The following is a 52,627-nucleotide window of genomic DNA, read 5'->3' on the forward strand; positions in this document are numbered from 1 at the left end:
TGTCATTGTTGATTAGATGCTTTTTTCATTAAATTAGGCTATTTTCTCTTCAACCATATGGTCTAGCTACTAGAAACGCATGGACAATATGAAAACGGATATAATAAATGAATACTATATATGAAGAAAAAAACTATTCAAGTATAAATTACCAACGTTATGATTGCCATAGATTTTCTGTTCATTACTGACATTACTGAAGATTCTGGTAAATTCAGTAAATTACAGGCAGGGTTGGGTAAATTACTTTCTAAATGTAATCCGTTGCAGTTACTAGTTAACTGTCCAGAAAAGTAATCAATAACGTCATTTTTGGATTACCCAAACTCAATAACGTAATCTGATAACTTTGTTACTTTTAGATTACTTTACCCTTAAGAGGCATTAGAAGAAGACACAAATGAATATTACCCATTTAACAACATCTATTGCAGGATAAATCCATGTTAAGAGTTTATAATGCATTTAAATGCATTATATGGGTTGGTTATGTAGGCTTTGTCTAGCCCATTGCTTTATAACAGATAATAATACGATTAGGCTATATCTTTACATTAAAAACCAAAGTCTGTCGGATTTACAGTCATTCCGATTGATTTAACACCCCTAGATCTTCAAGAATAGGACTTGGAAATATGGAAATATCGATTAGCAAAATTGTTTTACCTGAGCATAACCCAAAAACAAAGGACTTATTAGCTGACTACCATGGAGTGGAGTTTAGTCAGCTAAGGACTTATTAGCCTAGCTACTCTGTTGTTTATTTTGTTGTCATGGAGGTCTGATTGGGCTCATTGCTTCGAGTTGAAAAATAAATGCTGCTCTCATGGAATGGCATGCTTTGAGCACAACCGAAAAGTGCTATTTGCATGTGGAAAATGTATGCCACATGCTGCATGTGCTATAGGCCTATTGTTTGCGTTTTTGTTGGTGACACTTTGACATCTCGATAATTTGCAGCTGTTTAAGTCTATCAAAAGTGCGCAAGTTTGAGCATGCGTCCATTAGGCCTACAGATTTGTTTTGTTATCAGCCCGATTTAGCAATAAAAGCCCAACTCATGGTCTTCTTAAATTCAACTAGTTTTTGACAGTATGGAGCACAATACCACAGAGAAGTTTAGAATGGAGGAAGTCCCTCAAACTTGTATTCAATAGGCTGGGATCCGCACTATGCAGCTGTTGCAAGAGCGCATTTTTCACTGTCTGTCCACTGGTTGCAAAAACAGTGATTGATAGACAGCTTAAATTTCTTAAATTCAACCATTATTGGGTTCAAATACATACACATTTGTGAAGAGCCATTAACAACAAATCCAATCCATAAGGCGCAAATAGCTAAATGAGAGAGCAGCAGCGCGATTCACATCAATGTGTTATGTACACCGAGCAAAAATATGAACGCAACATGTAAAGTGTTGGTCCCATGTTTCATGAACTGAAATAAAATATCCAAGAAATTATCATTACACAGGTGCACCTTGTGCTGGGGACAATAAAAGGCCACTTTAAAATGTGCAGTTTTGTCACACAACACAATGCCGCAGATGTCTCAAGTTTTGGGGGAGCATGCAATTGGCATGCTGACAGCAGGAATGTCCACCAGAGCTGTTGCCAGAGAATTGAATGTTAATTTCTTTACCATAAGCCGCCTCTAACGTCGTTTTAGAGAATTTGGCAGTACGTCCAACCAGCCTCACAACAGCAGACCACGTGTATGGCGTTGTGTGGGCAAGCGGTTTGCTGATGTCAATGTTGTTAACAGAGTGCCCCATGGTGGCGGTGGGGTTATGGTATGGGCAGGCATAAGCTACGGACAATGAACACAATACCGTGATGAGATCCTGAGGCCCATTGTCGTGCCTTTCATCCGCCGCCATCGCCTCATGTTTCAGCATGATAATGCACGGCCCAATGTCGCAAGGATCTGTACACAATTCCTGGAAGCTGAAAATGTCCCAGTTCTTCCATGGCCTGCATACTCACCAGACATGTCACCCATTGAGCATGTTTGGGATGCTCTGGGTCGACGTGTACGACAGCGTGTTCCAGTTCCCGCCAATATCCAGCAACTTCGCACAGCCATTGACGAGGAGTGGGACAACATTCCACTGGCCACAATCAACAGCCTGATCAACTCTATGCGAAGGAGATGTGTCGCGCTGCATGAGGCAAATGGTGGTCACACCAGATACTGACTGGTTTTCTGATCCACGCCCCTATATTTTTTTTAAGGTATCTGTGACCAACAGATGCATATCTGTATTTCCAGTCATGTGAAATCCATAGATTAGGCCCTAATTAATTGATTTCAATTTACTGATTTCCTTATATGAACTGTAACTCAGTAAAATCTTTGAAATTGTTGCATGTCGCATTTATATTTTTGTTCAGTATAGATATCAATAGTAAGTGATATCTGTATCTCCCCGCCCATAGGCTACACCACTGCTGTCGTCCTTACCTCCAAGCGTTTATTCAAGTTGGATAATCTTTGAATGTCGACCACAGTCGCGCCAGTGGAAGATATAGCTTGGACTGTAGCCTACAAAAGCAAATTCCTGCTCTTTTCCCGCCATCAATCAAACACATTTGGTGTGTCATCATAGTGGTCTCTGACTTGTGGTCAGACTCGCTCAGGCAGAACAAACTTACACTTGCGGCTTTTTCAATGCTGATTTGAATGTCATTGAGAAAACAGCAAGGTGTCAAAAAATTTTGGTAAACATCCTTTCTGAATTTCAAAGTAATCCTAGAAGTAATCATCTCGTTTTTCAAAAGTATCTGTAATCTGATTACAATATTTTTGCTGCTAACATAACGGATTACAGTTACAGTTTTTTTGCAATCAGTTACATGTAATCAGTTACTCCACAACCCTGATTACCAGTAGCTTTGCAACCCTATCTGTGACTGAGGGTAGAAAGAAATTCACCTACTATTAGGGAGGTCTTCCACATCTCATCAACCACTGCCAGGACTGATCCCCATTCACCACCGTTAACAGTTAGAACATGGGACATGGTCTCAGTCTCATGTCATACATTTTAACTATTCATCTGATTACAATCATGTTTCACCCAAACTCTAGATTGGGGCCAGGATGTAGGATGTTGGCCAGGTCACATGACATGACTGAAGCTAACAATAGGCCATATGAATGTCTGCACCATGAAAGGCTAGTTTCTTACTGTACTGCAAAATAAAACAATTTAAACTATAACAATTATGTTTTTATTTGCAGGACTTTGCAGGACAAGAATTGTCCAGACTATCTAGAATGCCTGAATTGCTTCCCCTATATTCATTTAACAGAAGCGACCCGCGCGCGACTCTGGGTAAGTAGAAAACGGCCTTAATTGCCAGAAATCCGATTGACAACGTATATTTCTAGCAAACAGTGCGAGCAGTGGCGCAAATGAGAGCCAGGAGCTTACAGCCACTGCTTGCTCCTCATCATCTCCCTATAGTGCAGTGGCGCACATCAGTTATTTTTCAGCAAAGACCAGGTGTGACGTCATTACATCCAGCTGTTTTTATCGAAACAAGATAGCTAAATGGAAACACACCTTGGCAGGCAATTGTCGCATCTCTTTTCTATGTGAACTTTCTAAATGTCAACAACAACAAAAATCGCTGCAAAAGTTAATGGAATCATAGCTACTGTTAACAGTACAATACATCAACGCTAGAGTGTTGGACAGAGTTCTTGGGGGTATTTTGTGCAGAGGGCCAATAAATGACTTGAACCAATTACGAAATGACTCATATCCAGTTGGATATGGGGTATATTCCAAGCTCCTTGATTGAACTACATTTACAAATTCATAATATTTTGATTAAGTTGCCATCATTACACATGAGATGAAATTTCATGAAGCAGAGCCATTATACTGATAATGGATGTAAAAAACTAATCTATTCTGACCTTTTACAGTGTTTGTTTTTTTGTGGTCAAGAGTCAGCACAAACCCCAGGGTAAGTACCAAGGGTTCACAAACTCACACCAAACATCTTTCTTTCTCACTTGAAGTCAGAAACCATACACAGCCATACCCCGTCCCCCCCCCGTCCCCCCCGTCACTAAGTGAAACCCCAGAGATGACCTTTTAGCCTTCATAGCAACTTTCATATCACTTCTCAAGTGTGATGTCTCAAATGCCGCTGCTTGTAATCTACCGCTAGGTGGCAGCATATACCTAACCTCCGAGACTGCAGTTGGCCACTTCACTGTCACTCCAAGTTACAATAGCCAGCCGTGTTCAGCACAATATTGTGAGAATTCCTATTTGCACCAAGAGACAAAAGCATCTCCTCAAATTGTTCTCTCTCCTTTTTATCACTTTTCAGTTTCCATGTCCCCCACATTCAAGCTAGACTACTCTGGGGATACAATTAAGGTGAGTTGTGACAACAGCACAGGTACGATAAAATGGTTCTTCAGCAACAATGGGGTTCAAGAGAAAGACAGCCAGACATGGAGCATAGCGGCTGTATCCGCTACGAACTCCGGCTCATATCAATGTGAGAGCAATGGACAGAAGAGTGACAGCTTCCCCATCTCAATTTCCAAATGCATAAGCTTCATTGACATATCATTTCAACTTAGTGGCAAAAAATGTGCTTAGTTTATATCAAGGGGTTTAGGTAGACATACACCTGAGTCTATAGAGACTTGATTATGAAGGTCAGATCTCTCATTAAAAAGGAGAATTCATAAACTCACAGATATGGCAAATGCTTTTGATATAAAGCATATTTATGGGGTTTTTGTGGGTATGCCTATATTTGTGGGTGGTCAATTCACTATACTTTTCTGTGTTAAATGCATTTGTGTCACATACAGTACCAGTCCAAAGTTTGGACACACCTACTCATTCAAGGGTTTTTCTTAATTTTTTACTATTTTCTACATTGTAGAATAACAGTGAAGACATCAAGAATATGAAATAACACATATGGAATCATGTAGTAACCAAAAAAGTCAAAATATATTTTAGATTCTTCAAATAGCCACCCTTTGCCTTGATGACAGCTTTGCACACTCTTGGCATTCTCTCAACCAGCATCACCTGGAATGCTTTTCCAACAGTCTTGAAGGAGTTCCCACCTATGCTGAGCACTTGTTGGCTGCTTTTCCTTCGCTCTGCTATCCGACTCATCCCAAACTGGGTTGAGGTCGGGGGATTGTGGAGGCCAGGTCATCTGATGCATCACTCCATCACTCTCCTTCTTGGTAAAATAGCCCTTACACAGCCTGGAGGTGTGTTGGGTCATTGTCCCGTTGAAAAACAAATGATAGTCCCACTAAGCGTAAACCAGATGGGATGGCGTATCGCTGCAGAATGCTGTGGTAGCCATGCTGGTTAAGTGTGCCTTGAATTCTAAATAAATCACAGACAGTGTCACCAGCAAAGCACCCCCACACCATAACACCTCCTCCTCCATGCTTTATGGTGAGAACTACACATGCAGAGATCATCCGTTCACCCACACCGCGTCTCACAAAGACACGGCGGTTGGAACCAAAAATCTCAAATTTGGACTCCAGACCAAAGGACAAATTTCCACCGGTCTAATGTCCATTGCTCATGTTTCTTGGCCCAAGCAGGTCTCTTCTTGTTATTTGTGTCCTTTAGTAGTGGATTCTTTGCAGCAATTCGACCATGAAGGCCTGATTCACACAGTTTCCTCTGAACAGTTGATGTTGAGATGTGTCTGTTAATTGAACTCTGTGAAGCATTTATTTGGGCTGCAATTTCTGAGGCTGGTAACTCTAATGAACTTATCCTCTGCAGCAGAGGTAACTCTGGGTCTTCCATTCCTGTGGTTGTCCTCATGAGAGCCAGGTTCATCATAGCACTTGATGGTTTTTGCGAATGCACTTGAAGAAACTTTCAAAGTTCTTGAAATGTTCCGTATTGACTGACCTTCATGTCTTAAAGTAAGGATGGACTGTCATTTCTCTTTGCTTATTTGAGCTGTTCTAGCCATAATATGGACTTGGTCTTTTACCAAATAGGGCTATCTTCTGTATACCCCGCCTACCTTGTCACAACACAACTGATTGGCTCAAACGCATTAAGAAGGAAAGAAATTCCACAAATTAACTTTTAGGAAGGCACACCTGTTAATTGAAATGCATTAGTAAAAATGTTTTGATGTCTTCACTATTATTCTACAATGTAAAAAATAAAGAAAAAATAAAGAAAAACCCTTGTGTTTGTGTCCAAACTTTTGACTGGTAGTGTACATTTTTCATTGTTTCCATGCTCAACCTCTCCCCTTCCTTTACTTTTGAACCCTCCACTCCATGATGACCTACTCTGGACTCACCTGGGACTGCATCACAGAGTACCTTCCGCCTGCCATTCTGTACATCAAGTCGAGGCAGCCTGTCATCAACAGGGAGGGCTCAGTAGTCCTGGAGCTGCAGGTGGAGGAGGGTCTGAATCTAATGGTTATTTCAAGACAACTGGAAACTAGGAAAAAACTAGGTCAAATCATGAAGTCAGTGATCTTCAGGTCGGAAAGTCTGAGCTTTAGAAAGAGGCCAGTTCCCAAATTGGAATTCTGAGTTGGATGACCATTCAAAACGATTTTTCCCAGTAGGAGCTCGTTTTATTCCGAATTCCCAGTTGTCTTGAATGCACTGAAGTCTGAGATTTCGAGTTCCCAGTTGTTTTGAACATGACAAAACTCCAGAAAAAGCTGACCATCTACAACCTCGAAGAGCTGGCCTTTCACGCCTACGGACAGCGCGACACCATGGCCATCTGGTGTAGTGACGAGACTAACCAGAGGAGCACCCCCATCACCATCAGAACCTCAGGTAAAACAACACCATAGGTGGCCGCAATATCTACATCATTTGAATTGTTGACAAATTCTCAAATTCATGGTTTGGCAATTGATAATCTCAGAAACCCAGAACTAAAATCTTGCTAAATTGCGTCAGATGCTCTATCCATTTATGTTACGTAGGCCTATCTGTCCACGATAAATCATTAGGCAATTTATGATAGGCTACTTCTTGTCAATGTGTTTACTATTACAGTAGTAGGCTACCTGTCAGATCACTTGTTTTGTAGGGCTATTTGCCCAACAATACAGCAAATAATTCAAGTTTCAAGTTTAATTAGTCGTGCTACGGGATACGCATGTCCAACGTCCAACGAAATGCTTACTTGCAGGTTCTTTCTCGACAATGCAACAACAATAATAAATAATATAAATAATAATACGAACATAAAGTAAATGGCTCAGTAGAATAGAATAAACATTTTAGCATACGTATAATACAGGAAGGCACAATTTATAGACCAATATTTACGTGTTTCGGGGACGGGGTGATTGGGGGGCAAGTATTTAAATTGTGCATTAACGTTATTTAGCAATCATAATTCAACATTGGAAGCAGAAGCCTATTGTCGTAGGCCTATGTTGTTGTGACCAAGCCATGAATAAAACAAAAACAACAAATGGTCTTATATTAAACAACTTCAGTCTGCAAATGACTTACCAGGGCAGCCAGGTGTAGGCCTAATGACTTGTCGCCCCAACATTTGTTTTCGTCCTGACATGACAGCTGGGCATTCAGAAACCGGTCGACCGTCGACATGAAGTTGCATCAATTTAACAATAATTAAAAACCAAATGCATATTTTTAAAGTATGCTATGTGTTGGTGAAACCATAATATGGAGAGGAAGTACAAAACCAACGACGCTAGACGGAGAGGAATTTGCTTAAGCAAAAGGCAGTTTATTAAACACAGAGATAGCTGGTACTGCTCAAGCTACATGCATGGGATCCTGCTAATTAACATGCATGGACCCAATCAATTGCCTCTTATGGAGACAGTTGAGAAGGATCAAAAACAGAGTTTTCAGCATTACTTTATACAATGCAACATAAAGAAAGGGTCCTTCTTCTAGTCCCTTGATTGGTTCCCGAGGCGTAGGAGGCGGGTCTGCTCTGTCCAGAGCAGAAGCCCCATTGGTGCACGGCAGAGTCCTCTGCCCTTGGCACCCGACCAGTAGAAAGAAGTGCAATTTTGTGTGTGTGCGTGTTCAGAGCAAAGAACTCGTGAGGCATGAGAATGAGTGTGCGTATGCATGGAGATGTGTGTGTGAATGTGTATGTCTCAAGGGAAAGACTCGTGGGGAGCAACCAGATTGTGGCCTGTGGCGTGGGTGTTGTCCTTGAGAAGATATGGTCCTCTGTCCATTGTTCTCGCATAGGAACAGCATTGATTGAAAACAAACGCCTAACACAAAATGGGTCATGCACAAGATTTTAGTCAGACCAAGCTATAACATTTTATATTTACTACGACAAATCCCCCTCTTCACGTCTTCTAGACGTGACCCATTAATTATGTTGGCATTAAGCATAGTTGAATCAGTCTTAAAAGAAAAACAATAATGTAGAAAAGAAAAACAACACATTGATAACGCATAATGCAATGGTATAAAAGATTCAACCCCTCTAGCATACTAATTATATGGGCAGTTAATTAAACAATGTTAGTCCCCCTCTAGTGCACGATTAAATACATCAAAGCTGTTATTCAAATTCTATTTCATCTTCATTTTGGTGTCAAATTTTGGTTTTGGCTGCTCAAATCAGCCCTGACTTCTGTCAGTGTTCTAGAAAGAGTGGGGGCTGGTGTGCAATGTGTTAGATGGTGTCAGGGTGCGCCTAATTTACCTCTGACCTGGACTGAGTGTAAAGTAACCTCCTTCACTTCGTACGGTCCAGTCCACCTGGGTTCCAGCCACTTTCTCTTGTGGACTTTAACCCTCACCCAGTCTCCCACGTTTACCTTCAGTGTCAGCGTACTTCCCGACAGCTCCCCCTCTTCGGCCTTCTGCACCTGAGAAGAGAGTGCTGCAGAGAATTCCGTCAATTTCTTCACATAATCAGTCATTTCTATCTGTTGTACATCAAGGGAGGGCATATGACCTCCCTCCCTTGGTGGACCTATGTTAATTTTGTTCCTGCACAAACCTTTGTTATTTTAGCTTTAAATGTTTGGTTGGGACTGTGGATGTTACTGAACCGAATCTGTGCATGATTCCGAATCTTTCCTCCACCTTTTTCAGGTGTTTGTTGCTAAAAATGTGTGGTTGTCAGATCTTATCTGCCTTGGTATACCATATCTGGGTATTAACTTAGTTTGTAGCCACTTAATGACTGACCTATCATCCTCTAATTCTGTAGTTTTCTGTAGTAATTGCCTCTACCCATTTTGAAAACCTGTCTACAGTTTCTGTCATGTGAGGGTGCCACCAGATGTGTGGGACTGGGCAGAGTCTAGCTGGTTCAAGTAGTGTTCCATCATTTCGTCCTGTCCTCTGCCGCCCCCTCCTGGGCCCAGACTGAATGTTCATAGGGTCCTGCTGAGCTCTGTAACTGCGCTATATCGCCTTGGTTGAGTTCAGTCTGTGATGTCGGTGGTAGTAGTATTGGATGAGGATCACGTCTTCGGGCACCTGGAGTTCAGACAGGTCGGTCTATGGTTGTTGTGGGGGTCCTCCCTTTCCTCTACAGTCTCTTTTAAAATGTCCAGTTTTTCCACAGTTGTAGCACAGGTAGTTCCTTCTTCTAGGAGGACCCGGTGGAGTGCCCCGCTGAGGCCATGGTTGTGGTTGTGGGCCAAAAGTCATGGTGCCTTTTAGGCTGTATAGTGAGGTGGGGCCAGGAGTGGTGCTGGTGTCTGGGGCGACTGTAGGAGACCCTTTCACACACATTGTGTCAGATTTTTTTAGGTTGCACCCTCCTACTCTCCTCTATTTCCCATGTCCCTACTCTCAACTCTTCCTCTGCTCTCTCTGTCATTCGTTGTTCTAGGCATTCATCAAATTTGGGTATGGTTATGTTTGGTCCTGCCATCTTATCATAAAAATCAGAATTCCAGTCACATATACCAATGCAGTAATTTCTACACACAGCACACACCACGCTTTAGTTATCTAACGCTTTTCTAGAATCATGCACAACCTCAATGTCAGTCTCCCCAGTCCCTGGTTCCTGAAACCCTAGGTCAAATTCACTCAATTCCACAGATTGGTGTTCAGTCTCATAAGTCTCACTATTACTTCCCATCATCCATTACACGTTATAATACATCAAAACACACAGCCAAAAGTTACACGTTATAATACATAAAAACACACAGCCAAAAGCCAATTGGAATTACAATGCTTAATGTATTCAGGCTATCAAGAGTCCTAGAACACATTCTCAGTTCGACTGCCACCCTTCACACGTCCTTTTGTAAGGACCAATTTAACATGTGAAGTCGGAGAAGCAACTTGAATTTAGATTACCAGAGCGTCCTAAAACATAGTCTCAGTTCGACTGCACCCTTCACACAACCTTAAAAAGGCACCTTCATTATGTGAAGTCACAGAAGCAACTGGATCCCTATCAAGGGAATTTAGTACCTCTGGTCAATTTCGGTGATTCTCCCCCACCTAATGTCTAGAACTCTGCCACAGTTTTGACTTCAACCTCCTCGCAACCTATAGGGTAGGACCTCCCCTAATAGGATTTATGCAAAAAGTCTCAGTTCAAACTGGGTCCCTTTAGGAATCTAGTTGTGGGTCAAATCTTATCCACATACTGTGTTAAATCGCAATTTAACCCATAGGATACAATCATCAGTATTCAGCCACTGGTAAGACTCTCATAATATACAACCATCAGTATTCAGCCACTGGTAAGACTCTCATAATATACAACCATCAGTATTCAGCCACTGGTAAGACTCTATACAACCATCAGTATTCAGCCACTGGTAAGACTATACAACCATTAGTATTCAGCCACTGGTAAGACTCTATACAACCATCAGTATTCAGCCACTGGTAAGACTCTATACAACCATCAGTATTCAGCCACTGGTAAGACTCTATACAACCATCAGTATTCAGCCACTGGTAAGACTCTATACAACCATCAGTATTCAGCCACTGGTAAGACTCTATACAACCATCAGTATTCAGCCACTGGTAAGACTCTCATTATATAATCACAGTTCTCAGTGTTCACAGTACCAGATATCTCATTTATGCCTTAATTCATTTAGGATGGAAATTATTTAACAAGTATTCATACTCACACTCAGTACTACTGATCAAAATTTGGTATTGGTCTATAATACAATATGCAAGATTTCGTTTTAACAGGCTCTGCGTACCTTTTTAGAAGAGCGCTCTGATCAGGTTCCTGAGTGAGAGGAATAGTTGATGTCTCCTGGATTTTCAGGTCACTCTTCCGTCTGTTTTTAGATCGATGATTTGCCTTTTCCTCTCGCACCAACTTTTAGATCGAATTAAAAACCATCCTCTGCTACCATTTTGTTGGTGAAACCATAATATGGAGAGGAAGTACAAAACCAACGACGCTAGACGGAGAGGAATTTGCTTAAGCAAAAGGCAGTTTATTAAACACAGAGATAGCTGGTACTGCTCAAGCTACATGCATGGGATCCTGCTAATTAACATGCATGGACCCAATCAATTGCCTCTTATGGAGACAGTTGAGAAGGATCAAAAACAGAGTTTTCAGCATTACTTTATACAATGCAACATAAAGAAAGGGTCCTTCTTCTAGTCCCTTGATTGGTTCTCGAGGCGTAGGAGGCGGGTCTGCTCTGTCCAGAGCAGAAGCCCCATTGGTGCACGGCAGAGTCCTCTGCCCTTGGCACCCGACCAGTAGAAAGAAGTGCAATTTTGTGTGTGTGCGTGTTCAGAGCAAAGAACTCGTGAGGCATGAGAATGAGTGTGCGTATGCATGGAGATGTGTGTGTGAATGTGTATGTCTCAAGGGAAAGACTCGTGGGGAGCAACCAGATTGTGGCCTGTGGCGTGGGTGTTGTCCTTGAGAAGATATGGTCCTCTGTCCATTGTTCTCGCATAGGAACAGCATTGATTGAAAACAAACGCCTAACACAAAATGGGTCATGCACAAGATTTTAGTCAGACCAAGCTATAACATTTTATATTTACTACGACATATGCAACACTTCCTTGCCTCAAATGACAAAAAGCAATTTTGAATGGCAAAAATGGCCAAAGATTACATTTGCGTAAAACATTTCACCAAAAACTAACCTACTAGCAAAGATGGTGGATAAATTAAGATGTCTAACCAAGGCTGTTTACTGTATAGCCTACGATGAACCAGAAAAAAGTACCAAGTGAGATGTCTCGGCTTCCTCTGCCGTCTCTGCTACTAGCACTGGAAGAGGCAGCAGCCGCTAATCAATCGACCGCTCAGCGCGCGTGTTATTTTTTCCCGCGGTACAAAAGTGGGTGCTTAAGGATATGTGTGACTTGCCTGAAGACTCAAACTGAATTCTTCCGCTGCTCTATGTTCGCGTAGCGTTTGGCCGGAACAAGGAATTTGGGTAGGGCCAGGAAAAGGTGTGACCACCTCACCTGGCTGTCACCTGTCTCGAATTGTACATTAGCAGACAGTCTGATACAGAAATAAAAAAAGCAACACAACATTACTTGCAATGTTGAAAATTACTGTTTTCTTGGAAGTAAGCAAATTACCTATAGAGTTCTATTAATTTGGGCTGTGCAAGGAGTGTACACAGCAGGCTACTATATCTGTGTCAAATGATAACCCTATTTTATCTGATCCCTTCATTCTCACTTTGCCACTTTTCCCCTACCTTACACCTTCTTCTTTCTCTTCTTTTCTTCCACCTTCCCTGTTTATATCTCCCCTCCAGACCAGATTGTAAGCTACTGATGGAGACACTGCCTGGGCCTGCTAATTTGTGGTAGGAACTGAGTCTGAGGTGTGTTGTGAAGGGGATTGACCAAATTAGCCGCACCATATTCTACAAGGATGGAAAGAAAATAGAAGACAGTGGCAGTTAATCTTACCTTATCAACAATGTGACCGAGTCAGCGCCACTTATACATTCATGGAGAGCACCTGTGGAATCTCAAACACAGTCACCTCAGAGTTTCTAGAACTGACTCTCATAGGTAGTGTGTGTGTGTGCCATATGCAGGGGCGCAACTTTCACTGGGGACACCATATTCTGAAATGGCATTTTTGTCCCCCCCAGTTTTATCATTGGAATGTGATACAAAACGAGGCAACGGTGTGCTTTAGGACCATGCAGGCGCCTCCGAGCGGTCGGGTAGGCTGTTTGGAGTGTTTATCCGACTGGATAAAAAAATATATATGAATAATAAATAAAGTGATGTCCCCCCCACTTCTAAAACCAAAGTTGCGCCGCTGGCCAATATGAGTACTTTCATTCAAGCTTCCCTCCTCCTACATACTTTTCCCACTATTTTTCTTGTTGTTTGTGTGAATCAGCCTTCGTGTCCGTCTCTCGTGTTTTTCTGCAGCACCCCCTACAAAACCAGTTCTCTCTGAGACCTCCAGCCTGTCCTGCTCCAGCTGCCCCAATGGCGCCTCCTATCGCTGGTACTACAAACAGCCCAATCAGCAGTAGCTACAGTTGAAGTCGGATGTTTACATACACCTTAGCCAACTACATTTAAACTCAGTTTTTCACAATTCCTGACATTTAATCCTAGTAAAAATTCCCTGTCTTAGGTCAGTTAGGATCACCACTTTATTTTAAGAATGTGAAATGTCAGAATAATAGTAGAGAGAATGATTTATTTTAGCTTTTATTTATTTCATCACATTCCCAGTGGGTCAGAAGTTTACATACACTCAATTAGTATTTGGTAGCATTGCCTTTAAATTGTTTAACTTGGGTCAAACGTTTCAGGTAGCCTTCCACAAGCTTCCCACAATAAGTTGGGTGAATTTTGGCCCATTCCTCCTGACAGAGCTGGTGTAACTGAGTCAGGTTTGTAGGCCTCCTTGCTCGCACACGCTTTTTCAGTTCTGCCCACACATTTTCCATAGGATTGAGGTCAGGGCTTTGTGATGGCCACTCCAATACCTTGACTTTGTTGTCCTTAAGCCATTTTGCCACAACTTTGGAAGTATGCTTGGGGTCAGTGTCCATTTGGAAGACCCATTGCGATCATGCTTTAACTTCCTGACTGATGTCTTGAGATGTTGCTTCGGCTTGCAAGCCGCCCCCCTTTTTCCTCCAAACATAATGATTGTCATTATGGCCAAACAGTTCTATTTTTGTTTCATCAGACCAGAGGACATTTCTCCAAAAAGGACGATCTTTGTCCCCATGTGCAGTTGCAAACCGTAGTCTGGCTTTTTTATGGCGGTTTTGGAGCAGTGGCTTCTTCCTTGCTGAGCGGCCTTTCAGGTTATGTCGATATAGGACTCGTTTTACTGTGAATATAGATACTTTTGTACCTGTTTCCTCCAGCATCTTCACAAGGTCCTTTGCTGTTGTTCTGGGATTGATTTGCACTTTTCGCACCAAAGTACGTTCATCTCTAGGAGACAGAACGCATCTCCTTCCTGAGCTGTATGATGGCTGCATGGTCCCATGGTGTTTATACTTGCATACTATTGTTTGTACAGATGAGCGTAATACCTTCAGGCGTTTGGAAATTGCTCCTAAGGATGAACCAGACTTGTGGAGGTCTACAATTATTTTTCTGAGGTCTTGGCTGATTTCTTTTGATTTTCCCATGATGTCAAGCAAAAGGCACTGAGTTTGAAGGTAGGCCTTGAAATACATCCACAGGTACACCTCTAATTGACTCAAATGATGTCAATTAGCTTCTAAAGCCATGACATCATTTTCTGGAATTTTCCTAGCTGTTTAAAGGCACAGTCAACTTAGTGAATGTAAACTTCTGACCCGCTGGAATTGTGAAACAGTGAATTATAAGTGAAATAATCTGTCTGTAAACAATTGATGGAAAAATGACTTGTGTCATGCACAAAGTAGATGTCCTAACCGACTTGCCAAAACTATAGTTTGTTACCAAGACATTTGTGGAGTGATTGAAAAACAAGTTTTAATGACTACAACCTAAGTTTATGTAAACTTCCGACTTCAACTGTACCTAAAGGCCCTGGCAACAGCTACCCAGGTGTCAGGTTGGCTGGTAGTTACGCATGCAGAGCAGTATGGAAAGAGGGGAGGACTGCACTAAGCAATATCCACCATCGTGAGTTCCACACAAATGAGGGAACCTGAACATATCTTCTTTAGATGTGTGTCCATTAGAGTGAATATATGAGAGAGGACATTACTGTTAAAGGACATGCCTGATAGAAGTTTGAAAAATGCACACAAAAGTTAGTTTGCTCAAGCCAACTCTACTCAAGCCAACTCTGACTTGTAATTATATGAAATATATATATATACAATGTGTATATATATACAGTGCATTCGGAAGGTATTCGGACCCCTTTACTTTTACACATTTTGTTACGTTACAGCCTTATTCTAAAATGAATTAAATTGGTTTTCCCCCTCATCAATCTACACACAATACCCCATAATGACTAAGCAACAACGTTTTTAAAGAAATTTTAGCAAATGTATGAAGAAAAAAAAATGGAAATAATACATTTACATAAGTATTCAGACCCTTTACTCAGTACTTTGTTGAAGCACATTTGGCTGCGATTACAGCCTTGAGTCTTCTTGGGTATGACGCTACAAGCTTGGCACACCTGTATTTGGGGAGTTTCTCCCATTCTGCAGATCGTCTCAAGCTCTTGTCAGGTTGGATGGCTGCACAGCTATTTTCAGGTCTCTCCAGAGATGTTAGATCGGGTTCAAGTCCAGGCTCTGGCTGGACCACTCAAGGACATTCAGAGTCTTGTCCCAAAGCCACTCCTGCATTGTCTTGGCTGTGTGCTTAGGGTCGTTGTTCTGTTGGAAGGTGAACCTTCGCCCCAGTCTGAGATCCTGAGTGCTCTGGAGCAGGTTTTCATCAAGGATCTCTCTGTACTTTGATCCAATCATCTTTCCCTCGATCCTGACTAGTCTCCCAGTCCCTACCGCTGAAGAACATCGCCACAGCATGATGCTGCCACCACCATGCTTCACCGTAGGGATGGTGCCAGGTTTCCTCCAGATGTGACGCTTGGCATTCAGGCCAAAGAGTTCAATCTTGGTTTCATCAGACCAGAGAATCTTGTTTCTCGTGGTCTGAGAGTCTTTAGGGGCCTTTTGGCAAACTCGAAGTGGGCTGACATGTGCCTTTTACTGAGTAGTGGCTTCCGTCTGGACACTCTACCATAAAGGCCTGATTGGTGGAGTGCTGCGGAGATGGCTGTCCTTCTGGAAGCTTCTCCCATCTCCACAGAGGAACTCTGGAGCTCTGTCAGAGTGACGATCAGGTTTTTGGTAACCTCCCTGACCAAGGCCCTTCTCCCCCGATTGCTCAGTTTGGCCGGGCGGCCAGCTCTAGGAAGAGTCTTGGTGGTTCCAAACTTCTTCCTTTTAAGAATGATGGAGGCCACTGTGTTCTTGGGGACCTTCAATGCTGCAGACATTTTTTGGTACCCTTCTCCAGATCTGTGCCTCGACACAATCCTGTCTCGGCGCTCTACAGACAATTCCTTCGACCTCATGGCTTGGGTTTTGCTCTGACATGCACTGTCAATTGTGGGAGCTTATATAGACAGGTGTGTTCCTTTCCAAATCATTTCCAATCAATTGAAATTACCACAGGTGTACTCCAATCAAGTTGTAGAAACATCTCAAGGATGATCAAAGGAAACAGGATGCACCTAAACTACATTTCGAGTCTCATAGCAAAGGGTCTGAATGCTCATGTAAATAAGGTATTTCTGTTTTTTATTTTAAATACATTTGCAAACATTTCTAAACCTGTTTTTGCTTTGTCATTATGGGGTATCTTGTGTGTAGATTGATGAGGAAAAACATTTATTTAATCCATTTTAGAATAAGGCTGTAATGTAACAAAATGTGGATAAAGTCAAGGGGTCTGAATACTTTCCGGATGCACTGTATATATATATATATATATATATATATATATATATATATATATATATCTATCAAATGTTTGGACACACATACTCATTCAAGGGTTTTTCTTTATTTTTACTATTTTTTACATTGTAGATTAATAGTGAAAACATCAAAACTATGAAATAACATATATGGAATCATGTAGTAACCGAAAAAGTGTTAAACAAATCAAAATATATTTTATATTTTAGATTCTTCAAAGTAGCCACCCTTTGCCTTGATGACAGCGTTGCACACTCTTGGCATTTTCTCAACCAGCCTCACCTGGAATGCTTTTCCAACAGTCTTGAAGGAGTTCCCACATATGCTGAGCACTTGTTGGCTGCTTTTCCTTCACTCTGCGGTCATCCCAAACCATCTCAATTGGGTTGAGGTCGAGTGATTGTGGAGGCCTGGTCATCTGATGCAGCACTCCATCACTCTCCTTCTTGGTCAAATAGCCCTTACACAGCCTGGAGGTGTTGGGTCATTGTCCTGTTGAAAAGCAAATGATAGTCCCACTAAGCACAAACCAGATGGGATGGCGTATCGCAGCAGAATCCTGTGGTAGCCATGCTGGTTAAGTGTGCCTTGAATTCTAAATAAATCACAGACAGTGTCACCAGCAAAGCACCCCCACACCATCACACCTCCTCCTACATGCTTCACGGTGGGAACCACACATGCAGGGATCATCCGTTCAACCGGCGGTTGGAACCAAAAATCTCAAATTTGGAGTCATCAGACCAAAGGACAGATTTCCACCAGTCTAATGTCCATTGCTCGTGTTTCCTGGCCCAAGCTAGTGTCTTCTTCTCAATGGTGTCCTTTAATAGTGGTTTCTTTGCAGCAATTTGACCATGAAGGCCTGATTCATGCAGTCTCTTCTGAACAGCTGATGTTGAGATGTGTCTGTTACTTGAACTCTGTGAAGCATTTATTTGGGCTGCAATTTCTGAGGCTGGTAACTCTAATGAACTTATCCTCTGCAGCAGAGGTAACTCTGGGTCTTCCTTTCTTGTGGCGGTCCTCATGAGAGCCAGTTTCATCGTAGCGCTTGATGGTTTTGTGACTGCACTTGAAGCAATTTTCAAAGTTCTTTAAATTTTCCGGGATGACTGACCTTCATGTCTTAAAGTAATGATGGACTGTCGTTTCTCTTTGCTTATTTGAGCTGTTCTTGCCATAATATGGACTTGGTCTTTTACCAAATAGTGCTATCTTCTGTATACCAACCCTACCTTGTCACAACACAACTGATTGGCCAAAAATGCATTAAGAAGGAAAGCAAATCCACAAATTAACTTTTAACAAGGCACACCTGTTAATTGAAATGCATTCCAGGTGACTACCTCTTGAAGCTGGTTGAGAGAATACCAAGAGTGTGCAAAGCTGTCATCAAGGCGGTGATCGTATTGGGGGCTGTACTGGTCACAAGAGCCATAGTCATGTGTCGCAAGAGGAGGACTGATTAAGGTAAGCCTACCACTGATTTCCTCAGCCACTCAGTGTGTGTGTGTGTCAGGGCCGGCCCCAGGCATAAGCGATGTAAGCGGTCGCTTAGGGCCTCCAACCCCCAGAAAACATACATACAAAAATAAGTACTTACATTTTTTAGGAACTCAGTCGGGGTCTCAACTTATAAGCATTTCGCTGCAACCACAATAACATTTTTACATATAATAATTTAGCAGACGCTCTTATCCAGAGCGACTTACAGTTAGTGCATTCATCTTAAGATAGCTAGGTGGGACAACCAATCACAGTCATAGTAAGTAATTTTTTCCACAATAAAGTATCTATCTTCTAAACTGTGTATGCGACCAATAAACTTTGATTTGATTTGAACTTACTGTTGAGAGTTAGAATAGTGTCACCTGGCTCTGGGGACTCTGAAATGTTGAGCCAGGGTGTGGATTTTCTATGTTTAGTTTCTCGGGGTAGCTTCTATGTTGTGTTTTCTATGTTTTGGGTTTTGTTCTAGATCATATAGATCTATGTTGGTCAGGGTGGTTCCCAATCAGAGGCAGCTGTTGCTCGTTGTCTCTGATTGGGAGCCATACTTAGGTAGGCTGTTTTCAGCTATTCTTTGTGGGCTCTTGTTCTGATTTGGTTTGTGTTATACCGTAGACGTCACGTTATCGTTGTTGTTTTGATCGTGTGATCATTCTAAATAAATAATATGTTCACCTTCAACGCTGCGCCTTGGTCCGCTTCATCATGTGTCAACGATCGTGACAGATAGTAGAATACACAAGGTGCAGTTTCGAAATTTCTTCCGCATCAGACATTTTTCTCTTGTTATGTCAATCACAAACAATGTTTCCATCCACAATTTATATGCGAGTAAAGTCATACCGAATAAAAAAATCCCGATAGCTGTGATGGAAACAGGAAGTTTCAGTACAATTTTATAAATGGCGACAGATCATTTGTTCGTTCGACGTGTCGGTAAAATTAATTATCGAGAAATGGCGGTGGAAATGCCTTAATGCGCAAATATTGATATAATAACCATCATATCAAAGTAGACGTGGAGTCACACATTGATATATGGTGTGTGGTCCTCCCACTACGACTCGGCAAACCATGCAGTTTATTAGGCTACAGGTTAAATAATTTATGATGAACTTCACAGGGTGGTGAAAGTGGGTCTTATTCTGGTGACATGATGATCGATGCTTAACTGCCGTTTGACAAATAAAAATATTTTCGCTCTTAATAATCTCATCATGTACACTACCCTACCCGCACAGTCTACCTGCATTGTATCTACGAGCTGTTGTCTAGAGCGTGCTTGCCAAGACTTGAGTAGGCAGATTTGCTATTTAACACAACAGTTTTTGTGACAAAACTATAGGTAGATTTGAAAATGCGATGGAAACACATTGAACTTTAGATTTGTATTTGGTATTTGAAAACTTAAGCGAAAAAGTACATTTTGTGTGCACCATGTCATCAAACACTGATTTTTATCCGCAACAAGTCCGGTTGGTGGAAACAAACCACTGGTGGGAAAATGCGCATATTTTCTTCATGCAGATTTTGGAATATTCTCATGAAAATCTGTTGCCAATTGGATAGAAACCTAGATACGGACAATCACTCAATTAGCCATGTCAGCTAACGATTTTTAGTTTGGTAAGTTAGTATAGCCAGCTTTCTAAACTTGTAGTAATCATGACCGAATACCAACCTGGCACGCAGGGCATGTGCCCAGAGTCCTGACCTCCAGGGGGCCCACATTGATTTTGTTAGTCACTCTCACTCAGATATCATTAACATGGCATATGTGTAGAATTGCAGGAAATTTGCTATAAAACTGCAACAATTTACCTTCACCCCATGTCAAAAGTAGTAGAATTGCAGGAAATTAGCTGGAAAACTGCATCATTTTTCTCTCTGCCCCATGGCAAAATGAGTAGAATTGTATGAAATGTGTTATAAAGTTTCTAAATGATCTCTCCACCCCATGGCAAAATGTGTAGAATTGCAAAAATGTGCTTTAAAACTGCAACATTTTCTCTACTCCCCATTGCAAAATGTGTAGAATTGCAGGAAATGAACATTAAAACTTCTCTACGCCATCAATAGGGGGTCACTAAAATGTTTTGCCGCAAGGTGGGTTTGGCACCCCAACCAAATATCGCTTAGGGCCCCCAAAATGCTAGGGTGTGTGTGGGTGCATGTGTTTGTTTAAATGACATGTAAGTCTTTAGATGACAAATTGTTTGTAATTCAAACGGTTTTAATTTCAAATGTATTTTTTTGTGTTTGTCTGCTAGACGCCGTTTACCAAGACATGCCCCTGAGGACAGTGAAGCCTCAGGATGGAGGAGACGGACGGTATGAAGAGCTGAGAGAGAGGGAGCGTACGACACCCTGAACACAACTCCAGCAGCAGGAGGAGAGATGGGTGAAGAGGGGTGAAAAGTGAGAGAATCTGTACCATACTTTGGGGGCAGAAGGGAGTAAAGAGTGAGAGAGGGTATGAAGCATTGAAGAAGGCTGACATATACCATACTCTGTGAGCAGAAGGGGGATAGGAGGAGAAGTAGGCCTACATCTGAGACAATAGAAAGTCATGTAAGGACAATCGGAAAGTTGGGGTGTAGGATAATGCTTTGATCATTGTGATGTGTGAAATGTTCAAAAGGAGGGATTATAGTTTCTTGTCTTTGTAATTTAGTAATTGTCAGAATTTGTGAGACAGATTTGACTTTAACATTGAAAGTTTTACAAAAAACGTTGATGTATGTTTTGGTGTTGCATACATTTGTGCTATTAAGGCAAATATGCACAGTTCAGTTTAAAGGGGAAATCTGTGATTGCTATATAAATGTTTTGACATTTAAATTAATAATATGTAGCCATTGATTCTTGAAGAATATAACTTAGAAATGCCTCATGGCAATATAACTTAGCTCAACTGTTTGACCCCATTGTTTGTTAACGTTGTAATAAACAAATAAACACTGTGTAGCTTCAAAACATGGTTTAAAAAATCATTTTGATCTCATGGATGGTCAGTTCTTGCATCTAGTCCCGTCTATGAATTTGAGAGTGGTTATTTATCCAGTCTCACCCCTAAGCTGTTTACCCAAAACTGTGGCTGGATGCTCGCTTTGTTGTTGTTTGAACTGCAGATTGCCCCTTTAATCAAGCACTTGGAATTTTTTGAGTTACGAATTATACAGAGTCTGCATTTAGATAGAATGTATATTAAAACATATTGATATATCTCAATGCAATACTCCAAACTGTATATCTATGTCAGTTATAGTGGGCGACAGTATAGCATGGGTATCATTATTATGATCATTTAGTTTGCTGAAATAAAAGTATTTGCATAATCATTTCTCATGTTGTTTTATGGAAACTCAATGTTTAATCAGTTATTTGGGTCCCACAACCAGACACAGATTGAGTCAGTATTATTGTACAATGTTACTTTGGTGTACCTTGGTGCGGGATCACCCTGTGCTGGAATAATTATATTAAAATGAGGTCTGAGAATAATAGAATGAGCAGCAGGGTTTAATATTACCATAGGGATGAGTAATTAACACTCTCTACAACTGGTTACTGTTCAGGGGCTGTATTCACAACGCGTCTCAAAATAGGAGTACTGATCTAAGATCCTCTCTGTCCATGTCATCTTATTCATAATGAACTAAGGCAAAACTGATCCTAGATCAGTGTCTCGCTTTTGTGAATACGGACCTTTGTCTTAACAACACTGAAGCCAGTATCATTGACCCAAGAAATACCACTGAGTGGTCAGAGAAGAGGGAAGCTGAGGGAGTCCCGGGGCGGGCAGAGGAGGAGAGGAGGGGTGGAATCCTCCTGCACTACACTCATCCATCTCGACTCTAATTCCCTGAACCTGCTGTTCCCACCAGGGAACTCCTCAGCCCAGCTAAGTGTGTCAGAAAGACCTCAGCTAACCTGACAGCTTCTATTTCCGCCCTTTCCCTCCCTCTTTCCTTCCCTCCTCGTCTCTCTCCCCTTCACGCCCTCCACTCACAGAGCAATGCCAAGAGAAAGCACAGTGTACAGATAGAAATCAAGTGTCATATTATTATCTAATATCAGTTATCAATGTCTCTCCCTTCCCCCTTCCTTTTCACTCTCTCTCAGGCTGATGGATGCAGGATTATTAACGATAAAGAGAGGGCAGAGAAAGAGAGTGATATAGAGAGTCCTGTCCCTTATGACCAGTGTAGAAAACTCTTCCATCTCTGTCTGACATGACATAGACCCTCCACGTGCTCCCTGGACAGTGGCAAAGCCCATCAAAATCTCTATTTCTCTCTCCCATTTTCTCTAGGGTGATATCTGAAGCCCAGTGATCAATAGATGGAGAAGGGATATAGCGTAGAAGTAATATGACACCTCGTATCTGGAGAGAAGGGTTCTTTGCCCATTAGCAGCCCAACCAGAGGGAGAGGAAAGAATGGGGGTGTTAGAAGGGAAAGTTGTGGCAGATAGAGTGGGAACCAGACAGGAGGCTTTGTGTATTATACAGCTTGTTAACAATTCACATTCATATACCATCTAGAAGTATACAAACCTGAACAGGTTCATAGAAATAAATTGAATGTAATGTTCAAAAATAATGTTGAATAATGTGTAATAATGTTGATAATAGCAGTAGTAATGATAATAGTAATAATAACATTGTCGTCTAGCTTTTATTATACAATATTTTTCCCACATGTACATGTTTTTTTACATATCCAATTTTACATTTTACAGTAAAGAACAAAACAGTTAAACAATTAAAGCAACTGACAGTCTATAAAAAATAAACAAAAACACACAACAGTAAAAACCCTAACAGTAAATATTCATCCTTTCCTGGACTGTGAAATACTAATATTGTTTATCGCCAATGACTGAAACAAACTCTTCAGTCAAAGTGATTGGACCTGGGTCAAATATGTAAGTAAAATACTGTTAAATACTTAAGCTGCACTTGATTTAGTTTGCCTGGTACAGAAGAGCCAATGAAACAGTCCCAAGTGCAAACTTCAAGCTAAATCAAGTGTACATCAAAATACTTTCATGTTTTTGACATACGGTATGTATTTGAGCCAAGTCTGAAAGTGATACACCACTGCTTTACCAATGAAAACATGGGCTTTATCTTAGGGCTCTGAGGCTAACTAAACAACTCAAAAGGCTTACCAGTAAAGTTATGTATGTACAGAAATGCAACATTTTCAGTGACATACATAATTCATTAGTTATTGCTTTTTGACTAAGTGCTTAAAAATATAGCTTACCGATGTTTCTAAGTATATCCAGAGTTACACTTCAGTGCAGACTATATAAGTAAAGGGAGGGGTTGCTGAGAGAGATATTCCTCCATAGGAGAGAGAGATCTCCGGTTCCCCTTCTCTGCTCTGTATGGACACCAGGGCAGTGGAGGGAGGCAGGGGCTACATCAATATCATGTTTGACATGTACTGTCAACCATTGACTGGTATATAGCTTCATGCACCATGTTGCCCTTCAAAGCTGTCACTATTTGATTGGTTTGGATGAGTGATTGATAGGGTCATGGTGGGTGGTCTTTGGGATCATGACACCACAGTCTCTCTCCCTCAGTGTGTTATTGCTTAGTCACTGTGACGGCGGGCACAGGCTGGCGTGTGTTTCGTTTTTGGCTCCTTGGTGCCAGAAAACTGGTTCTTCGGCGAGAGCGCACTGACATCACAATACATCAAGCGTGACCGGCAAGACAAACAGTGGAAATCGATACAAAGCTACAATAACATAACTACGAGACTATTGGAGGTGGAGAATATAGTATATACGGAATCCAGACTTGTTACAGAACAATACTATTACGTTTTATGCGATTCTACATTTTCCTTTCCCAAAACACCTTCATACATACAGCCTTATATAAAGTAAAACAGAAGAGTCCAACAAATGTATGTGAAATATATACCAGTATACCTGTCAAATACCAGTATTACCTGTCAAATACCAGTATTACCTGTCAAATACCAGTATTACCTGTAAATAAACGTATTTCACTGTATTTTGCAGAACATGGATTGTGTGATAATTCTGAGTTGGTCTTTGGTGCAATTATTTTTTTCATCCTTCTGACTATTTTTCTAAAACCACATCCCTTGTAATTCTTTACAAGGCAACATCTCAATAGACAATCATTTTCAACCAGGCAGACAGGTTAGAGGCCTAATATATACAATTCGTTGACATGATAGAATTGAAAATTGTACTCATTGAACTGATACTGTGGAAGGAATCTGAACAGACTAAAGACACAGCATTGTGACTACCAGTTTGTAAGTCAATAACTTTTGAATTTTGAGACTGCATCTCTCCAGATTAAGCAAACAAATACTACTTAATGGCACAATTAAGATGCTTTTTCTTAAAAGTGTGAACATTATCATGGATTTAATTCGCATTTTGCTCTGATATAATTTAGCTTTCATGGATGTTAGCCGCAAGATTGTAATATAGCATATGGCATTCAGTTGTAGATCTACAGGTAGTCTTGTGACAAACATGGTAACAAAAATCAGGCTCATACACATTATGGAATATAACCAAACTGACAACCCATATGGTGGGTTATAATACACACACTGTTAATGAAAGCAACCAAACTAGGCCTAAAAATATCCCTCTTCAATAAGAGGTGTACCAGTATGGACAAAGAAGCGTTGGTTCCCTAAAATACTCTTAGTGAGACTGTCTCATACACAAATGCAAAAACACACTCACATACACACGCTTGGTACAGCTATGGCTCCTCCTCATTTTCAGTTCTCCATAAATAATACTTTGGTCATGCTGGCTTTTTCTTCCTCCTCCTTGTTCCGCTCCTTGCCCTCATCCCGTCCACCTACCCCACCCCTTTCCAAGTTCCTGTGCCACAAGGAAACGTTTCACTCTTTTATGTACTCTTTCTGTCTGCTACCCCACCCTGTAACTCATACCTGTAACTCCCTCTATGTTAGTTCCCTGTCTTCCTCTCCTCCATATAGGTAACTATTGGTTCCTGGTGGTTGTACTAGCTCTTCAGTCTTGTCCCAGTCCGAAACCCAGGTTCCTGCACCCCCTCCTCCTCCATTGGGATCCGGGGCTTGGCTCGTTGCTCCGTAGCCGCCTCCTCCGCTGGTACGGTACAACTCCTCCGTCTCGTTGGCCAGCTCATCCTCATCCAGAATTCCACATTTGTCATCGCTAAGTTGCTCGGGCTCTGCCCACCACTGCTTTTCTCCGGAGGCAAAAAGTCCTGGAATACAAAAGACAAATAAAATAATTCTGCCCAAAGCTGTACTTACTTGACTTGGATCTAGATTATTTAGTTCTACACTAAAGGGTTGCATTAACATATGGAAAAAAATGTAGGACCAAAATTAATGATATCTAAATATTATTACAAAAGGTTACGCAATAGTGCAAGAGGGAATAGCAATATGAGAATACATGTTAGATTTTTTATGAATGATCTAGCTTGTTTGGCATGAAATGAGTTTGATACAAATGAGACACATTTATTTACTTCAGGGTCAATTCAAAAGTAAATGGCAAACAATTGTTGTGAAACGGAGCATTATTATACAGCTTCATTAGGATGTACAAAGAGAGGGATGGGGGAAAAGAATACCGAGAGAGAATACACACCATAGAATATAACACCTCCGTAATGAACGAGTGCAGCAATGAGAAACACATACTGCCACTCTTCCCGCGTCTAAGGCGAGAGAGGGAGGAGAAAGGGAAAGAGGAGATTGTTAGACCGAGGGATAGAGAGTGAGAGAGTGTGTGTGTGAGGGAGAGAGAAAGTACAAAAGAAAGTGAATGGGGGTGAGAACAATCAATTAAACAAGTGATAAAAGAGAAAGGTCTGAAAGGATGAATATTGAATAAGAATGCGTCTCTTACTCCTCCATGAGTGTCTTGCTGTGTTATGATAGATAATGATTTATATGATGTGTAGTAGTTAGTAATGAATGCAGTGGGCAGTGTGATGTATTATATTGTGTGGAAGTAGAGTCCTTTTGTACCTTATGTTTGGTCATGGCGCCAACAATGAGCGGGCACACCATGCCAGACAGAGTGCCCACACCGTTGGATATGCCCATGAGGATACTGGCATAGCGGGGAGCAATGTCCAGGTGGTTCACATTAAAGCCTAATGGGGAAACAGAGAGAAAGGACACCGATTTGTGAAAGGTCACCATGTTGTTGTTGTAAACTACACAGACCATCAATTTTCAAGAGTATGATATACAGTGAGGGAAAAAAGTATTTCATCCCCTGCTGATTTTGTACGTTTGCCCACTGACAAAGAAATGATCAGTCTATAATTTTAATGGTAGGTTTATTTGAACAGTGAGAGACAGAATAACAACAAAAAAATCCAGGAAAATGCATGTCAAAAATGTTATAAATTGATTTGCATTTTAATGAGGGAAATAAGTATTTGACCCCCTCTCAATCAGAAAGATTTCTGGCTCTCAGGTGTCTTTTATACAGGTAACGAGCTGAGATTAGGAGCACACTCTTAAAGGGAGTGCTCCTAATCTCAGCGTGTTACCTATAAAAAAGACACCTGTCCACAGAAGCAATCAATCAATCAGATTCCAAACTCTCCACCATGGCCAAGGCAAAAGAGCTCTCCAAGGATGTCAGGGACAAGATTGTAGACCTACACAAGGCTGGAATGGGCTACAAGACCATCGCCAAGTAGCTTGGTGAGAAGGTGACAACAGTTGGTGCGATTATTCGCAAATGGAAGAAACACAAAATAACTGTCAATCTCCCTCGGCCTGGGGCTCCATGCAAGATTTCACCTCGTGGAGTTGCAATGATTATGAGAACGGTGAGGAATCAGCCCAGAACGACACGGGAGGATGAACTGGGTGAAAGTGTTGTGGTCAGATGAGACCAAAATCGAGCTCTTTGGCATCAACTCAAATCGCCGTGTTTGGAGGAGGAGGAATGCTGCCTATGACCCCAAGAACACCATCCCCACCGTCAAACATGGAGGTGGAAACATTATGCTTTGGGGGTGTTTTTCTGCTAAGGGGACAGGACAACTTCACTGAATCAAAGGGACGATGGACGGGGCCATGTACTGTCAAATCTTGGGTGAGAACCTCCTTCCCTCAGCCAGGGCATTGAAAATGGGTCGTGGATGAGTATTTCAGCATGACAATGACCCAAAACACATGGCCAAGGCTACAAAGGAGTGGCTCAAGAAGAAGCACATTAAGGTCCTGGAGTGGCCTAGCCAGTCTCCAGACCTTAATCCCATAGAAAATCTGTGGAGGGAGCTTAAGGTTCGAGTTGCCAAACGTCAGCCTCGAAACCTTAATGACTTGGAGAAGATCTGCAAAGAGGAGTGGGACAAAATCCCTCCTGAGATGTGTGCAAACCTGGTGGCCAACTACAAGAAACGTCTGACCTCTGTGATTGCCAACAAGGGTTTTGTCGCCAAGTACTAAGTCATGTTTTGCAGAGGGGTCAAATACTTATTTCCCTCATTAAAATGCAAATCAATTTATAACATTTTTGACATGCGTTTTTCTGGATTTTTTTGTTGTTATTCTGTCTCTCACTGTTCAAATGAACCTACCATTAAAATGATAGACTGATCATTACATTTACATTTTAGCAGACGCTCTTATCCAGAGCAACTTACAGGAGCAATTAGGGTTAAGTGCCTTGCTCAAGGGCACATCGACAGATTTTTCACCTAGTCGGCTCAGGGATTAGAACCAGCGACCTTTCGGTTACTGGCACAACGCTCTTACCCACTAAGCTACCTGCCGCCCTATGTCTTTGTCAGTGGGCAAACGTACAAAATCAGCAGGGGATCAAATACTTTTTTCCCTCACTGTATTAGTAGCCAAACTCTATGCAAGATAGAGACGATCCCCTAAATAACTGAGTTTGAGAGATTATGCAATTCTCTATGGACAGATCAGGGTTAGTTGTTCTGCTGATGGAGCTTATTCGTTTCTGTGAGGTGCTGCGGTTAACTGTTTCTTTTCTGTTGTGTGAGAATGCCAAAACGTGTCTTGAGGAGAGAATAGCAGAGGTATGAGATATATGAGAGATCTAAAAGATAACAACCCAAGTCTCACCTGAAATAGCGAAACCACTGAAGCCTACAGCCAAAACCAAAAAGGTGATTGCCACAGCTTTCGTATGAGAAAACCCGACCACTAGCAATAGGGTGGCTTCCATTCCAAAACCTATTACAAGGAAGTAAAGACACATAAACAAATATGGAGGAAGTCAAGAATCAAGTGAGCATTCTTTGAATACACAGGTAAATGAATGGGGATTGATTTGTGTTGTGGATAAAACAACAGCAGAAAATGATTTCCTTTGTTTCCTTCTAGTTAAAGGGTATTGAGGGCAGTATAACCTAACTGTGGCTCTACATGTTGCAGTTTCACACAGTGAGATATACAGTATATATACACGCTTCTCATTCCCCTCACTCCTCTATTGATTTCTCTGCAGTTCAAAAATAGTCTACAGTGGCAAGCAATACTGCGTTACGGTGAGTCATCATTTGCCTTATGCAGTGATCATTTTCTCATGCACCAACTGGACTCCGTGGTTACCACAAAACAAGGTGTTGTATTTTCCAGGTCAATATCTTTCCTAAATATTTTAGTTCAACTTTTTTTTACCTGCTATTTCTCTTTGTAGTTGAGTAGTTTTGCTCATGTACTGTAAAAGTAGAGGTTATATAACTGGCACAAGCTGACTGATAGGTCAGTACAGGTGCATCAAAACTGGGACAGAGAGACTGAAAAACAGCTTCTATCTCAAGGCCATCAGACTGTTAAATAGCCATCACTAGCCGGCCTCCTCCCAGTACCCTGCCCTGAACCTTAGTCACTGTCACCAGCCGGCTACCACCCAGTTACTCAACCCTGCACCTTAGAGCCTGCTGCCCTATGTACATAGACATGGAAACTGGTCACTTTAATAATGTGTGTCACGGTCGTCTATGTCGTCCAAGTATGACCAAGGCGCAGCGTGTCCAAGAAACATGACTTTATTAAATAAACGTTATCGAACTACAAACAAAAGACGACTCAATGAAGTCCACGGTACACTGACCAAAAGGAACAAAAACCCACAACCACAAGGTGAAAACACACAGTATAAATATGGCTCCCAATCAGAGATAACGAGCCGACAGCTGACACTCGTTACCTCCGATTGGGAGTCACTGACCAAACACGGAAACAAAACCAAAACCAAACACAACAAATGAACACACCCTATACCCAACACACCCAAATGAATACACCCTGGCTCAAACAACACAGTCCCGGAGCCAGAGCGTGACAGTACCCCCCCCTAAAGGCGCGGACTGCGACCGCGCCTCAATACGGGCTAAACAAGGGAGGGCTGGGCGGGCATACCTCTTCGGCGGTGGTTCTGGCTCTGGTCGTGGTCCCCACCCCACCATAGTCACTACCCGCTTTCGTAGCCTCCTCCAACTGACCCCCACCGGATTAAGGGGCAGCACCGGACTAAGAGGCAGCACCGGACTAAGGGGCAGCACCGGACTAAGGGGCAGCACCGGACTAAGGGGCAGCACCAGACTAAGGGGCAGCACCGGACTAAGGGGCAGTACCGGACTAAGGGGCAGCACCAGGATAAGGGGCAGCACCGGGCTAAGGGACAGCACCGGACTCAATGGCGGATCCTGGCTGGCTGGCTCTGGCGGATCCTGGCTGGACGGCTCATGGCTGGCTGAAGGATCTGGCTGCTCATGGCTGGCTGACGGATCTGGCTGCTCATGGCCGGCTGACGGATCTGGCTGCTCATGGCTGGCCGACGGATCTGGCTGCTCATGGCTGGCTGACGGATCTGGCTGATCCTGTCTGGCCGAAGGCTCTGGCTGATCCTGTCTGGCGGAAGGACCTGGCTGATCCTGTCTGGCGGAAGGCTCTGGCCGATCCTGTCTGGCGGAAGGCTCTGGCTGATCCTGTCTGGCGGAAGGCTCTGGCTGATCCTGTCTGGCGGAAGGCTCTAGCGGCTCCTGTCTGGCGGAAGGCTTTAGCGGCTCCGGTCTGGCGGACGGCTCTGAAGGCTCATGGCAGACGGGCGGCTTATGCAGCGCTTGGCAGACGGACAGTTCAGACGGCGTTGGGCAGACAGGCAGTTCAGGCGCCGTTGGGCAGACGGGCAGTTCAAGCGCCGTTGGGCAGACGGGCAGTTCAGGCGCCGTTGGGCAGACGGGCAGTTCAGGCGCCGTTGGGCAGACGGGCAGTTCAGGCGCCGTTGGGCAGACGGCCGACTCTGGCCGGCCGAGACGCACTATAGGCCTGGTGCGTGGTGCCGGAACTGGTGGTCCCGGGCTGAGGACACGCATCTCAGGGCTAGTGCGGGGAGTAGCAACAGGGCATGCTGGACCCTGGGGACGCACATAAGGCCTAGTGCGTGGTGCCGGAACTGGTGGTCCCGGGCTGAGGACACGCATCTCAGGGCTAGTGCGGGGAGCAGCAACAGGCCGGACCGGGCTGGCGACGCGCACCGTAGGTTTGGTGCGAGTGGCAGGAACAGGCCGGGTCGGGCTGGCGATGCGCACCGTAGGCTTGGTGCGGGTGGCAGGAACAGGCCGGGCTGGGCTGGCGACGCACACCGTAGACTTGGTGCGGGTGGCAGGAACAGGCCGGACCGGGCTGGCGAGGCACACCGTAGACTTGGTGCGGGTGGCAGGAACAGGCCGGACCGGGCTGGCGACGCGCACCGTAGGTTTGGTGCGAGTGGCAGGAACAGGCCGGGTCGGGCTGGCGACGCACACCGTAGACTTGGTGCGGGTGGCAGGAACAGGCCGGACCGGGCTGGCAACACGCACCGTAGACTTGGTGCGGGTGGCAGGAACAGGCCGGACCGGGCTGGCGACGCGCACCGTAGACTCTGTGCGTGGAGCAGGAACCGGCCGAGCTGGACTGGCGACGCACACCGTGGGCTTGATGCGTGGAGTAGGAACAGGCCGGTCCGTACTGGGAACACACACCACTGGCTTTAACTGGGGATCAGGAACGGGCCGGACCGGACTGGTAACACACATCAGTCTCTCACGCCGTGCCGCAACAACTTCCCTTCCTCTACTCGCCAATGGCTCCCGTAATCCGATAGCCTTCTCTCCACATCTCCCTGTGGCAGCCTCCTGCTGCCCAACCGCCCAAGCCATGTGCCCCCCCCCAAAAACTTTTTGGGGTTGCCTCTCGTCCCTCCGACGATGGCCCTGCCGACGCCGTTGTTCCTCTCTCCGTCGCCTCTCCACTGTCTCGCTCCATGGACGGCGATCCATCCCCTCCAGGATTTCCTCCCAAGTCCAGGACCCTTTTCCGTCCAAAATCTCCTCCCATGTCCAGACCTTTGGAGCTGGGTCCTGTTGCCGCTTGACACGCTGCTTGGTCCTTTTGTGGTGGGTTTTTCTGTCACGGTCGTCTATGTCGTCCAAGTATGACCAAGGCGCAGCGTGTCCAAGAAACATGACTTTATTAAATAAACGTTATCGAACTACAAACAAAAGACGACTCAATGAAGTCCACGGTACACTGACCAAAAGGAACAAAAACCCACAACCACAAGGTGAAAACACACAGTATAAATATGGCTCCCAATCAGAGATAACGAGCCGACAGCTGACACTCGTTACCTCCGATTGGGAGTCACTGACCAAACACGGAAACAAAACCAAAACCAAACACAACAAATGAACACACCCTATACCCAACACACCCAAATGAATACACCCTGGCTCAAACAACACAGTCCCGGAGCCAGAGCGTGACAATGTGTATATACTGTTTTACTCATTTCAAATGTATAATACTGTATTCTAGTCAATACCATCCTATTCAACTATTGCTGTACATATACTATAATATAATAATAATAATATGCCATTTAGCAGATGCTTTTATCCAAAGCGACTTACAGTCATGTGCGCATATATTTTTTACGTATGGGTGGTCCCGGGGATCAAACCCACTACCCTGGCGTTACAAGCACCATGCTCTACCAATTGAGCTACAGAGGACCACTATTCTATCCTACGTATTCTACAGATATACTACATATTCTATCCACATACTCTCCATAAATCCCATCACATATATATATATTTACTCTGGATTCCGACATTGCTCGTCCTAATATTTCTTAATTCCATTCTTTTACTTTTACATTTGTGTGTACTGTTGTGTATTGTTAGATATTACTGCACTGTTGGAGCTAGGAACACAAGCATTTCGCTACACCTGCTATAACATCTGTATGCGTATGTGTATGTGACCAATACAATTTGATTTGATTTGATACAAACAACCAATAATATTTTATGGTTCATGGATACAAACACTTGATAGCAAATTTCTAAATCGATGACATCTCTTGCCCTGCCGCCTGCCGCCTGCTCCCGCTCTTTCCTTCCTCCTCTTTCCTTCCTCCTCTTTCCTACCTCCTCTTTCCTTCCTCCTCTTTCCTTCCTCCTCTTTCCTTCCTCCTCTTTCCTTCCTCCTCTTTCCTTCCTCCTCTTTTCACCCTCCTTTCTTACCTCCACAGTTCATCATCTTCCTGACATTGGTGGTGCTCATGATTTTGTTTGTGCGTAGGTAGTCAGCCAGCTGGCCCCCAATCGGTACGATGATGGTCATCACTAGATGGGGGAGGGCCGACACCAAGCCCACCTGGGATGAGGGGTGGCGGGGTGGATAGGAGGTGGGCAGAGGATGGAGAGGGAAGATATTTTTTAGTACAGTACAACAAATAAGACAAGACTTAGAGGAGCATGCCTCTGCTTGTTAGTAGTCCTCACAAGAAAATATAAAAATAAAATGTGTGTACCCCGGGATCACACAACCCTGGGCTCACACAACCCTGAGACCACACAACCCTTGGATCATACAACCCTGGGATCACAAAACCCTAGGATCACAAAACCCTAGGATCACACAAAGCCTAGGATCACACAAAGCCAGATAAACCTGTACTAGTACAGCACTACACTCTTAGCAAAAAAGGTGCTATCTAGAACCTAAAAGGGTTCTTCGGCTGTCCCCATAGGAGAACCCTTTGAAGAACCCTTTTTGGTTCCAGGTAGAACCCTTTTGGGTTCCAGGTAGAACCCTTTTGGGTTCCATGTAGAACCCATTCCACAGAGGGTTCTACATGGAGCCCAAAAGGGTTCTACCTGGAACCATAAAGGGTTCTACCTAGAGCCAAAAAGGGTTATCCTATGGGGACAGCCAAAGAATCCTTTTGGAACCTTTTTTCTGAGTGTAGCTCTAGGCCAGCTCTACATGGATATTCCTGGTCTTAGTCACCTTGCTGATCTCAAACCCAAACACTTCCTCAAAGTATGCAGGTTGGCTGATGAGGAGCAAGTAGAAGGTCCAGCTTCTACAGAAATTGGCGACGATGATAGCGTAGACTGGCATCGAAGTGAAAAAGGCTCTCCAAGGTGTGTTCCATTTCTAGAGGAAGGACCAGAAAACGTTCAGTGTTAGGTTGCAGGCAATTGTGCACAGTAAAATAAAACCCAAAACATGTAATACAGAAGATACTCGATAGATTTTTAAAAATGTTAGACTGATTTAGAGCTTTTGTAACAACCACCACATTGAGACCAGGGTTGATTGTGTTATCATGATTCCATTGTGTGCTCTAAAATACACTATATTCACTATATAGTGCACTGCTTTTGGCCAGAGCAGTGTTCATTTCAGCACTCTTTTTTAGATTTAGTCTAGTCTTAGTCATTTTGACTGAAATATCATTATGTTTTAGTCACACTTTTGTCATTTGAACAATGATTTAGTCTAGATTGTCAAAATGACGAAAACAGTGGGCCATTTTAGTCAACTAAATGCCCTTTCCTTGGAGCCGGAGATGGAGCGGAGCCTGTCTCCATGTCTGCCCTCATCGCTTGCTCCTCCGCAGCTCCCCAGCTGATTTAAGCTGTGTATGACACGTCCTTCCCACTGCTGAACAGAACTGCGCTGCGCATCTGTGCTGCTAATGTTAATTGTGCTTATCACTGAAAAGCTCTCAATCTCTCCAAAAACTCTTGTCCAGTCCACTTAGTAGTCAGATTTTAGTCACAGAGATAATTTAGTCTCATCATGTTTTAGTCAACTGAAATTAAAAATCTTTTTTGTTTAGTTATAGTTTTTTCTGGGTCTATTTAGTCAATTATAGTCTCGTCAATTGCTACTTAAAAATGGTTGTTTGACAAATATTTTTGTCACTAGTTTTGTTTAAGAAATTAACACTGGGCCAAAGCTCTCCTTAAAAGCTATTTTGACCAGAGTTGTGCTGGCCAGAGCTCAGGTCAAAAGTAGTGCACTATATAGGGAAAAGTGGGCCATTTCAGACCCAGCCACTGTTGACAAAAAAAAAAAAGGCTCAAAAACACTAAATCACACCATCAGAACACAGCAAGGAGGGGCCATGAAAAGTGGATCTGGAGAAGAAGTGAAGTTTAATTCAGAAGTGAGTTAGTGGATAGAGGAATTGGTGTACTGTTGACTAACCGTAACAGGTGTGGCATTAGCGGCTGACATTCCGATAGCCTCCTCAATGTATTTCTGCTCCTCTTCTGTGATGGTAGGGTGGGCTGCCGGACTCTCGTATGACACCAGGATCCAGAAGAGATACCAGAAGATCCCAAAGCTGCCTGGGAGGTGGAAGGAAGAGTGAAAAGAGTGGAGAGAAAATAGGAAGAATAGAGGAAGCGTAAAAGGAGGGAACTGATGGAAGATGAGGAAAAGGGAATAGGAAGTTTAAAACTAGGACAGACTGAGGGTCAGAGCTACATGTTTCACAACCAATTCATAAGCCTTTGTAGAATTTGCATACTTGAAGTGAACTGAGGGATTGTTCACTTTTGCTAACAGATACAATCCATTTCCGGTAGCATTGCTACGTTCTCCAAAAATTCTAGCCAGGAGATTGTGGACTTTGCTAAATAACCAGCAAACAATTTGGAGTAAACGACAATAACCTAGGGAAGTCCTAAATTAACTCAAACTTCACATGAAAGTGAACTATCACTAGAGCCTGTGGCAGAACGAATCCTTTGGACGGGCCTTTGATTTCCATAGGCGGGCACGTTTTTTCACGGGACCTCCTATGTGTGCATGTGCTTGTGCGTTCACAATGAGTTTTAATGGGTGCAATAGTAAAGACCATAGGCAGCTCGTGAGTTTCAAGTTTGGGGAAGTTGATAATTTCTACTGATCTGAGTGACAGTTGTGTTTTTTTTTTACATGCGCATTTTCGTGGAACAGTTTAATTTCAATAATAACGTTTTTGTTTCTCAAAATCATTGTCACGTGGTTAATCATACAAACTGAACAAGCTAATGATCCTCTGTGGCCAAGTCATTCTCTCTGGTGAAGTATTTTGAATGTTTTTATTTAGTAGTAATTATATAATTTTGGCTTTAGGGGAAGCCATTATCCTAACATGCACCTGCCAACTTTCCTTTTCAATTCGCAAGAGTCTGAAACCAGAGTTCTGTATATAATGACGAGAGGCTCATGTTTCCGCTCTAACAATGGGAGTTGTTGTCCAAAAGCTGGGAAGGCAGGCGACAAGTTTTGGTCTGCATACTATGTCCATAGAAACGCATTGGGCTTATTCTGGACAGATTTTGGTGAGAGTGAGCCCTCTCGCTTCGCCTCTTCCTCTCTGCTGAAACTCTCTCACTGGAGAAAGCATCCGAGTGAGCGAAACAGCGCCCCTCTGTCTCACTATATGTAGCCCATGTGTCTGATGCTGTCTGGCCAGAAATAGTATGACATGCCATACTCTTTTGGTCCATACAGAATCAGATACATGGTCTACACATTCTGAGACAGATGGGCACTGTTTCCCTCGCTCGGATGCTTTCTCTGATATAGAAGCATCATTCTGTCGGCGCACGTCTCAGTCAAATAAATGACCAATATTTCTATATGTTATTTGGACGGGCAAGGAGGTACGGTAGGGCGGGCCAGACCCCCTAAGTCCCGCCCTGACTATCACTTTAAGTTGGGAACATTTATGACAAACAGAGGTCACTAACCGTAGACATAGAAGACAGATGACCACCCTGAGTACTGGACTAGCACTCCAGCCAGTGGCATGGCTATCACAGCTCCTGCATAGGACCCTGAGATGCAGAGGCAGACACACTCAAACATGAGGGAGACAGAAAGGTCAGTCATATGGAAATCAACAGCATTAAACACATTGCTGTGGAACTAGAACTATCTTGAGCAATCACAGTATGATTATAATGGTAGAAATAGTCACAATAGATGTTGAAATGGTTATAGTCATGTAGAAAACATCAGTTTTACAAGAAGAATTATGGAGAAATACGTCATCACAATAAGTTATATTAATTGTAGTCGAAACTGTGTCCCTTTGTAGTGTCCAGACAAAGACGGGAGACAGAGAGAATGACAGAAGAGCAAGATGACCTCACCACAAAAGGCTGTCGTGGCCAATCGACTTCTTTCAAGAGGTGGGGCCCATTTTGCCCAGATGCCGTGGCATGCTGGGTATGAAACACCCTATGAGAGAAAGAGATACATTAGGAGATCAACAACTTTTCATATTTGCAGTTGTACTGAAAGGTTGCTGACAACTGATTGATTTCTCTATGGTGAACTGGCCACTGTGTCACGACCGTCTTGAAAGGGAGCAGACCAATATGCAGCGCGTTGAGTGAACATGATGACTTTAATTAGTAAAGCACGTCAATACAAAACAAAAGACGATAGTGAAGTCCACAGTGACAATGACTGAACTTGGAACAAAAACCCACACCCACAAGGTGAAAACACACAGTATAAATATGGCTCCCAATCAGAGATAACGAGCCGACAGCTGACACTCGTTACCTCCGATTGGGAGTCACTGACCAAACACGGAAACAAAACCAAAACCAAACACAACAAATGAACACACCCTATACCCAACACAACCAAATGAATACACCCTGGCTCAAACAACACAGTCCCGGAGCCAGAGCGTGACAGTACCCCCCCCTAAAGGCGCGGACTGCGACCGCGCCTCAATACGGGCTAAACAAGGGAGGGCTGGGCGGGCATACCTCCTCGGCGGTGGTTCTGGCTCCGGTCGTGGTCCCCACCCCACCATAGTCACTACCCGCTTTCGTCGCCTCCTCCAACTGACCCCCACCGGATTAAGGGGCAGCACCGGACTAAGAGGCAGCACCGGACTAAGGGGCAGCACCGGACTAAGAGGCAGCACCGGACTAAGGGGCAGCACCGGACTAAGGGGCAGCACCAGGATAAGGGGCAGCACCAGACTAAGGGGCAGCACCGGACTACGGGGCAGCACCGGACTGAATGGCGGATCCTGGCTGGCTGGCTCTGGCGGATCCTGGCTGGCGGAAGGCTCTGGCTGATCCTGTCTGGCGGAAGGCTCTGGCTGATCCTGTCTGGCGGAAGGCTCTGGCTGATCCTGTCTGGCGGAAGGCTCTGGCTGATCCTGTCTGGCGGAAGGCTCTGGCTGATCCTGTCTGGCGGAAGGCTCTGGCTGATCCTGTCTGGCGGAAGGCTCTAGCGGCTCCGGTCTGGCGGACGGCTCTGAAGGCTCATGGCAGACGGGCGGCTTATGCAGCGCTTGGCAGACGGACAGTTCAGACGGCGTTGGGCAGACAGGCAGTTCAGGCGCCGTTGGGCAGACGGGCAGTTCAAGCGCCGTTGGGCAGACGGGCAGTTCAGGCGCCGTTGGGCAGACGGGCAGTTCAGGCGCCGTTGGGCAGACGGCAGACTCTGGCCGGGCGACGCGCACCGTAGACTTGGTGCGGGTGGCAGGAACAGGCCGGACCGGGCTGGCGACGCGCACCGTAGACTTGGTGCGGGTGGCAGGAACAGGCCGGACCGGGCTGGCGACGCGCACCGTAGACTTGGTGCGGGTGGCAGGAACAGGCCGGACCGGGCTGGCGACGCACACCATAGACTTGGTGCGGGTGGCAGGAACAGGCCGGACCGGGCTGGCGACGCGCACCGTAGACTTGGTGTGGGTGGCAGGAACAGGCCGGGTCGGGCTGGCGACGTACACCGTAGGCTTAGTACGTGGAGCAGGAACCGGCCGGGCTGGACTGGCGACGCACACCGTGGGTCTGGTACGTGGCGCAGGAACAGGTCGGGCTGGACTGGCGACGCACACCGTGGACTTGGTGCGGGGAGCAGGACTATGCCGGACCGGGCTGTGGAGACGGATAGGAGGCCTGGAGTGAACAGCGGCCACCACCCGTCCTGGCTGAATGCCTACCCTCACACACTCTGTGTGAGGCATCCGCACAGGACGTACAGGGCGGTGTACCCCTGGCCTGGTGGCCTCCTGGATTCGCCCCATCTTTGCCTCCGTCGTCCATGCCTTGTGCTTGATGCGTGGAGTCGGAACAGGTCGGGCTGGGCTGGCCACGCACACCGTAGGCTTTCTACGTGGAACAGGAACCGGCCGGGCTGGACTGGCGACGCACACCGTGGGCTTGATGCGTGGAGTAGGAACAGGCCGGTCCGTACTGGGAACACACACCACTGGCCTTAACCGGGGATCAGGAACGGGCCGGTCCGGACTGGTAACACACCTCAGTCTCTCACGCCGTGCCTCAACTGCTTCCCTCCCTCTATTCGCCAATGGCTCCCGTAATCCGGTAGCCTTCTCTCCACATCTCCCTGTGGCAGCCTCCTGCTGCCCAGCCGCCCAAGCCATGTGCCCCCCCCCAAAAACTTTTTGGGGTTGCCTCACGTCCTTCCAACGATGACCCTGCTGACGCCGTTGCTCCTCTCTCGCCAGGGCCTTGATCTTCCCCCAAGGTCCCTTGCCCCCGAGCATGTCCTCCCAGGACCACGATTTGCCCACCTGGGCCATCGCCAGCCTCTCGATCTCCTTACCAGGCGCCTCCTCCCATGTCCAGTCTCTTTGCTCCCGGACACGCTGCTTGGTCCTTTGATGGTGGGTTTTTCTGTCACGACCGTCTTGAAAGGGAGCAGACCAATACGCAGCGCGTTGAGTGAACATGATGACTTTAATTAGTAAAGCACGTCAATACAAAACAAAAGACGATAGTGAAGTCCACAGTGACAATGACTGAACTTGGAACAAAAACCCACACCCACAAGGTGAAAACACACAGTATAAATATGGCTCCCAATCAGAGATAACGAGCCGACAGCTGACACTCGTTACCTCCGATTGGGAGTCACTGACCAAACACGGAAACAAAACCAAAACCAAACACAACAAATGAACACACCCTATACCCAACACAACCAAATGAATACACCCTGGCTCAAACAACACAGTCCCGGAGCCAGAGCGTGACACACTGGCTATGTGTCACACTTGACGAGAATGTTTTCTTTCTAATATGAAAAGTTGTTGATCTCCTAAAATCAATGACATAACTTCCTGGTGTAACTCTTTCTCTCATAGGGTATTTCAGGTGAAATGCCAAGTCAAGTATGACACATGGCCGGGCAGTGGCCAGTTCACCATAGAGAAAACAATCAGTTGTCAGCATAGCGCAAGTGTGAACTCTGATGTATGCTAGGGGAAGCCATGGAATGTAGCCAAGCACCTCCACGAGTCCTTGACATATCCTGACAAGGATAACGCAGCCAATGTGAGTTCGTGCTGCCGATGGGATCAACATATTCAGGCATGAGGTGGCCACTATGGCAAAGCCAAAGACTCTGCGTGATAGAGGGGGAAAAAGAGGAAATAGAATTAGAAATCTATCTACAGTAATAGTTATTGAAAAATTCACAGCACATTATTTACATATAAGTATAAGCAGCTGACCTGTTGGCTGCAAATTTTTGACAGATGAATCCCCCGGGTATTTGGGTTACTATGTATCCCCAGAAAAATGACCCATGGATCATTCCGACCGTTTCTGGTTCCCAGTTGAACTGAGCTTTCTATGGAGAGAGTGAGAGAGTGAGATAAACGAAAGGAGAGTTCAAGACAAAGAAAGGGGAGGAAAAGATTTTCTGGGGTGGTGGGAAAAAATGTATGTGAGATCGCTAAAGTAAGTGACCGTAACTACCACCCTTCTATGGTAATTATTAATCAAAGTCTTAACTCAGTAAAAGACAAAGTCGCAGTTGATAATCAAACTATTTCATTGCGATTATAGGGACCTAGCAACTTTGATAGCCACCACGTTTCAATTGGCAGCAACAATCCTCTTTCAGCTAGTGCAACAAGGCATGAGTCTCGTGTTTGTTGGTCATTACAACCAATAAGGTCATTATCCATTTAGGAGAAGGAGGTAAAGCTAAAGCAACCTGATTGGTCCAACTCTGACCCTTTGAGAGCAGACATACCACCACTGACAATAGGGATTAATTCTCCCCTCACTGGTTACCAACAAGTCACACATATCACTCTTGGAAACAAAGGTGCTACCTAGAACCATATAGATTTCTTTGGCTTGTCCCTGTAGGAGAACCCTTTTTGGTTTCAGGTAAAATGTTTTCACTCAACAAAGCACCCTCAAACAACCCTTTTTTCGGTCAAAAGGGGTTAGTTATTATGTCCTCAAAGAACCCTTTTAGAACCCTTTGTTCTAAGACAATATCTCTGACTCTTGGACTCACCACGAGGATTGGCTTGTCGCCCTTGTAGATAGTTTGGTTGTTGACCATGCTGACGATGGCCACGCCCAAGTTGCATCGGATACCGAAGGAGATGCAGAAGCCCAGGCCGGAGAGAATGGCGATGATGTAGCGTCGGGGCAGGCCGAAACAGGTGCAGTCCACCACGGGCATCTCCTTCTCCTCCACGATAACTGCCTGGCCCTCATCGGTGAGCTCGATGGTCTCCCCATTTTCCTGCCGCTTCTCTAGGATTCTGAGAACGAAAAGGAGAGGATATATATATATATAGAGAGAGAGTTGGCTTGTGACTTGTATAGACAGTTGTAACATACAGACGTTAAAGGCGGTTCAAAGACGGGTCCTTTGTAGCTCAGTCAGTAGAGCACAGCACTTGTAACGCCAGAGTAGTGGGTTTGATTCCTGGGACCATCTATATGTAAAATGTATGCTGTCATGACTAACTTTGGAGAAAAGTGTCTGCTAAATGGCAAATTATGGCAGCAGGTAGCCTAGCGGATAAGTGCGTTTGGCCAGTAACTGAAAGTTTGCTGGTTTGAATCCCCAAACCAACTAGGGGAAAAATCTGTCAATGTGCCCTTGAGCAAGGCAGGGTCGAGAACTGTTTTGATATTAGTTGAAAGTGTCTGTAGACATTGAATGTTTCATATACACTACATTACCAAAAGTATGGGGACACCTGCTCATCGAATATCTCATTCTAAAATCATGGGCATTAATATGGAGTTGGTCCCCCCTTTGCTGCTATAACAGCTTCCACTCTTCTGGGAAGGCTTTCCACTAGATGTTGGAACACTGCTGCAGGGACTTTCTTCCATTCAGCCACAAAAGCATTAGTGAGGTCGGGCACTGATATTGGGTGATTAGGCCTGGCTCACAGTTGCCTTTCCAATTCATCCCAAAGGTGTTCGATGTGGTTGAGGTCAGGGCTCTGTGCAGGCCAGTCAAGTTCTTCCACACCGATCTCGACAAACCATTTCTGTATGGACCTCGCTTTGTGCACGGGGGCATTGCTGAAACAGGAAAGGGACTTCCCCAAACTGTTGCCACAAAGTTGGAAGCACAGAATCGTCTAGAATGTCATTGTATGCTGTAGTATTAAGTTAAGATTTCCCTTCACTGGAATTAAGGGACCTAGTCCGAACCATGAAAACCAGCCCCAGACCATTATTCCTCATCCACCAAACTTTACAGTTGGCACTATGAATTGGGGCAGGTACCGTCTCCTGGCATCCACCAAACCTAGATTCGTCCGTCGGACTGCCAGATGGTGAAGTGTGATTCATCACTCCAGAGAACACGTTTCCACTGCTCCAGAGTCCAATGGTGGAGCGCTTTACACCACTCCAGCCGACGCTTGGCATTGCGCATGGTGATCTTAGGCTTGTGTGCGGCTGCTCGGCCATGGAAACCCATCTCACGAAACTCCCGACGAACAGTTCTTGTGCTGATGTTGCTTCTAGAGGTAGTTTGGAACTCAGTAGTAAGTGTTGCAACCAAGGACAGACGATTTTTACGCGTTACGCGCTTCAGCACTAAGCGGTCCCGTTCTGTGAGCTTGTGTGGCCTACCTCTTCGCGGCTGAGCCGTTGTTGCTCCTAGACATTTTCACTTCACAATAACAGCACTTAAAGTTGACTGAGGAAGCTCTAGCAGGACAGAAATTTGACGAACTGACTTGTTGGAAAGGTGGAATCCTATGACGGTGCCACGTTGAAAGTCACTGAGCTCTTCAGTAAGGCCATTCTACTGCCAATGTTTGTCTACGGAGATTGCATGGTTGTGTGCTCCATTTTATACATCTGTCAGCAACGGGTGAGGCTGAAAAGGACTAATCCACTAATTTGAAAGGGTGTCCACATACTTTTGTATATAAAGTGTACAGTTGAAGTCGGAAGTTTACATACACCTTAGCCAAATACATTTAAACTCAGTTTTTCACAATTCCTGATATTTAATCCTAGTAAAAATTCCCTGTCTTAGGTCAGTTAGGATCACCACTTTATTTTAAGAATGTGAATGTCAGAATAATAGTAGAGAGAATGATTTATTTCAGCTTTTATTTCTTTCATCACATTCCCAGTGGGTCAGAAGTTTACATACACTCAATTAGTATTTGGTAGCATTGCCTTTAAATTGTTTAACTTGGGTCAAACATTTCGGGTAGCCTTCCACAAGCTTCCCACAATAAGTTGGGTGAATTTTGGCCCATTCCTCCTTTTTTTTTTTTTTTTTTTTTTGTCATTTAGCAGACGCTCTTATCCAGAGCGACTTACAGTTAGTGAATACATATATATTTTATACTGGCCCCCCGTGGGAATCGAACCCACAACCCTGGCGTTGCAAACGCCATGCTCTATCAACTGAGCTACATCCCTGCCGGCCATTCCCTCCCCTACCCTGGACGACGCTGGGCCAATTGTGCGCCGCCCATGAGTCTCCCGGTCGCGGCCGGCTGCGACAGAGCCTGGATTCGAACCAGGATCTCTAGTGGCACAGTTAGCACTGCGATGCAGTGCCTTAGACCACTGGGCCACTCCTGACAGAGCTGGTGTAACTGAGTCAGGTTTGTAGGCCTCCTTGCTAAATAGATGGCATCATGAGGAAGGAAAATTATGTGGATATATTGAAGCAACATCTCAAGACATCAGTCAGGAAGTTAAAGCTTGGTCGCAAATGGGTCTTCCAAATGGACAATGACCCCAAGCATACTTCCAAAGTTGTGGTAAAATGGCTTAAGGACAACAAAGTCAAGGTATTGGAGTGGCCATCACAAAGCCCTGTCCTCAACCTTACAGAAAATGTGTGGGCAGAACTGAAAAAGCGTCCCTCATGCAGCAAAGCACCCCCACAGCATGATGCTGCCACCCCCGTGCTTCACGGTTGGGATGGTGTTCTTCGGCTTGCAAGCCGCCCCCCTTTTTACTCCAAACATAACGATGGTCATTATGGCCAAATAGTTATATTTCTGTTTCATCAGACCAGAGGACATTTCTCCAAAAAGTACGATCTTTGTCTCCTTGTGCAGTTGCAAACCGTAGTCTGGCTTTTTTATGGCGGTTTTGGAGCAGTGGCTTCTTCCTTGCTGAGCGGCCTTTCAGGTTATGTCAATATAGGACTCGTTTTACTGTGGATATAGATACTTTTGTACCTGTTTCCTCCAGCATCTTCACAATGTCCTTTGCTGTGGTTCTGGGATTGATTTGCACTTTTCGCACCAAAGTACGTTCATCTCTAGGAGACAGAACGCATCTTCTTCCTGAGTGGTATGACGGCCGCGTGGTCCCATGGTGTTTATACTTGCGTACTATTGTTTGTACAGATGAATGTGGTACCTTCAGGCGTTTAGAAATTGCTCCCAAGGATGAACCAGACTGGTGGAGGTCTACAATTTTTTTTCTGAGGTCTTGCCTGATTTCTTTTGATTTTCCCATAATGTCAAGCAAAGGCGCTGAGCAGAGGCACTAAGTTTAAAGGTAGGCCTTCAAATACATCCACAGGTACACTTCCAATTGACTCAAATGATGTCAATTAGCCTATCAGAAGCTTCTAAAGCCATGACATAATTTTCTGGAATTTTCCAAGCTATTTAAATGCACAGTCAACTTAGTGTATGTAAACTTCTGACCCACTAGAATTGTGATACAGTGAATTATAAGTGAAATAATCTGTTTGTAAACAATTGTTGGAAAAATGACTTGTGTCATGCACAAAGTAGATGTCCTAACCGACTTGCCAAATCTATAGTTTGTTAACAAGAAATGTGTGGAGTGGTAGAAAAACAAGTTTTAATGACTCCAACCTAAGTGTATGTACCATTTCTGACTTCAACTGTATGTTCTTGTAAGCATCATTGGATCATGGCAATAATTGTGTAGGTTTGAGTGTGCGTCTTCCATGCTCTACCAACTGTAGCTCAGTTAGTAGAGCATGGCGCTTGCAACGCCAGGGGTGTGGGTTCGATTCCCACAGGGGGCCAGTATGAAAAATGTATGCACTCACTAACTGTAAGTCGCTCTGGATAAGAGCGTCTGCTAAATGACTAAAATGTAAATGTATTGAACTTACATGAGATTGTATTCATTGCTAAAGTATTTTAATTGCTATGCTTGACAACATAAAAAGATTTACTACACAAACAGAAGACTCTTCCAAGACAGACTTTCCTTCCTGTAAACCTCTTAAAAAATATATTAACCACCTCTGTACACTTCAATGTCACCTTGGTCAAGCCCTGGCCTGCAGTGAGTTATTTTTTTCGAAGAGGTTTTTTGCTGACATGACCAACCTGACAGGCCTTGGCAGGCAGGCTGCAATACAGTAGAGCTAAAACCATACGGTGAAAACAGCACTTGTCTCTTTGGCACATCTCTGGCCCCTTCTCTCCACCTCGCTCTCTCCTGCTCTCTCCCGACTCATCCAGCTCACTGAGCAAACATGCTAACGACCTGCGCCAGCCTCCAGTCTAGGAAACATCAAACACGTAGTCAGCCGAGACACATCATCCATTAAGCATGAGATCAGCCCAGCCCCAATGCGAGGCTGTGCTGAGTTCACAGACCATACTTCATACCTCTGCTGCAAGACCAAGGGATATGGGGGGATGTGGGGGAGACTGAGGTTTCACATGCCCCTGCTTTATTTCCAGTTTGGTCATATGTTTTTAATGCTCAAGTGATTAGGGGGGAGGAGAGTCAATCATATCATCTCTGCTTTGGAAATAAAGATGTAACATTGGTTTAGAGCAGGCTGTAGGAGGCGGAAGAATACTAAACTCTCATTCAGTGTTGAAGCCAGTATTGTTTGAACTGCAAAGTTGACAGTTTCTCGTCTGAGGAATCAGACTATTGGTCTTGAATAATTTTTGGCTAGTTGGGCATAGTTCTTGGGAATGATAACAAATGGGTACTCCTTTGAACCACACTGTGCTGTGTCATTTTCTTTGGCCAGACCTTTTCATCCCTCCAAAATCTAACTATTGTCATTTTACAGACATATCAGAAACAATATAGTATGAGGTGGAAGGAAGAAACTGCTCATTAAGATCAAAAGTCTCACAAGAAACAGGGAAAGGTGATGCTTAGATGGGATTCTTGCAAATATAAATATACAGAAAACATTTTTGGATACATTTCTCCGGATCAAGACAAAATGATTTATCATACTGGGTCAATGCTCTGATGTCCCTACCAGAACCTTGACCAGAAGTTCAGAACCACCAGAGTTTGGAGAACCACATTTTGTGCTGTACCAGGGCAACATCTACTGAGACAGACTAACCAAGGCCAGTCAAACCCATGATAAATCAGGCTAGGGTAATCTGACAGTGTCACCAAAGCAGTATGTAGACCAATGTCACAATGTCATAGCAATCTGCCACACAGCAGCACTGTTACTGGGCAAAAGGTGTGCATCTGTCACCCCATCAACATGCAAGGCCATTTTACAAGGTGACTTGCTATGTGGAGGCTGGAGAATGATGAGAAGGTCAAATAAACATGCCCGAATTACACCTACACTTTTGACAGCAAACTGTATACCTCATTTGGCATCCAACTACAGTTTGCTTCCAACTACAGTTTACATACTGTGCATTGTGGCAAGTCGAAAACTGCTGTGGTATGCGGAAACTTTGTACGCCAATACATGTGACTAAGCAACATCCACAAAATGGGTGCCACAACGGTGCCCATACCAAAAACAGTTCACACAAGCAATCTCTCCAGCATTCTCTGACATTAAGCATTAATGACTTTCGCTGGCGATGAATTATTAATACCTCTTCCTACTATTTCTGTACTTGTGGGCCTCTCTTTCCCTCTATTCTTCCTATCCCTCGTTCATCTTTCTGGTCTCGTCTCAGTCCCTGCCTTTCATTGTCAACTCCCTCTCCTCTCACATCGTCATACCCATCTTGCACCACTGTTCTTTTTTTTAACACCAATCCCCCTTTCTGCGTCCTGAGAAATATCTCCCTGTCTAAACAGGAGTGCATGTAGAAGGGCACATCTGTACTGGTGACACAATGTCCTTTTGATACCTGTCAGGTGTTTATTAAATGTGTTAAAGGTGAAACGTGCTCAACACTATTGCCTTGCGAACAACAGCTGAAAAGGGGCTAGGAGCCAACTGTCCCATAGTAATGAAGTAGAAAATACACCAGTACTCGCGTGATAGCTCAGTTGGTAGAGCACGGCGCTTGCAACGCCAGGGTTGTGGGTTCGTTTCCCACGGGGGGCCAGTATGAAAATGTATGTACTCACTAACTGTAAGTCGCTCTGGATAAGAGCATCTGCTAAATGACTCAAATGTAAATAACATTGCAGCAGATACTTTTTAATGTATTTCGTTCTCTGTCTTAGAGTTTTAACTCTTGTTCATTTTCCCTCCATGTCTCAACTTCCGGTTGTCTTCGTCTGACCCTGAGATGTATATCCCTTTTAATCCTTAGCTCTTTACTAACCCCTCTCGTAATATCACACAAACAGACAGAATGACACATACTTGTGAGGTAAATGTGGAAGTCTGTCTGCACAATACTCTTTGAGACATATTACAGTGTAGCAAATTAAATAGAGGTCAGTGACTCTGAATCCTTGCTCATTGGTTAGTCAAATGAGTATACTGGTTTTCTCTCCAACTTAATCTCTTAATTCATTCGTCAAGGACATAGGTGTGAGGACAGTTCAGCAGTGCAGTTCACAGTTCAATAAACAGGTGAAGATTATTGATTGAAGAATAAATTGTACATGAGGAATAGGACTGGATCTGGGAAGCAACTAGTATGGGTATTATTTTCCAGATACCGTACCACCTGAATATGACACTTTTGGCACAGACCGTCTTACATTTTACATTTTAGTCATTTAGCAGACGCTCTTATCCAGAGCAACTTACAGTTAGTGAGTGCATACATTTTTTCATACTGGCCCCCCGTCTTGATCAACTACATAACTTAGGTCTCATCAGAATAAAGAGATGGAGGTTGCAGACTACTGAACACACAACGAAAAATGGAAAATGGCTACCATAGGAAAACCTTTCAACACAGAGTGAAAAGTCAGCTAAGGGCAATGGAACTCTCTCTTGAATAATACAATAACCAAACGCCTAATTTTCTAAACAATCCACACACTGGACTGGACCTAAATTAGCTTTAGAAACATTCATCCATTTTGTATTTGGTTTACAAAAAGCTCTAAACTTAGACAGGTGATTGGTGGCTCTGATATTATTTTGTTGAAATGTCATGACATGTCATTATGAATATGATGGCGGCAGGTAGCCTAGAGGTTAGAGCGTTGGGCCAGCAACCGAAAGGTCACTAATTTGAATCCCTGAGCTGACAAGGTGAAAAATCTGTTGATGTGCCCTTGAGCAAGGCACTTAACACTAATTGCTCCAGGGTCGCCGTTGATAATGGCAGACCCTGGCCATGACTCCACTCTCTGAGGGTGTTTCAGGGGGAGTTGGGACATGCAAAAAACACATTTCCAATTCACACATGCGTATCAAAAAACACTTATATAGGACAAATATAAGCACACCCCATATTATTATAATAATCAATTTTAAATGCATCACAGGGTCAAAAACAGTGGCTACTTGGGTAAATAAGACACACTATACTGCAGACAAGTTCGTCTGTGGTAAATTTTCCCAGTTTTATCATGTGGGCAAGGGATATTAATTGCATTCAGCTAAATTTGTTATTGTTACGACCTCAACACATGACCAAACAGCTGGATCGAACTATCTACTCCCTGTCTTAGGGACAATGTCAACCCAATGCCTTTCCAGAGTATCTGAAAAATCTTATTGCAGTTAAGGATAAGTAATTATGCAACTGTTTATAAGATGTTTACGTAAGTTATTTGTTATTGTGAATTATGAGGGCACGAGCACAATCCTCACAACAAGAAGTTATTCATAATTAAACAAGTGTCAGGGTTGGTTATTCATCTGACAGATATCAAGGAAGTTTAGAGTAGCATATTAAAAGGCCCAGTGCAGTCAAAAACGTGATTTTCCTGTATTTTATATATACTCACTGGACACTTTATTAGGTACAGCCATCTAGTACCGGGTCGGACCCCCCTTTGACTCCAGAAATTCTTCAAGGCATTCTACAAAGTGTCAGAAACAGATTGGACGGCGGTACATTCATGCTACCAACAGCCCGTTCCATCTCATCCCAAAGCTGCTCTATTAGGTTGAGGTCTTGGGACTGTGCAGGCCACTCAAGTAAACTATCCAGTGTTGGTGATCACGTGCCCACTGGAGCCACTTCTTCTTGGATTTAGCTGAAAGGAGTGGAACCCGGTGTGCTGCAATGGCCCATCCATGACAAGGATCGACGTATTGTGCGTTCCGAGATGCCGTTCCGCACACCACTGATGTACAGTTTCAGAAATACTGGATCCGGCGTGCCTATCACCGACGATCATACCACGCTCAAAGCCGCTTAGGTCACTTGTTTTTCCCATTCTAACGTTCAATCGAACAGTAACTGAATGCCTCGATGCCTGTCTGCCTTCTTTATATAGCAAGCCACGGCAACGTGACTCTCTGTCTGTAGGTGCAATCCATTTTCGTGAACGGAGAGGTGTACCTAACAAACTGGCCAGTGAATGTATATTTCCACACTATGAGGTTGGAATAATACTGTAAAATTGTGAAAATTATGATAATACACTTTTAGTGTAAGAGCTGTTTGAAAAGACCGCCTGAAATTTCTGCCTGTTTTGGTGGGATGGAATTTTGTCCTGCCTGCTGACATCACCAGGCGGTAAATTAATTAATAGCCCAATAAGAAAGAGAGTTCCAAACCTCTCTGCCAATAACATCTAGTTTTCAGTTTCCCCCTCTCCACTCCCAGACAGTCCTTGCAAAATTCTTGCTTGAGAAATTGCACTTTGCTAAGAAGATATTTTCGTTTCTTTTTTACCACTTGATTTAAAAACAATCACAGTAAGGTATTTAATTGTTACACAGAAATTATTTGATACTGAGATAAAACATGGTTGCATTGGACCTTAAAGTTTTGGTTCTGATAAAACATAAAAGCCAGGCCTACAATTGACATTACATGGATTGGTTATATCAAAAGGGGTTATTCAAAATTAACTGAATGAGTCTGACAACCTAAAACATATACGTATGAAGATAAATAGGCCTAACTATTGCTATGTCGGAATAGGCTAAATGTCACAGAAATTCACACATAACATAGGGTCATAACAACAGCCACAAACCAAGGCACCATATTACGCACTGGGGGACACCTCAGCGCACGCAAGTGATAAGGAAGTGACGGTTTACCGGACACCAATGCGTAGGGCAGGTAGGTACAGTAATCCCTGCCTTTGGGGGAGGGGGGCAGACGATGACGAGTTATCAAACCGTGGACGGGGCGAACCTGGAGAGGTAGGCTACCTACAGAGCGAGCGAGCGAGAGAGAGAGAAAGAAAGAGAGAGAGGTGTGTGGGGATTTACGTGGGCCGACAGCTTGGAGGGGGAGAGGGCTATTTCGGGAGAGGATTTATGTGTTTAGACGCTTCTTCAAATCCCGAGAGAACGCGAACTATTTTCCATTGATATCCATCAATGTTTCTGCAGATTCATCACCCATTTTTTTGCATCGTGGCCATACCAAAGAGACCTTATGTTCCCTTATTAAAGTATAAATATCTTCCACATTTCTTGAGCAAAATATCCAGCACTTGCTCTCTCAAGTGGCCACACACTGTATCTTATTAGGCAAATGAGATGCTGATCTAACTTTCACTGCATGTAAGCTTAGCTAGGCGTATTCTAAATGCTTTTACTAAGTGTCAATATTTAGTTGACCAGCTGGCCTGGACACCACCATTCTTTTGCATAAAAAAAGCAAAGTAAAATTCATAGCCTACAAACCCCGGGCACAAAGGGGGGGGGGGGGGGGGGGGGGAAACATGAACCAAGCATGAACATTAGACAGAGATACTTCTCTTGGCTATACACATTTTGATGGCACCTAAACATGTAAAGCAATGCCACGTTTTAGACACATTTTGCCTATAGGTATATATACCTTTAGCAGCATGTTAATATACATTAATTATGGCCAGATTATAAATTATTCGTACACCATTTAGTGTGGTTTACCTTTGTAAATAATAGATGCTGTCAACTCGTCGTAGCACTTGCTAAGGAATTCATGGTTCAGGTGTTATAATAATGAATTGACAATGAAAAATTGCAGATGGGCCCTATTTTATTTCTAAAACAAGAAAATACGTTTTTTTCTTTCTATGACAAAGTGACATACTCCAAATATCAAATAGTCTAGCACTGCATCACTGCCTATAGAGAGCAAATTGACAGTTTTGATGTCCAAATTTTATCCTACAGAAAACATTCATGAACTCGAAGATCGGTTCTAAGCCTTCAGGAAATAATTTCTAATCTATAGACTTTAGAATGGCCGGAATGGCAACTGTCTCAAGTTGTCTGGTAAATAAAGGGTGAGGACTGCATTCCGAGGTAGGCCTATAGGTCAATATTTATAGGGCCTGAATGAAGTTAATTTAGATATCCATGACACAGAGCACACGCTACGTTAACACAGTGGAAATCAAATATTTTCCATTAAAATAACCATAACCCACCCACTCCTTTACAATTGTAATTTACCATAAAATATCATTAAATCAGGCTAAATGTAAAAACATCACACATTCAATGGGATACAAAGGAATTTCTCAACATACATTTAAAAAATGTAGACTATATCTTCCATCTCTTACTTATTTGGAGTAAGATTTTAGAACGTTGGTTTTACTAAATTGACTGTCCTATTGATAAAACAGATGTTTCGTCAGGTCATCAAACCTCGTAATCCAAGGCTTTGGGCATGTGGATTTTAGATAGGCAAATTTGTCTAGTGTCTAGGCCTATCCGTTCGGTTTTTTAAACAAAAGTTCGGATAAAAGTCATAGCCTACTTTATATTTTACAAACATAAATAGCACTAAGCTAATATTGAATATGCCTATATATTGGTATAAACTGTATATAAACTCTGAGTGCCGGGACGACAAGTGGGTAGGTAGCCAAATATTGTAACAAAAAAATAAGGACCTTGATCTGGATTGCGTGCGCTACGCGAACAAAGTATAGTTTAGGCTACACAATTTGAACAAATAAACCGTACAGAAAAAGTAAACTATGATGCTGTTGTTTTAACTTACTTATGTAATTTTCCAAGGGTCTTGCCCGCGACGATCTTAAACCTATCTGGTCGGATCTCCATCCTCGCTGCTCCAAGCTCCGACCGATTTGCTTTCCGCGCGCACTCCCGCTTGAGCGCGTAGCCCGCTTTCCTATCACCTTCTCCCTCCGCCCTTAACCTTTCACTCACACACCATTAAACCTCGCTTCCCTTTTTCAACCAGCTGGTCCACACCGTTTTTACGCACAGTTATGCACACAGACAGTCATACCTATGCCCTCTTTGTGATTATTCTAGTCTAATTCAAACCAA

At 43.8% G+C, this 52,627-nt stretch overlaps 1 protein-coding gene across 1 annotated transcript; it reads right to left on the minus strand.

Moving 5' to 3' along the window:
* Nucleotides 1-25,411: 25,411 nt before the first annotated feature.
* Nucleotides 25,412-52,396, minus strand: LOC311100953 (vesicular glutamate transporter 1-like; the record flags this gene model as incomplete). Its single annotated transcript, XM_084141936.1, has 13 exons — nt 25,412-25,698; nt 26,091-26,160; nt 26,474-26,601; nt 28,559-28,669; nt 33,013-33,145; nt 33,782-33,931; nt 34,991-35,129; nt 36,522-36,612; nt 36,931-37,018; nt 40,063-40,177; nt 40,287-40,405; nt 41,087-41,339; nt 52,335-52,396. The coding sequence occupies 13 exons, from the start codon at nt 52,394-52,396 to the stop codon at nt 25,412-25,414; spliced, it is 1,746 nt and encodes a 581-aa protein (XP_083998062.1).
* Between the last annotated feature and the right edge of the window lie 231 nt (nt 52,397-52,627).

This window comes from Coregonus lavaretus (assembly GCF_964263955.1).
Source record: "Coregonus lavaretus genome assembly, chromosome: 25".
NCBI lineage: Eukaryota > Metazoa > Chordata > Actinopteri > Salmoniformes > Salmonidae > Coregonus > Coregonus lavaretus.